Source organism: Haemaphysalis longicornis, unplaced genomic scaffold, assembly GCF_048455015.1.
Source record: "Haemaphysalis longicornis isolate Haplotype H1 unplaced genomic scaffold, Haemaphysalis longicornis Haplotype H1 scaffold_7, whole genome shotgun sequence".
In the NCBI taxonomy this organism is placed as follows: domain Eukaryota; kingdom Metazoa; phylum Arthropoda; class Arachnida; order Ixodida; family Ixodidae; genus Haemaphysalis; species Haemaphysalis longicornis.
The window spans coordinates 125076995-125149083 of record NW_027526422.1 but is presented as its reverse complement, the minus strand read 5'-3'; the positions used below and the strand labels follow the sequence as shown (position 1 = coordinate 125149083).

At 45.7% G+C, this 72089-nt stretch overlaps 1 protein-coding gene and 2 long non-coding RNA genes across 3 annotated transcripts; 2 read left to right on the top strand and 1 right to left on the bottom strand.

The window, feature by feature from the left end:
* Positions 1 to 28676: 28676 nt before the first annotated feature.
* LOC144146148 (uncharacterized) lies at positions 28677 to 34197 on the top strand. Its single transcript, XR_013317668.1, has 3 exons — positions 28677 to 28764; positions 29731 to 29820; positions 34128 to 34197. It is a non-coding gene; the product is annotated as an uncharacterized LOC144146148 (long non-coding RNA).
* Positions 34198 to 36849: 2652 nt separating this feature from the next.
* Positions 36850 to 44246, top strand: LOC144145044 (uncharacterized). Its single transcript, XR_013317406.1, has 3 exons — positions 36850 to 36966; positions 37280 to 37345; positions 43135 to 44246. It is a non-coding gene; the product is annotated as an uncharacterized LOC144145044 (long non-coding RNA).
* Positions 44247 to 53104: 8858 nt separating this feature from the next.
* On the bottom strand, positions 53105 to 69776 carry LOC144145043 (uncharacterized). The gene is made up of 5 exons (XM_077676541.1): positions 69640 to 69776; positions 67039 to 67290; positions 62718 to 63084; positions 58451 to 58610; positions 53105 to 53367 (listed from the first exon to the last, which is right to left on the bottom strand). The coding sequence occupies exons 2-5, from the start codon at positions 67287 to 67289 to the stop codon at positions 53195 to 53197; spliced, it is 951 nt and encodes a 316-aa protein (XP_077532667.1). The 5' UTR covers position 67290; positions 69640 to 69776; the 3' UTR covers positions 53105 to 53194.
* Positions 69777 to 72089: the final 2313 nt, after the last annotated feature.

Here is a 72089-nt window from a genome sequence, read left to right as displayed (position 1 = left end):
CGTCCGTGGCGACGGCGCTGACGAGGCAGCGGTGCCGACGGCAGGGCGTTCGTCTGTTGTGGCTATCGCGGAATGGTCGCTTTCCCGTCCACCGCGTATCCCACAACTCTTGCCGCTCGTGCACTTAGAAGCGTTGAGCGTTCAAGTGGTGTGAGGTTGTTAAATGCAAGCCCGAGCTCCTCGGCGAGAGTTTTGTTCTCCGGATCAGGCGATTCCATGACTAGGGCTGCGGGTGCACTAGGTTTTACTAGCATTTTTAAAATGGTCGCCGTCTCGGTCGACTCCCGCGTGTGGGTGCTATATGGAGTCGACATACTAAGTATCTGTTTCATGGACCGGCCCGTGTGACACCATTGCTCACGTCACCAAATGTGCAATTTTAGCGGGAGATTTAAAATTTTGGCTTAAATTGCCTTATTTCTCAGTGAATAAAGCATCATTTGCTTCCGGGAAAGCGCTTGGGGTACTATGAAACACCTAATCTTTCGAATAAAACAAACTTTTGTTTTCTCTTCATGGCTCCTTTAACCTGACTTGTTCTTGTTCTGGGAGAAAATCGTTGCCTGAAACATAGTGCTCGCTCGACAAATACGGTCACTTAAGACAACGTAGCGTCAATCAATCGGCCAGTATCGTCTGAGACGACACCAAAGCTGCGCAGTTCTCTGCAGCTAAACAAGCATAGTGCCCGCAGTACCAACAGCAGTACGCATCGCTACTTCTATGTTCACATGTGCTTTCGTAACTTACACTGTTTGTCCCACCATTTTTTACATTTAAGCGCAAATGCTCGTTCAGCAAGCTTATAAACTCTGCCTAATTTGCGTTTGCTTTTGCCGCCATCCGCCAATCGCAGAGCTGTCTCATGTGACATCATAGGTTCTGTTGCGGGAAATGAGCTAGTGGGTCGCATGGCCATTCCCTTTTTAGATGCGAAGGCATCTCATTCACCCGCCGCGTCCCTGCATCCGGCGCCGTCGTCGTTGTCGGCGTCCACCCCTGCCCCATTCTCCTCGCCGCGCCAGCTTCGCTCTCCGCCGCTCACCCCCTCTCCTCTCCGATAGCGAACACTCTCTCGCGAGGGGCATTGGATTGGATTCGATTGGATTGGATTTGGATTGGATTAAAGTGGATTGTGTTGGATTGTGTTGCGTCTTAGCCGCGGCAGACGCACTGGCACCGGCGCGTCCCCTCAACGTTATGCGCGCTATAAAACTCGATGCCTGCGTCGCTCCGCTCCATCGTTCCAGCGCCGTTCCTCCGCTGTCCTACGCTGCCTTCAATGGAAACGTGCTGTGAACACCCTATGCGTCGCATCTACACAGGGGTTCCCGCGAGGGGAGGTGGGAGTTTTTTTCCTAATGATGTAGCTTATTTGAGCGAAGTTTACGATAAAAGTGGTGTCGGTATGATTCTAACGAGGCAATCTTTTTAGTGAACCAAACTCGTGTTTTCTCTAGCAGGGTGGCGTTAAATTAAATTAAATAGCGTTTGTCCGGCCGTCCAGCGGCGTGCTGAATATGAGCCGGGAAAGAAGAAAAGTGCGTGTGTAGTAAATCATGTATCACCCTTTGTACCGTGCGTGCTCTGTGGCAGTTGTTTACAAGATTCCTTTATCTTGCGGAAAAGTGTATGTTGGTCAAACAGGTCGCTGCTTAAAGGAGCCATGAAGAGAAAATACAACTTCGTTTAGTTTGAAAGAACTAGGATTGAGTATTTCACTTAGCTCCATTACAGCCACAAAAGATGGTTTTTAACGAAAAAAAAGCAAGAAGGTTTTAAAAACTTTCAAATTATGCGCCACAGTGACGTGTTATGAGCGAGAATGACGTCATACGGGCCAACAATAAAACATAATTTTCAGTGCGTTAACTGCACGTTAGCATTCTAGTGATGCGGTCGAATGGAACTAGATTCCCCGTTACAGACGTCCAGTCATGTGTCGTCGCGACAGGTCAGTTAGGCGGCCGCCAATCGCACAAACAAGGTTCCATGACGTCACAGAAAAGTTGCGGGAAATTTGCTAGGGGGTCGCGACTGCTTCACACGTTTTCTTTCCTATCTCCGTTATTTGTTCGATGATTGCGATGATATTGGTATCATTGTTATCGGGACTAAGCAGTCTTTCTAATAAACCCATCTTGTATTTTGTCTTCATGGCTCCTTTAAACGTTCGTTTATTGGAGCATCGCAACAAGCTTAAAAAAGATGGTTACGCACGTCTGGCCGAACATTGCCACACGTGTAAGCACCGATGCTATCCACTTTTTCGCGAGACTGATATCATGTTTAAGCATAAAGACAGGCGTACTAGAGAGTTGATGGAATCATACTACATCAGAAAGTGGGGGAGAGATTGTATCAGTGAAACATCAGTTGTCCTGCACGAAAAAGAATTTGGTTATTTGGAGCGGTCGTCGCGATAAGGTGTTCCTTGTTAAGAAAGGTGCGTTGTCAACAGTGGAGTGTTTTGGTCTTGATAGTATGTCATTGGCTGGTGTGGGCACGTGGCGTGGTGGGGGTGGAGGATTCTGTGTATGTATGTATCTACTCGTAACAGCGCGCTGCCGCCATCGGCCGCGGAGGCCGCAACCCGGAACTCTGCAGGGGAAGTCCCCGTGTTAGTTTCGCCATCAATGTGAAAGCGGTACTCGCTGCACACGCGCTTGGCATCGGACACAATCAGCTGTGCAGGTTTTGTGCTATTCTTGGTCTACCAAAACCACTGCACCAAAACACGTTCCACAACATTGCCAAGAAAGTAAAGTTCATGCCGCGGCCACAGAAGTCGTCTCTGACAACCATGCTGAAGCAAGGCAAGTAACTGTGTTGCAAACTGGTCAGACTGACGTCAGTGTGATGTTTGATTGTACTTGGCAGAAACGAGGACACAAAAGCCAGAACTGTGTTGGCACTGCCATTTCTCTCGACACTGGTCTCTGCCTGGATTTTGAGGTGCTGTCAAACTACTGTCAAGATTGCAGCCACCCCCAAAAGCTTGATTAGCAAGAGGAGGAAGTGTGGCAAGCCTTTCATGCCCCTGTGCGTGAAAAAAATGTCGACTACTCACCCATGGAGACAGAAGCAGCACTGCGCATCTGGCACAGGACGGTATCGTACAACCTGCAGTCCACTGTAGTGGAGACTGCCACTGCTCTCACGGTGTTGTGGTTCAACAGGGGCCACACTAGCTTTGAGCAAGTTCTCCAAGAACTGGGAATCTTCCCTTCAGAAGAACTGGTTAGACTAAGCAGTGCAAGTGACCAGCGGAGGATCAGGCAGATGTTTGCCAGGCTGACTGCTGCGGCTAGGTCCCATCGCCACAGCCTGGTGAAACGGGCCTGTACCGAGGACTCCACCCGCAAGAACCGTGAGGGTGCAACTTATGCAGCAGGAGCGTTCTAGTTTTAGTACCTCAATGTGGACATTTCAGACTATATCCCCACCAAGTTTCATGTTGTTTGAGCAAGAATTTCTGAATCTGCCAAAGAAATAAACTTTCAGTTGCGTTTTTCTCAGTTTGATGTTTTTGTCCGTTTTCTGAGTTTGTGCACACTTATTTTCCCACTTCAAGTTGTTTTATCACGATGAAATTTTGCACAGATGTTCATTATAACACGTAGAGTGGACAAATCTTGTTCATTATGCAATTTGTGTCCTTAGATATTTCTGACGGTCATAAAACAAAAATATACAGAACAAGAAAAGGCACACTACCAGTCATTTTTTTTTCGTGGTGAGGAAAATGAATATGAGGCTTTTTCAGGTAGTTTTGTGCACTCTGCAGATCCTAAGGAACCACCTAGGCTATTTTAAAAGTTTCAGGAAAAATGTTTACTATAAAAGAAAGTATGCACAAAAAAGCCATTTTTCTGCAAGTCATGCTGCATAACATTTTATCCGGAGCAGCTATTCTAAATCTGATTGCATATATGACCAGAGGAGCTCAATCTCTACAAGATGTGAAAATGTCAGCCTCCTAACTTCATTATTAAAAAAAAGGTTGTTTCGAGGAGCATGTCCCTTTTCATAACGCCGTGTTCGCATTTCTTAGTTGGTGGCGACGTAACTGCCTCCTTTCCATTAGTATTCTGATTGTGCGCCTTTAGGCTAAATAAAGCGAAGCTAAGCCGTATCTTTGCAAGGTATGACCTTCGCGTTGCGCACATGCCGTCATACAAGCTGAGGAATCAGCTTGTGAACGTGACAGATTGCTTGGACAGCAAGAGATACCCCGGTGTTGTCTACAAGATACCATGTGCAGACTGCAGCTGCAGTTACATCGACGAAACTGGTAACTTCATCAGGAGATAAAGGAACATCAAAGGGACGCAGGCAAGAACAGGAAAGTGCCGAACACGCTGGCCGAGCACGCCAATAATCATGGTCATTCCATCGATTGGGATAATGCCACCAGTGGCGTAGCGAGGGGGGGGGGGGGGGCTGACCGGGCTTCAGCTCCCCCCCCCGTCCCGAAATTTTTCCAGCCCTCGCCGTGCTGCCAGTATGCCTGGTACGTCGCCTGTGAACAAAGCTGCATATGCTTCGAAAGTGCCACCAATGGCACTTTCCACGAAATGCTACGAAAATGCCACGAAATTGCATCTCTGCCCTTCCCATGGGTGTTTACACAAAATCACGGCCGGACTGGACTCTTTTTCCGCGCTGTGGAAAGGGAGTCGAGTCCGACCGTGACAAAACGAAGCTCCCGAGGGGTGCGAACCGCTGAGGGATGATTTCGGAGGGGTGCAGCCCCAAAAGCGACGGTGCCTTCGGGTAAGCTCAGCGCACGGTACGCCAAAGGCATGCGTTGTAGCCCTTGTGCGAGACATGCAGCAAGACAGAGAATAATTGGCCGGCTGAGTCGTTCTCAGCAGAGGAGATTGGCTCTGCAGGGGAAGCAAGGAGTGGACCGCACTAACTCGCGGCGGAAAAAAAGAGGGACCGCCGGCCATTGATGGTTGAAGACTGGTACAATGCAGGTCCGATAGGAAACAGACGATCTTTGTGTGTTAAGCAGAACAACGTGCAAACGGGGGTGGCTGACCACGGCCGCTCCATCTCCTAGAAAGGGAGAGATCAAGCGGCCATGGGCACACATTCAATACTCCTTCAAGGTAACTTTAAGAATGCGACGGGGCTACGTTATGGTTGAAACGTGCAGTTTAGCTGGATGAATGCCGTGCGCGGGCAGATGGCCTTTGCGAATGAGACACACAGCACGGTACGCCCCTCTTCCTCGCGTCAGCCCTTCATTCTTCCTTTTTCACGTTTCTGTCGAGCCCGGGAGGGTTTTGTTGGAGTAGACTCAGATTGCGCGCACTGAGTGTTGTCCCCTTCCGACGGCGATGTTGTGACAATCAATTTCACCCCTGCAATTAGGCAGCTTTGTTGGGCGGTATTCTCCCCTAACCTAGGAAATTGGAGAACAGCGGGTCGACAAAAAAGGCGCGCTGCGGCTCCTTGAGCTGGTCCCAGACTTTATCCTAAATATGAAGACACGACGGTCGCCAGTCCTGCCACAAGCAGACGGCGTCGCGACAGTAACAACCATCAGATGGCCATATTCTACCTCGATCACAACTAAAGCCCCTCCGTTGCGTCCACGACCGCTTTTTCCCTGGACGGCGGCTGCCCAGAGCAGTGTATATTCGGGCCGGAGTCACAACGGCGATATCGAATTGTAAGTCATTTTCTTCCAGTGAATAATATCCTTACATGATCACTGATGTCTTTTGACGATGGAGGTTGCATTGTACGTTAAGTTGTGCGGCGCAGATCAATTATGCATTCTTTGATATTTAAATATTCACTTCCTAATATTTACACGATACCACAGTACCTTGTGTCTCCGAGATAAAAAATGCCTATCTCGTTTTATTTCGAATGCAGTATTTGCGTTTGAATTGGTAATTGAAAGCGCCCACGGTGGAGCGGATAGGCGACTTTTAATGAGGGAAAACGTAAATTCAACTCCTGTAAACGCCCAAATATTTTATTATGCACGAAGTTGGAGAGGATTACTCAGAGTGTATCGGGACAGCGTTAGTATCAGTACATGAAGAGTGAAAAATATATTTGTTCTGGCTGCAGTTTTAATAGTTTGCTTTTACTGGGACGAAACTCCATGTGAGATAGCCGCTGTCGCATGGTGTGCCCGTTATTGGGACTTTTGTTACCGCGTTTCATATCGACGCGGGCATCTACTGCTACACCCAATTTTAAAACCAAAGCAGCGTGCGCAGCGCAAGTGAAGGACCTTCGTACTGGTGGCGAAGAAACGAGCGTGCCTTTCTGATAGAATTTTCCTTTAACTCTTCCTGGCCTTCTTTGAAGTTCTGTGGGCGCAGGAGTATCGTTCTTTCAAGGCTCAATCGGTCGTGCATGACAACAGAATTTTCTAGTTAAATAAACGGGCCGCATACAGCAGGCCATCTCAAGAGCACCAGCACACCTCCACCCGCCTCCTCCCCTCTACGCCCCCCCCCTCCCCCCCCCCCACACACACATACGGGTGCGCGCTGATGTGATGCTTCCTGGATCCACAACTGCTACGTATACATTCTAAAATGTTGCATGAAGGACATTTTGAGCAATCGTCAGCATTTCTTAAGTAACCGAAACAACCGAGAATTACCACGGTAAACAACTTTGCAATTTTTATCCAATCTATCCTGTCGTAGCCTGAAACCATGCTTTAGTTTGAACATCATGGTCGCTGTCAACCAAGGAAATAGTGTAACTGTGTCATTACTGTCCACTTCATGCTTAAGCATGGTAGTCTTTGGTCTTTCTGTATGCAAAGCCATGCCAATACGCATGTTTTTTGGTGCACTCCGGGAAACAAAATGCTGACTTGTTTCGGGCATCGCACCATGCCCGAAAATCATGCTGGCTCTGCACAGCTGCCCAATCCTCCGTTTTCTAGTGGACCAAGGAGATTTCAAACATAATTTCCATTTCCCGCTTCTGCAACGAAATGTACAAAACTTCTGTGCGCCCTATACATTCCAGAGCCGCCCATGCTCATGAACTGCAAATACTTTTTTATCGTTTAGCTTTAAAACCGGCAGTGTGTTCTCGGCTGAAAAATGGCAATGCACGCGTCAGCTAAAAAAACTATGTCCTTTCATTAAAGTTTGAAACCAAAATGGTAGGACCGCATTATACAGTCAAACCCGGCTATAACGAACCCGGATAGAGCGAATTATGCTACAGTCAAACCCGGCTATAACGAACCCGGATAGAGCGAATTATGCTATATATCGAACAAAAATAATTCAGTTACGGAAATATATGGGAAACATATTCCCTATAACGAAGTTCACATCCGACATATTGAACTCTGGGCGCCTAGAATGGCCACCGAAATGCATGATTTCGAGCGGCGATTGAGATGTGGATTGGCCGCGACCACGGAGCAAGAGCCGCGACTGAGACATTGCGCCTCGCACGGAGCGACGTGACGACCAGTACTTTCCGTAACTGTTTCCGATGCGCTGGACTCGCGACCGGGAACCCGCCCGGTCAGCGAGTCCGGACCAAGACAGCAGCATCGGTGAACGGTGGGAAGAGCTCGCCAACGTTCCCGATGATGTCGCGAGTGAAATCCGTCCGACGCTTATATTGAAGCGCTTTCGGCAGTCGATGTGCTCCGCCAATGCTTCTTAGATTTTTGAGGACGCGGAATCGAACTGGTGCAAACCATGTTTTGTGTCGAGAATGCTGTGCTAGTTGAAGCCGCCAAAACGAAAGTGGAAACAAAAATCACCGTTTTTTTGCAACGTGGGCAGTTAAGGCGGAAAGTAGCTTTATTACTTGCAATAAATGGATTATTTTGGTATGGTAATGGCTACTGTACTGTGTTCGTTTCTGCATACGCGGATGGCGGAGTTGGGGATGGGGGCGGGGGGCTCCTGCGGATTGCGAACTCGTAACAATAAGCTCGTTATAGGCGGGTTCGGCTGTATCGAACTATTGGATATACCGAACTAATCGCGGTGCATATTGCAGTTCGCTATAAACGGGTTTGACTGTATATATCGAACAAAAATACTTCAGTTACGGAAATACATGGGAAACATATTCCTTATAACGAAGTTCACATCCGATATATCGAACTCCGCGCGCCTAGAATGGCCGCCGAAATGCATGGTCTCGGAGCGGCGATTGAGATGTGGATTGGCCGCGACCACGGAGCAAGAGCCGCGACTGGGACATTGCGCCTTTCACGGAGCGCCGTGACGGCCGACACTTTCCGTAGCTCTTTCCGACGCGTGGGACTTAAGCGCTGGACACATGTACGACTAGTGCACGCGATTCGCATGCGACTGATAGTTACGATTGATCGTTAGGACCCGTTTTGGCGTCGATCGCTGGTCGGAGGAGGCTCACGACGTGCGTCTGGCAAGCCAGATGCAGTCGTGCCATCGTTGCCATCGTCGTGAGGCCACAGCCAATGAGAGCCCGCTGAGCCCCAAACTCCCGCAACCGGCGTGCGTTGCTCTGGTCGGCTCGGGTGTTGGAAACTTTAGGCTTAGCATCCATTTGATTGCCGCTATCTGTGTAACTGCGAATGACAATCCGTAACACAACTTTTCACCACACTATCATCCCTTTTCTCGCATAAGCTACTTCTTTTTAGCGATCAGATTGATTCAGAAGAGCAGCGACAAGCGCGGTTGCTACCGTGGTCTGCACCGGTTCGAGCCGCTGAGTGTGCCGAGCTGGCAGGCGCGACCGGCGTGTGCGCGGACTGTTTCCGAAGGCAGAAAACACTTCGCGATTGCCTGCTTTATCAATTTCTTGCAAACAAACGCGCGGAATCTACAAATTCAGCTCAGCGATCGTCGTAGTTGAACATCTGCGTAGCCTGTTTCGATGCTTCCGCGCAGGTATTGCCATCTCTCGACCGGTCGGCGCACCGCCCGCCGCGCGCCGCGGGGGCCGGTCAGCGTATACGCTTGCATCGCGGCAGATATCTGATCGCCGCTTTTAAAATAAGCCCTGATAACAATCCCAAGCACAATTTTTCACCACACTAACACCTACTTTCTCGCATGTGGAACTTCATTTTTACGATCAGATTGATTCAGAAGAGCAGCGACAAGCGGTTGCTACCGTGGTCTGCGCCGGTTCGAGCCGCTGAGTGTCCGAGCTGGCAGGCGCGGCCGGCGTGTGCGCGAACTGTTTCCGAAGGCAGGAAACGCTTCACGATTGCCTGCTTTATCCATTTTTTGCGATTAAACGCGCGGAATCTACAAATTCAGCTCAGCGATAGTCGTAGTTGACCATGGAGCAAAAACGGTGGGCGGAGCGACGCCGACGGCGCGTCGCATGCACGCATCGGGTCATGTGTCTCAAATTCACGCGTACGACTAGTCGTGGTGACAGTCGTAACGATCAGTCGCATGCGAATCGCGTGTACAAATCGTACATGTGTCCAGCGCTTTACGATGGAACCCTCCCTGTCAGCGAATCCGGACCAAGACAGCAGCATCGGTGAACTGTGGGAAGAGCTCGCCAACGTTGACGATGGTGTCGCGAGTGAAAGACGTCCGATGCTTATAGTGAAGCGCTTTCGGCAGTTGATGTGCTCCGCCAATGCTTCTTCGATTTTGGAGAACGCAGACTCGTACTGCTGCAAATATGTTTCGTGTAGAGAATGCTATGCTAATTGTAGCCGCCCAAACGAAAGTGAAAACAAAAATCACCGCTTTTTTTTTCAAAATAGGCAGTTAAGGCGGAAAGAAGCTGTATTAATTGCAATAAATGGATTATTTTGGGTATGGTTAATAGCTACCTTACTGTGTTTGTTTCTGCATGCGGAGATGGTGGAGTTGAGGAGGGGAGAGGGGAGGGGGCTACCGCGCAATGCGAACTCGTAACAATAGGCTAGTATAGGCGGGTTCGGCTATATCGAACTATTGGACATATCGAACAAATCACGGTGCATATCGCAGTTCGCTATAAACGGGTTTGACTGTAACTCTTTCCTCAGATCTCACGACAAAATTCAAAACGCAGCAATATTTTGCTCAGCTTGCACAGAACATGCTAACCGCAACAGTATGGTCAGACATCGCCGTATATGCGTTATTATTTTTTCTTGCTAAATATAAAGTTCGATACAGCATTGAATTGCGAACTTTGCAGTGACTTGCTCTATCTCATCTGGGAGTGGTAACTAAAAGGGGTGGCTGCTCCAGAAAAGGTATAACTTGACAGTACACACATTCAGGCAGATAATAGGGCATTTATGCAAGAAGCATTGGAAACTTGACCGGTAGTAATGCAACTATTTGAGAACACCAAGCTCATTACAGCAGACTCTACATTTGAGCTGTGCGGAAATGTCAACCAGATTCCTTATGTTACAAAGCACAAGCTTCTCATGTGCGTCCCGAGTCCTGGTAGAAGCTATAGTATACGAAATGGACCACGTTGAGACTCAAAACACAAGCGCAAATTTAAACTGGCATGACTTAACAAATGCCGATGGCTGAATTATTCCGCTTTGCGTGTGGACTAATACTGCCAGGTTCGTGTAATTTTCGCCCTTAACAGCGTTGTTCTTGCGCGTGGTGTCTGTCTGTTTAGGGTTGATATTTGTTGAAATATTGCTGGTGATGTAACGCTTCTTGCATGCATAATTCATAGCCACTCGTTTTTTGGAGATAAGACCTGCGCTACACATAACTCAAGTGCTAAGATTCGATGTATACTGCACAGAATGAGCTCCATTGGCTTTACACTGGCAGCTAATGTACGGACGTTGAATGCAAAAACATTTTACTTTGCATTGTGGGCAAGAATAACTAAATAAAAAATCTAATTCTTACGGCCTACGTCATTTTATTGCTGATGTCACACTCATCATGCTACACACGTTGAAATAAAACAAGTAATTGCATGAAACTATGACCGTTTAATGCAATGCCTGCGCAAGGTTCCCGTGCGTGCAATGTACGTCCCGTATCACGGGCATAGATTTGTACCACCCGGTCTGCGTATTTTCGCCCAGTTTACAACTTAACCTGGCACAAATACAATCATAATCAACACCAATATTATGAGAGAACCTTAAAGGGCCTTTTAAAGACAAAATACAACCTTGTTCAATTGAATAGCAACTAGCCTTTGGTATAACTCGCACAGCTCCATTCCAATCACAGGCGTTTTTTCAACCGAAGCAATGCAACAAATGTCAGAAATCTTCAAATTTAGCGCTGCAGTGAAGTGATATCGGCAGGAACTAGCCTTTGGTATAACTCGCACAGCTCCATTCCAATCACAGGCGTTTTTTCAACCGAAGCAATGCAACAAATGTCAGAAATCTTCAAATTTAGCGCTGCAGTGAAGTGATATCGGCAGGAACTAGCCTTTGGTATAACTCGCACAGCTCCATTCCAATCACAGGCGTTTTTTCAACCGAAGCAATGCAACAAATGTCAGAAATCTTCAAATTTAGCGCTGCAGTGAAGTGATATCGGCAGGAACTAGCCTTTGGTATAACTCGCACAGCTCCATTCCAATCACAGGCGTTTTTTCAACCGAAGCAATGCAACAAATGTCAGAAATCTTCAAATTTAGCGCTGCAGTGAAGTGATATCGGCAGGAACTAGCCTTTGGTATAACTCGCACAGCTCCATTCCAATCACAGGCGTTTTTTCAACCGAAGCAATGCAACAAATGTCAGAAATCTTCAAATTTAGCGCTGCAGTGAAGTGATATCGGCAGGAACTAGCCTTTGGTATAACTCGCACAGCTCCATTCCAATCACAGGCGTTTTTTCAACCGAAGCAATGCAACAAATGTCAGAAATCTTCAAATTTAGCGCTGCAGTGAAGTGATATCGGCAGGAGTGGTATATATATAGGCTGGCACTAAAACGTAGTTATGAGTGTGTTAACTGCACGTTAGAATTCAAATGATAAGATCAATGGAGGATACAATCGCGCAATCATGTTACTTGGCGGTGACTTAAGTCGTTGGGTGTCAATCGTACAAACAAGATCCTGAACTGTCATAGTGAAATCGCCGACGGAAAGGGGGCGGGGGTTCGCCATTGCTTCAAACGTTTAACTTATATATCGAATATTCCTTTGAAGTTTGCGATAAAACTGGTATCATTGTTGTCGGGACAAGGCAGACTTTTTAATGAACCAAACATGAATTTTATCTTCATAGCCTTTAAGGGAGCTTGCAAACTACCGCGCTTTTTTTTCTTTAGGGGGGGGGGGGGGGGGGGGAGGCGGAAAACAACCTTTGCCCCCCCCCCCCCCCCCCCCGAACAAAAATCCTGGCTACGCGCCTGCCTTTCAGTGCCAGCAACCCAAACAACAAGTGAAACGCTGTTTTCGACAGCGGGTGCCATTGTAACCTGCAGAAGGGAGCACCTCCTTCCCCAGCATGTGGAAGAACTAGTTTTTCTCAATGAGAATTTCTGAATGTTGTTTTATTAACTGTACCTTTTACTTGCATGTAGATCTGTGATATATTTTTATTGAAACGTCATCAAACAAGTTCCTGTTTTTTTTTTTCTGTGTGTGGTGTAAACTTTTAACTAGTAGATATGAGTGCCTTCTTCACTGCATGTGGAGCTGACTGATGGTAGGGCTTAACTCGCCGACGCAACGCAGGCGATGAGGTGCTCCATAGTGGAGGGCTCTGGATTAATTTTGACCACCTAGGGATCTTTGACGTACACCGAAATCTCGGGCACGGGCGTTTTTGCTTTTCGCCTCCATCAGAAAAGCGGCTGTCGCGGCCGGGAATGAAACCCGCGAGCTTAGCAGCACAACGCCTTAGCCACTGTGCAACCGCGGCGGGTGCATGTGGAGCTGCTAGTCTATATGCCAATGTTTTTTTTTTTGCTTAAAATGTGTAGCCAAATTTTCAGATTTTTTTTGTTCTGTGTTGTAACCTTGAAACTAGTCACAGGGAACGTCTTCTTCACTGCGTGTGGAGCTGCTAGTCTTTAAAGGAGCCATGAACAGAAAATACAACTTCGTTTAATTTGAAAGAACTAGGATTCAGTATCTCACTCAGCTCCATTACAGCCACAAGAGATGTTTTTTTAACGAAAAAAGCAAGTAGTATTTAAAAACTCAAATTTTGCGCCATGGTGACGTGTTATGAGCAAGAATGACGTCATACGGGCCAACAATAAAACATAATTTTCAGTGCGTTAACTGCACGTTAGCATTCAAGTTATGCGGTCAAATGGAACTAGAGGCCCCATTACAGACGTCCAGTCATGTGTCGTCACGACAGGTCAGTTAGGCGGCCGCCAATCGCACAAACAAGGTTCCGTGACGTCATAGAAAAGTTGCGGGAAATTGGATAGGGGGTCGCGACTGCTTCACACTTTTTTAATATCTCCGTTATTTGTTCGAAGATTGCGATGATATTGGTATCATTGTTATTGGGACTAAGCAGTATTTCTAATAAACCCAACTTGTATTTTGTCTTCATGGCTCCTTTAAGCCATTATTATTTTACTTGAAATACGTTATCAAATGATTTTCTGTGATGTTTTATGCATGTATGTGTTGTAGGTTGTTTACCTGTGTAGAAGGAAGCATGCTCCTTCTACGACTTGTCTGTATATAGAAATCTTTTTTATCATGTTATCACAGGATTCTCTGTGATGCCTTTGTATGTTCTAACCTCACAAATAAAAACTTTTGCATAGAACAACTTCAACTGTTGTTTTGTTCTTCGGACACCTGACAACTATTCGAATTCATCTTCGCAGCGCACAAATGACAGGACAAAGAGGAGGAAAACACTGGACAAGCGCTGGAGATGAATCCTGCCTTTCCTTCCCTTTGTCCTGTCATTTGTGCGCTGCGAAGATGAATCTGTACCAACTAGCCCGGTTTTCTACGCGACTATTCGAATTCGATTCGAAAATATTCGACCCCAGGACTATTTGCTTCGAATTCGTTTCGAACTAAAGTAACACTATTCGCACAAGCCTAATATTTTGTCATTGCAAGATGCACAATTTTGCCAAATGGTCAGGTGTCCACCACAAAAAAAAAATGTTCCATTGTGGGTAGTAGCCTGGAAGAGAATGCAGCCAATATTCCACACCCCTGTGTTTGTGTTGCCCCTCTTCTAAATTTGCTTTAATATTGTGGAAATTGATGAAATGATTTTATGCTGCTTTATATTGCCTAAAATAGTTGTCAAGCAACGTTTTACTATTTCCTGCAACTAATTTGGATTATTAACCTGACGTTGTCATATTGGGCATATTATTGGCATCTTGCATAAGTGGCACTCTGAAGCCTCTTAAATGTATACCCACTAGCCCCCTTCCCCTATCATCAGTCGCTGTTGACTTCCCCTACCCATGGCCTTCCATGTATCAAAAGAATGGTTCATTAAAAATTTTTTCAGCAAGAGTTCACTGGTTACCTGTAAAATAGTAGCTACCTTAAGCATTTACCTTTGCCCTGCCTTGTGGTCTAAAAAAGTCTCCTTACACAAAAATGTGTCCATCGGGTGTTTCATTTGGGTGCGTGTCTGTGTATACTCAGATTAGTGTGTTTACCTCATCGCAGGAAGGTTAACCCTCCGTCATTGGATCAGCCTACCTGGATTTCCAGCACTTCAAACATCATCAAGACTCGGCCACTTTGAATAGGTTTTCACTGTAATGCACATGTTTTGATATATTTTCGGTGATCCCTAACTTATTTTTTATGATCATTCTTTTTAGTTCTTGCAGTTGACTTTTTTTTGCTATAACATTGAAAGGCTGAAAGGCATTCAGTATCTAGTCATTTTTTATAAGCATGTTTTCATTGCTATGGGAGCCAAATAGAACGGGTTGTTTCTAATTTTTGCCTTTTATGCATATCAAGTTTTTTTTTACTCCCACATCTTTTGGCCACCTTTTATTCTATTTTGACTTGTCATGTGTATTTTGAATAGTAAAATTGCTAGTCGTGCAAAAGTTGCTCAGTGTCCTTATTGCTGCATTTAAGGTGTGTCTAGACGCTTTAGCTCAGTCAGATTTGTCAGGCCACACGAAATGCAGTAAAATGTGGTTATGCTGTCCCATCTATACAATATCAAAGTTGTTTTAGATGAAATAAGTTATATATCTGCACTCTTATTCTGATAACCACATTTCTATATACCCCTGGGCGTAAAACAGGAAGAGAGCTATAAGAATCGTCTTGATGACATCTTAATAAGATGATAGCAAGATGGCTACAATGCCGCTGGCGTAAACTGCTGTGAGAGGTTTTCCTTTATGTCTCCACAATTACTAGAAAACATCTTCACAAGACATTATGTCTCTATCTGGCATGCTTAGAAGTCTTCTCGTAGATTGCTATTCAAAATTTTTGAGAATGTCGTCAAAACGGAGAATAAACGTTTTGTTGCTTTCAATCCAGATAGCTATGAGGAGTTTAGTATTCGTCCTGTAAACGTCTTGTTGGAATTTTTAGCAGTCTCTGAGATATCATCAAGAATATCTTGCAAGACTTGTAGCTCAGGCATAGCGTCGCGTTAGCCGAGCTACAGGATGGCTATCTCCAGTCTTGGCAATGTCTATAAAAATCTTCAGGTGTTGCGTAGACATCTTGGAGGTCTTGCCCAGATGTCGTATAGAAGTGTGGTAGCTGTCCTAATGCGCAGATCAAGATGTCTTGGACAGCTACACAAGATAAGTTTGAGAATTCTACAAGACGTGCTTGCGTTCACTGGTAAGTGAACTGCGAGCTCAGAAACTTATCTGAGCTATTCGAAGCGGGCGTTTTGGGAGCGGGTTGAAACGGGAAGGGTGTTTTGGGAACGGGTTGAAACAGAAAGCGGCCAAACGGGAAGGGCGTTTTGGGAACGGGCGTACACGGGACGGGCCAAACGGGAAGGGCGTTTCGGGAATGGGTTCAAGCGGGGCGGGTTCAAACGGGAATGGGTTGTTTCGGGCTACACCCCCTTGTGCAGCACATCGTTCCGTAGGTACCGAGGAAAGGGCTCCGCTCCAACCGTTGGAAGCATCGTCCCGTAGTTCACCGTGCTCGCCGGGCACGTTATAAACGTGTTCAGCCACAATACAACGCACCTCGCAACTCCACGCACAGCAAAAATTTAGTGCACACCAAATTAACAAGGAAGAACGAATGCAAATGCGCACCACCAAAACACGCGAGGGGCGTTTCCTAGCAGACGAACTTCAGGCGCGCCTTTCCGAACTACTATAACTATGTGCCATTCTTAAGAGGGCGCTACAGAAAAGGTTTTTGAGAATGAACAACATATTCATAAGTTCTTTGCGCACTGTGGCTAAATAAATGTGATTCAGAAATAAATACAGTTCGTAAAATATAAATGTTGCTTTATTGTTGAATAAAACTTGGTTTTTGTTACTAGTGTTTGTACCCTCCTCACCTAGCCGCGCTTCAATCGCTACTCCCATAAGCCCCCATGCTGATGTCGCTGGCAATAGGTTCTGAACCGCTTTTCGCCCGAAGCTTCTCTACCATTTGCGGTGGCGGCAGGCAAGGTGATAACGCAACAAAGCTTGCATTGAAGCAAACAGCCCAGCTATGTTAGTAGACGCGATTGAAAGAAATAAATAGATACGGTAAATAAATTGTGTGATGTTCTTTAGCTCGACATCCGCCTTTCGCTCGCTTTTGGATCAACGTTACTCGATCGCCTTGTGGTGTTGACGCCAAACTTGACCTCCAGAAATGTGTTTTTCTCGTCAGCCTCAGCTACCGTCTTAATTTTTATAGTACGTGCCAAGTGTTTTTATATATTTCTTGCACAATATTTGATACCTTAGTAGCGATCTTTATGAGTGACTCGTCAAATTACACTGATTGTCGTCATATCTATAGGTGCAGCACGTCACTGATTGCTTACTTCGTGCTTACGCAAAAAAAACATGGGCGAATTGCCGGCAATTTGTGCAGTTGAGAATAGGGCCCCCGTACTCCAATTCGATTGGATTTCCAATACAATCTAATCCAACCGAATCCAATTCAATGAAATGCAATGCTCCTCGGGCTTGCGCAGCACTGCCCTTCAGGGTTCACGCGAAACTGCTCACCTTCGGCCAGTGTACCTTACGCTACAAAAACGAGCACTTCCACAATTAGACGGCGCTTCTTCTTGCCCCGTGTTCTCGTGAAAGTGGGCGTATTTTAACACGACGGTGTTTTATGCCGGGGCTCACCAAGATCTAAGCGACGTCATATCCGCCACGGAAATGACATCGCCAGAAAAACATGGACTGACGCGGCGGCGCCGGGATTAGAGCCACGAACTCCGTCGCCGGAACGGGAGGTAGGAAACGAGCTACCGACTGCGCTATGAACAGGCGCGTGAATATGCCGGCAAACGCGCCCTGTAGCCTTCCTTTGAGATGGTGCTGCCATCTAGGAGAGGCGAAGCAAGTAGTGAACCATGACGCTAATGAGTGCCGACAGTTGGCGCCTCTATGCCAGTGCCTACGTGTACGGGGGACGCGCAGCATGAGCTGCGGAGAAGCCGACTTCAGGATCTCGCGCAAGTGATGTGACACGGTCTGCTGCTCATGCTGCTCCTTTTGCTGCAGCGGACCGTGTGTTCACCAAACGACTCTCTGATAACCCGTTTGGTTACGTTCGTATTGACGGTTTGCGAGCGCCTGTGGTTTCAGTGGGAATCACGCAATGCTCCGACGCGTGCAATCCAATGTCTAACGTTGATGTGTCTTACAGTGCCATACCGACGACATATAAACAGTGACACTTAAGTTGATATCGATGCACAATCAATATTCAATTGCTCCTGTGAAGGCAATTTCGCTTTCGTGTTTTACCGGTGCCTAGGGAAGAGGGAACAAGCAAGAGGGAACCAGAGGGAACGCCAGGTGCTTGCGGGACAGCCAAGGGGTAAATTAGGGCCAAACAGAATATGAATAAAACACGCACCACCACCTATATATGATCAGCATTAGGCGCTAGCCGCACGAATATTCGGCAAAGACAGTTAACACAAGTTGAGTCTAGCAGTGTGAAAACATTTTGCTTTTGCTCGTGAAATGGATTCGAGCAATGTTTCTACGTGTATTGCAAGGCCATGTAGTTTTCTGAGTCGAAAATAATGGAGTCGAAGGTGTATCGGGTGTTTAAGCAAGAGCATTTCTCATGTAGCTCATCTCGCGCGGTCGGTTTAATATTCGATCTGTCGCCGACGCCCACTTGGCTCGTACGCCAGCTGCCGCCAATGATACAGTTCGAATGTCCCCGGTCCTCCACGTGGCCACGTGGATGACCGAAAATCTGCGGCGTACTCATCGCTGGCGTCCGCTTTCCTCGCTTTCTCTGACTGCAGATTCCCGCTGTACACTTGCAAACGCACACGAACTTCGTGAAATAGATCGTAGATCTGGTCAAATAAGAGTAACGTTTCGCTGCGGAAAAACAAACGTGGTGGCGTACTAGTTTGTAGGAAATATCGCCAAAAAACAACAAACTATCAGTAATAGATCACTGTGAAAAATCTTTTAGTATATTTTGCTGAACTAAAGGGAATGAATAAATGATTGAAGAGTATTTATTACGTCCCTTGTAAATGAGTTCTTTCAGGCCAGTGACATTCCTTTTCCAGATGGGTAGAAGCCAGCAACCACATTTTTACACTTAGATGCATATCTGCGTTGCTTTGGTCACTCCCGCCAGTGTTTTGGGCCACTGTTATAAAAAGCCCACTTTTCCACCTAGCAGGCTACGATAAATGTTGCCTATTCTGATACTCGCGAAGTGGTGTTGAACTACAGCCATTTTATAAATTTTTCTTTAGGTGTTGAGTTTTCTTATGTTAAAAATGTGCGCTTCCATCAATTAGATGAATTCTTATGATCAAAGAGGGGAACTTTAGGCACTCAAAATCAATTTTTAGGCACTGAAAATAAACTGAAAAGTGCAGCTTAGGCATTTATAAGCACGAAAAACTGTCGTTTAGGCACACATAAGTGAAAACAGCCGACAAGTCTCTTGGTGTGGGAAAGCAATTTTATTTTCTTGAAAATTACCCACACAAGAGTTGCTGTTTTAACAGATTTACATGAAGTGAAGCCTTAGTTTTAACACAAGAAGAGCGTAAATGCCACGACAAGCTATACTCTAGTCAATGATTTGCGGCTTTAAGTTGTACCTGTTTCTTGTCGATAACTGTGCGTGAAAAAACAACACTACAGGTTCATTAAAGTAGCGGGAGTGTGCTTGTTCTTCGGCAGGCTCTACGACCTGATTCCATCAGGAATATCAGTACATTTCGTGCTCAGAACCTTTGGTTGTTCTTTTATCGCAGGGAATTCAGGAATTTTATGTCACACAGAATGGGAGGTGGCCAGACAGGAATAGCTCTATGAGCAACCGGTTTTTTGGAGATGGTGGCGGGTCTGTCGAAGACTTTCTAAATGAGCTCAGCATAGTTAGTGAGAGGAGCGGCCAAGCTCTCAGCTGCGAAATTGCTTTCCGCTAGGTGTTTGAAATAAACACACGAATTTCCCAAGTCACCTTCAAGTGTAGCATGGCGTAAATAATGTTGGCTGCCACTCTTTTGTCTGTGGTGGTATTAGTACCACAGGGGAGTGTATTTGTAGTAGTTTTCCGTCCTCAGCCGAATTTTTTAAGAGGTAACAACGAGCTCTGGTAGGAACGGCACAATCAGTAACTATCAGCACGATCGAAGACATTACTGCCGACCGAAGAAACCATAGCCTCGTTTTTAAGCGGTAACAACAGGCTCTGGGTGAAGAGACGCAATCGGTAACTGCTGCTTGGAGGCACAACTGCCGGCCGAAGAAAGATCCTAACTGCAAATATTTATTCGTTGACAGAGCAGAACGACCTACTCAGCTCTACCCAGCACCGATGCATTCCATAGAAAGTACAGGGGAGTGAAACTATTCCGCACAAATTACTGAGCTACTGTTTTCTGCAAGAGCAGATGACTAGGGAAGCTGCGGGAATAACACCACTCAAGAACGATGCCCACTACATCGATTATGAATATTAGACAGCACGCAACATTCTTTGCAACTAATTTTCTTATGGCTAGGTTTCCAAATGGCTTTGCAGGTTACCCGGCACGGCCAATGACGGCTGTCACCACGACTAGAGTGCTACAAAAGGGCCGAGGTGTTCATTCTTATAAACCCAGTTTCTCGTTCCTTCTTTATCTACACGCGCTGGTACTTGCCGTCCGGCAATGTTTCCGTGATCGGCGGACGACTGTGCACCTGCTCGTAGCGTCAGCTTAGAAGTTTCGTGGGTCAATTTTGCACATGGTTTCCCTTAGTAGGCGTCTTTGACCATGACTGGCGCGGGCGATACTGTGTCGCGTTTATCGTCTTCCTTTCATGGTTTTTTATCGCGTTCACATGAGTAAAAGTGTTCGCCGTTGGCCCGCGAACACAGCGGGTCAGAAGAACACAGAACAAAAGAGCTTGTGTGGACAGGGGTGACGATGTCGGTGAGGGTGGCTTCGGTGTCGGTGAGTACGGGCCTCTGGTGGAGCGGCCGATGCGGCGAGGTCCAGGTGGCGGTGACTCGAGTGCGGTTTGCGTTTCTCGGCTTGTTTGGCACAGCTCGCGGATTCTTTCATGCAAACGGGGTGCGTGAAACCCTGTTGCGGACTCCTGAAGCGAGAGCAGTCCTTGCAGACCATCTACTCAAGACACCAAAAAAGGCATATATAACACAAAAAGCATTTTTAGACGAGAAGAAGCCCTCATAGGCCCTTATGGTGAAAATAGGCATTTCTAGGCACAAAAAATATATTGCTGAAATGTTACCTTTTCCTGAGTTCATGATTATATGTTAAATAGGCTTAATACAGAGTGAAGAGGAAAATATGCATTGTTCCCAACGTTTTGGTCTCTAGTTACTAGAAAATCCCGGGCCATCTCGACTAACGTGACACATGGTGAGGGGCCAAGCATGCAGTGTATAAGTTTATTCTTGGCGCCTTGGCGTTTTTTCCAACAGACATGAAACTGTTTGGGGGTACAGAAATACAGATTTGCTTTAAAAGTCTCTTGTCTTTGAAGCACGAAGCTCTCTAGCGCGAGGCGTAAACGAGTGTCCAAGTGTTTTTAGTACGCGTTACGAAGCGCTCCAGCGTGAGGCGTAAACGAGTGCCCTGTGCTTTTTAGTTCGTGTTATGTTGTGGCGCACAACGTCAACGAGTTTCTCGGTGTTTTAATAACGTGACTACATGAGACGAAGGATGATTACGACGACGAAGACGACGACAGCAGGCGCTAACAGTCCAAACCCCGGAGGGGCTTTGCCCCTAAAATAAATAAGCGTAGGCTGGTACATTTCTGGTTAAAATAGGTTGCAGGGCCGTGCTTAAAGTAATTTTATTAGATGCGACGCATCTCTTGCTCTGAGGCATGTCCCTCCTGCGTCGGCGTCGTCCGGCGTCCGCACGCCAGCGGCGCATGCGCGACTCTCCTCCCGTCTTCTCTCCGACAGCTGTGCGCGCAACGCTCTCACTCCGCCTCATTATCATAAACAACAGCTGTGTGCGCGCGCTCCACTCGCTTCGCTCCGCTCCCGTCGCGCAAGCGTGCGCATGCGCGACTCTCCTCCGTTGTCTCCTCTCCTTGAGGCGCTGTGAATATAAAGCGGGTATCGCGCTGCGGCGGTTCAGTCAGCGCTCGCTCTCGTTCGACTTCGCGTCACTTTGCTTGACGACAGTGTGCTTCACTTGATTCTTCCGATGAAGACGTGATGGAAGCGACGCTCCCTTTATGAAAAGTAAAATTACGCCCACCTTCCCGCGTATGAGAACACCCGCATGTCATGCATTGCGTCATACGCGTTCACAACACGTTTCACCCGATTTAGAGAATAAACCCAATGGAAACGCCAATTGAACCCCCCGATGCGTCGCATCACACGAGGGTTCCCTCGCGGGATGATGGGCATAATTTTTAACCTTTTGCATCGTATTGGAAGTGCCAGGCTGGTATCTATGAGGAATGGTATGTTTCTCGATTTAAAAACCCTGTGAGGATAGAAGATAGTTTTTTACACCATTCTAAATAAGTATGGCTCTACTAAATTTTATAACCTCAACAGTTGTATTGTCGGCAGCTAAATCGGAGCACACTAGTCGTAACTTAGGCCACTCAAGCTCTGCAATTCCCACACACAAACTAACACCATTACCTGATACAATCAACGGCGTCATTCCAAACATCAACCTTTATTTCTGAACTATATTCATTCTGCAGGTTTTCCGCGGGTGTTTCACTCGCCCCTTTCCCCGCCCGTTATTGCTGTTATGCAGATTCACACTATGATTCACAACAGATTCATCATGCTGTTATGCAGAGTCACAATAGATGCTGGGCAGAGCACTGTATGGAGAATGCAGTATGCATTCACGTTCCTATTCATTGTCGCTCCGAAGCCGTAAAGTATGAAGGACTATAATGCAGCCCATTATTTTTAGTTTTACTTTGGTTATTATGTTTCTTCCCAATTACCACTTTCTTTCAAGAGTACCTAGGATAATTTTGCAAAGCAACAATAAGACACCTGTTCGATTTTAATGAAATCGGGACATACGACATAGATGAATCAGTAAAGCTTTCATTTCCCTCTAAACATTTGTGTTTAAGCTTTCACCCAAACACCTCCCGGTGCTCCGAACGACTGGCAGACAACGGTGTGCATGGCTTCATTGGTAGTGGCACTTTTTTTCCGCCCCTAAACAGCTACCCCATCCAAAACCGACCTAAACAGTACTCAATGTCCATGTTCACGAAAACATCGGTCGAGCTAAGGAGAGCCTTTCGTAGCAAAAATTACATCTCTTGAACAAAACATATGACCTTAATGGGGGCTTATACCCACGTCGGTCACTCGAGGATTGGTGATTTCTCCCCTATTGTACCTAACAGTGTTTACGCTCACCAGTGCCTAAAACAATTACCAAGGGTGCTTTCAGCGAAACTGTGGATGGCGGTGGGCGCGTACAGGAATTACTGGGCTTTTACATATCCGGGAACAAGATTTCTCTGCCGCAGAATTTCTGAAACCATACATTATGAGGACTGCAGGCATAGCTTTCAACGACAATTCCGTAGATGCACCGATTCAATAAGTTTGTCCTTTGCCAGACGAGGAGCTGTGTCATCAAACATACCCACCAGAAATTTTTGTGTCCACGCCATAAGCCACCAGTCCTTTTTGGAAGCGATGCGGGAAAGCAGGTGTAGCGGTAGGACTGGTGGATGGCACTTCCTGTAAAGGTGGCGAAAACTGGGAACACTTCGGACCGGTGGTCTTCTAATGAAAGGCCAGGACTAGGGCTGTTTAGATAGTTTTTAGGGCGCAGCCCTTTAGCGCCCATCTCTGGGCTGAGCTGCATCGCCGCCGTAACCGAGTGCACGATGGGAAACCGAATAGTGAAAGAAAGCAGAGAAGGAGAGTGTCGCGAAATTGGGAGGGGAGGACGGTTCGCCGTTGGGGCGCGAGCCAGCGCTCTCCCAAAGAGTGAGGGGGGAGGGGAGGGAGCAATATGCTGTACCCGCGCGAGGAGCTAGCTGCAAAAACGTGAAAAAAAAGGGGGGGGGGGCGTGCGCGTGTCCATGATGTTGCTGTTGTTGTAATCCTTTATTTCAAAGGGCATGTAATGCAATGCGAAGGCAAGATAACCGCTGGTCATTAAGGGTAACAGAGTGGATCCCTAGACAAGGCAAGCGTTGCAGGGGGCGGCAAAAGTTAGATGGGCAGATGAGATTAAGAAGTTTGCGGGGATAAATTGGTCACAGTTGGATCCGGACCGAGGTAATTGGAGAATAATGGGAGAGGCCTTTGCCCTGCAGTGGGCGTAGATAGGCTGCTGCTGCTGCTGCTGATGATGATGATTATTTCAAAGGGAAGGCCATGCGGCCATAGTAAGGGAAGAGGGGGAAGAGGCAGGGAGGAGTAGCCGAGTAGCGCAAATGTTCGGTCGCTTAAGACGCAGTTCGCGGTCCCTTCCAGAGACTCACTTCCCGCCGTCAACGCAGGGGCGCATCATCGCTGGCGTCGAGAAAACCCACGAGTGAGTGCTGCCTCAGCGCACTTCTGCTGCGCCCAAATATCGCATTATAGAGTATCGTAATAGCCAGCAATTTTTTTCTCCCTGTCTCATCAGGCATTGCAAATTTTGGAGCTATTCGTCAGGGCGACGGAAGGTTCTTTAGAATTTGATTACCGCCATGGCACTAAGACCATACACCAGAATGTGTTAAAAGTATGTGTTGCTGCGGAAAAGTAGCAGTTACCACCCATGCATTTCCGAATGTGTTTGCGAGGTGAGGACAAGTGTATATTTTCTCACAAAGTACCAGCCAAACGAAATGTATACCATAGAAGTGGGCAACGACAGACCACTCGTGTTTTTTTTTCAGCAAATCATTGAGCAACATTTTCCTGATACACCGCCGCCCTTTGCCGATCGACCTCGAAAATGGCCATATCTGAAGAGTGAATGAAGTTATCAACCGTCAGTATCTTTCTGTATATGCCGTTTATCTGGTCATTTTTTCCGACCAGGAGAATCTTCTAAACCATTTGGAGGAGGTTAAACGACCGATAATATTTTTGACGAAGGTGAACTTCAATGCCGGCTCTATTTTGTTGCTTTGTGTATATTTCAATCGACGCAGTTTTCTGTCATTTGCTGTGGCTCAGTCCATTTATTAACTATTCTGTAACTCCTTCTTGATTAGGACTGATGACTGTATATCCTAAAGAGCTCACAGCTGCAAGTGAGTCGTGTATGAAATACCAAAAAGGGCGGTCACAGTATTGTCACGTGCCACAATTTTCTTGTCGGAGTTCGCTTGGCGTTCGTCCAGGTAGGTTAACTGAACTCAAAACACAGTTCTGCTGCCCACACTTGAAGCATACACAAACCGACCAAAATAAGCGCTGGTTTTGTGTTGTATTGTACTGTGCACGAAGCAGATGCAGTCCCGAAAATATAGTGGCCGTCTTTTTACGTTACGGCATCAAGGAACAAGTCTTTGGCCTCCCCTTCCTGTTCATCTCAATTCTCAATATCTACCGGTGTCTTAGAGGTTTCGGCGCAGGTTAAATAAAGATCCCAGTGGCCAAAATAATCCTGAGCCCTCCACAACGGCGCGCCTCATCGCCAGTGTAACGTCGGCGCCTTAAACCTCCCAATCAATCAATCAATCAATCAATCAATCAATCAATCAATCAATCAATCAATCAATCAATCAATCAATCAATCAATCAATCAATCAATCAATCAATCAATCAATCGATCGATCGATCGATCGATCGATCAATCAATCAATTCTGATTTCGTTTTTGCACCGTCCGCACAATTCCATCTTTAGAACTGAAGAATTCGAGTGTCTTGCGTGTGTTTCTTTTATCCTCACTATTTTCGCAGTCGCGGAGTGTACGGATAACTCCTTCTGGAAACGTACAAACTGCCTGTAAGAATATATGGTGTAGTTCGTGCACCTGTGATGTGGCCGAAAGTCTGAGTGAGTTTTTCACGCTCTTTGTCCTGAAGGGGCTTAGCTCAGCGCAATACAGCAGGCCGCTCATGCAAAGAGGCGAATAAACCAATTTAGTACTTCTTTGGCTTTACAAGACAATGTATTCACAGGAATGAGCCTTTAATGATTGTTTTTTTACGAACTCACGGGCAGAATGCCAAAGCCACGGGAAGCCACACCCCGTTCGGTGTATACTGTGCACCTTCCGCAGATACAAACAAATCATCTGTTAGATCACCATGTAATATTGATTCCCCGAATGAGGGTGGTTATTAGGTTCATATAAAGTTGGACGCTGTGACGAGACCCAGCTACCTTTGTGTGATACGGTCTGCGATATAGCGTGCCAAAGCTTCACGCGCGATAAAAATATACTTGTGGGACATAGTTTCTTTGCACCAGTTCTTTTGAAAAGTTTAAATTGGCACGCAAATTGCAAACACGTGGCGGTCTCGCCCGTCATTTGTGTTGGATTGTGCCAAAGCGGCTTCTTCTGAGACCTGCATGCACGTTATCGCACTACCAGTGACGGCTGTCGAGTAGCGCTCCTTCCACGTTTGCTTCCCTGGCCCGTCTCGAAGGCGACAAGGCGATCAGCATGTTGAATCCTGTGTGGTCGGCTGAACCATCTATATCCACTATAGCTTTTCCCACACCATCGGGGTCGTGTACGGGCTTTACTATGGCGGAAAAGTTGCTTTGGATTGTCAAAATGTGGCGTTCTTGCGGCTGCTTTTGTGTGGCTAATTTTAATTCCCGAGACCTAACCCGAGCCCGCGTTTCGTGGAAGTCCTTCTACAGCGTTTATTTCTTTCTCTGCGCTTTTATCCTATGCACGTTCAAATTGGGCCAGATCTTGAGAGAAATTTGGAACGCTGCTTTTGCTAAGGGGGCCATTTTTCGTTCTCTGTATTCTTTCATGGGATTTGTTATTGGGGCCGAAAGCGTGGTTGTGTTTTTCACAATGTCCCTGAAGTCGGCTACAGTCTTAATGTTCTTTCGCGATGCAATGCTTTTCGAGAAGTCTGTGGTCGTTCCTTACAGCCATCGTTCAAGGAGGCTCTTCTTGTTACCACGATTGGTGCATTGCCTGCTTTTTGGCGTCAGAGTGCTGCAAACGTTCCGACCAGTGATTTCGGTGCTTGTGGCCCGATCTATGCGGTTGACGGCTCCTGAAATCATAGAGGTTTTGTATGCAACGGTGGCAAATGTTATCTATTTGTTCTGTGACTACGGAAACGTCGCAACTATTCGAGCCACAGGCGAGGTTCTTGTAGATTACGTGAGGATACAAGCAGATGTCCTCAAAGAGAAACAGTCCTCACACCTTAGTGTCCAAAACGTGGAGGAGATTGGTCTCAGACTGAGCTCAATACAGGGCCTCAAGGAGCATATAAACGGTGCTCTGAATCCCTGCGTCCTGTTTTTCTGTTTGAGGGCGTTCAGTGTGATATCGATATCGGGTTATGGGGCGTTGCAGTTAGGTTTCACTCATCCCGCGAGCCCCACAATTGTGGTCTACAGTATGTACGTTACATTCGGCCTACTTGACATTGCTTTAATAAGCGATGCCTTGAAAGAAGAGGTGTGTATTGTTCGCTTCCCCGTCGCATTGCAGTTTACAATGAAAATGTTTTTACTGTTACAGTTGCACCTTGTGGTTCCAAGGACGGTTCCAGCGGGGCGAATATTACTCAGTAAAAGCTGCCTTGCATTTAGAAACCGAGAGAATTATTCGTAAAGGTGATCGTTTGGAATGGACAGTTTCTTATTGTTAACTTTTTTCCCCCGCGTCCATTTTCATATAATTCTTGGCACTTGTTCGGTTTTCTTGTGCTTCTCCTACGTACGTCGACCACCTAGATTTCCAAGTATAATGGCTGGGCACTATTTCTGTTATATGTTTTTAATTCCTATAGATACTCTGTTTCTGTATGCACTTATCTGATGACAATGAAGATCTTCTTAACACTTTGATAGCAAATGCGCGAATTTCGTTTTGTAGCCGCTGAAAATCACAGTGACAATTATTGCACAATGTTGGGGAGAATTTTGGGTGACGACACGTTCATTCGCTACCTTCGTTGTGCTACTGAGCACGAGGGCGCAGGTTCGATTCTCAGCCGTAGCGGCCGCTTTTCTGGTGCCGGCGAAAAGCAAAAACGCCCGTGTGTACGAGATTTCAGTGCACAATGAAGATCCCAAGGTGGTCAAAATTAATCTACAGCCCTCCACTACGGCGCCCTTCATCGCCTGCGTTGTGTCGGCGCGTTAAACCCTACCATCAATCAAATCAATCATTCGCTGCCTTGAGTACTAAGTGCAACATTTCCTTCTGTTTGGGTCCTGGAAGCTTGGTGTACTTTTGCAATTGTACGGCTGGCGTTGCCTGAATGCTACAATTAGGCTGCGATTAATCTCACGGCAACCATGAAAATTTCCTCTAGGAAATTCTGATGGCAGTTTCCATAAAAGCTGGCTGACCTGAAATTTTCTGAATAATATTACATCCCAACGTAACCTAAATTAACATAACCTCAACGAACCTAACGTAACCCAACCGAACGCGTCGTAACGTGCCTTAATCCAGCTCAAAAGCAACAAACCTAGTCTAACCGGGCTCAACGACACAGAACACAACCTATATTAAGCGTAATTCAAACCATTATAGTAGTCCTGGGCGTCAATCTTTTGATATATTAAAAACCAGAGCAAAACAAGCATTAATAAAATCGCGATGACCGAAAAATTTCGAAAGCTTAAAAAATAACATTGCTATGTCGGGCTCAAACCTGAGCCTTCTCGTTTAAAACCAAGCACTGTACCACAGCGTCACGGAGGCAGCTGCAAGCGCAGCTTTTTCGGGAATATTTATCTCATAGAATATCCGGGTAGCGTACTTCGGCAATGGGAGGCGACTGCCCTGAGAAATGTCTGACGGTAATTCTCATGGTGGCCATGATAATAGACACTACCTTAAAATTAACCCCAGAGCAATCCGTGCAACTAATGTTATATATTTTGGTTGGCTGATCAACGCAATATATCCAAGCCTAAACGTCTTATTACGGTCATCGCAAGCAGCGTGCACAAAACCTCATGCGGGGTTTCCACAAGCTTTTTCTTTTTCTTTTCAGACTGAAAATATCAAATGTCTGTTGGCGGACACAGCCACGAACGGAATATCAACAACTTTGATATCCAAGGTAAGCAGCCTAACACTAACAAAAAAAAAAAAATACACGGCGACGTTTGAAGCAGAAATACACGACAGTTATCCACACGAATGTATTTTAAACTTTACATATTTCAGGAAACCATAGGGTTGAATGTTCCTAAAACGACGAATTAAGAACTTTATATTTACCCGTGTAATTCGGCAATGAGCGACCACCCATTACAGACAAGTATAAGTCCAGCACTTTACGTATTCACCAACGCCTTCTACTTGTTCTCTTGGAATGCTCCCTTTAATGCTTGGGGATACTGCTAAAGAAAGTCTTTTTTTCCGCGTAATAGTCTATGGGACCGACAAAGAAAATAGGCTTGATAGCCTAGGGGTATATGTGTGGTTTTTTGAGCAGACGGTCTGCGTCACAGCCACAGAAGTGCCACGATTTTTACAAAGACCCGTAATTGTGCCGTAAAAATGCAGTCCCAACTCAATTGTGTGCATGTTTAGTAATAAAAAGTTTGTCATCTTTCAAGTGGATGCTAAGAGCGCGGCGTAGTATTTCCACAGGTTTTATCAACGTTATGTGTCCCACCGGAAGCGCCAGGCCTGTTTTTATTCCTGAACAAGATATCTTGGCAGATTAAGGCTTCTGGTGACACTGGTGTATTTTACCAATACGAATCATCATTATCATCTTCATCATAACCAGCTCTAAATTCTACTGCAGAACCCACCAATGAGACAAATTTTCGGTATGTTTTGCTAATAACTCGCTTGGAGGGCAGGAAGGTTTTCACAGTCTCCGAAGGAGGACTGAAGGTAATTTTAAATAGGTGATGGCACCTACTTATTCAATAATTACACAAGAGGCTGCACTTCGGTTTGTAAGGAGTTGGGTAGATTTTGGAATGTTGTCTACAGCTGCACTGGGGGTATTATTAAAGGCATATTTGCGTACATTATTTTTTTAGGCCAAAACGCAAGTGTTCTTTTGCAGGCGAATTTTTTGCACAACACCATCGAACCACCAGATATGTGTCTTAAAGGAGGCGGATTCTTCGTCATCAATTTCAGGACCCTGCTGTATGTGAGTGCAACATGTAATCTTATCAAAATATAAATGCATCTCAGTATTTCAAATACTGCTTGAATTGTGATCCCCAATGTTTAATTTATATCTCAAATGTGCTGTATAACCCTGTGTAGTCATTTCCCTGGTCCTAGCAATAGATTTAGATAAATATTCGATTTCGCTACGCATTGCGCAATGAATCTCACATTCGAAAGTTTTTTCTTTACGACGCACGTATTTTGATTGATTGTGGGGATTAACGCGCCGACGCAACGCAGGCGATGAGGCGCGCCGTAGTGGAGGGCTCCGGATTCATTTCGACCACCTGGGGATCTTTAACGTGCGCCGAAATCTTGTACACACGGGCGTTTTCGCTTTTCGCCTCCATCAGAAAAGTGGCCATCGCGGCCGAAAATCGAACCCGCGACCTTGTGCTCAGCAGCGCAACGACTTAGCCACTAAGCCACCGCGGCGGGTCGCACGTATTTTAACGGATAACACATTTGCACAACACTGACGAGAGAAATTGGCTTCTGTACTGAACACGACTGTTCATTCCCCGCTGAATGTTGCCACATGCTTTTTACACACAAGACGGTTCGTTGATAGTTTTGCACAACGTGAGGATAAACAAAATTAAATGCTGGACCGAGGACAGATACCGCTGTGCCACACAATTCTATTCATGCTCATCAAAACTCCGAGCAGGATTCAGGAAACATGAGTATGCTTCCCGACAGTGTCACGAAAGAAAACGAGTTCACTCGTAACAGGGTATTTGTGCAAGCAGAGAAAGCACACAATCAAGCAAGCAAGCAAGGAAGGAACAAGTAGAGTGAAGTTAGCGAAAAAGGAACAGCACGGAGGGTCGCTTGACCTAATGAGGGAATATATATAAAGAAAGGAATGATATTGAGAAAGAAAAACAGAACCAAGGAACCATCAGGAAACTCAGCCGGCCACACATATATGTTTGTGCAGCTGTTGCCCGAGGTAACTTGTGCTCAAAAGACACTTCATTTGCCTTTCACAAAAGAGGCGGTTAAATCCAAAGGGCCACAACACACGGTTATGTCGACGTCTGTATGCGTCTTGCTAAATGCGGCCCTTAGTATGCACCAGCCCGATGGAAAACGAGTGCATACATAGAAAAAGGTGTAAAAAAGGCAATTCTGGCGAGTTGGAAGTGGCCGTCTGTAAAAGCTACGCATAGCGAGAAAGACTACGATAAGGTTGTATCAGAGCAAGCTAGGCCACGCAAACGTTGACGCTGCAATTAGGATCTTGTTATGTCTGTCGGGAATCGAAAAAGTCTGGCAGGCAACTCTTCGGCAATACGTTTTCAGCGAGATTAGAAGAGACCTTGGATTGTAGGTGCAGGCAGAGTGCTCAACTTTCGGGGCTGATCCCGCAGCTTGCTTTGCACGAATTCTATCGATAAACCCTCAGGTTTCATAGCCACTGAAATGGAATTCGGGCAAAAATTGGCTGCCTCGGTGTACATATTCCAGATTTTCTTGAGTTGTACATAAAAAGCTCTTTACAGAGCAGATGGAAGTTACCGTAGAGCAGCTTTTCAATAACAAAATAACGGCCAATTTTTATTTCTATCTGCTTTTGTGATGGCAATGGGACTCACGTGGGGGTGTAAGTTTTCAAGACTGCTTTATGATGTTACGTATTCAGGCGCCCATGCTGAGAAAACTACAGCCTTGGGCTAACAAGGGTATGTAGATTAACCATGCGTGTATATATGAACCCAGCTGTGTAGCACGCCTCCAGTAATCGTAAATTGAGATGCTGAAGAAGAGGTTACTATAGGTCAGCTTTTTTTATATACGTACAAAAGTAACGTGTAGCACGATCTTCAACTAGAGATTACCCCTGGGTTGTAGGTATGAAAATGGTGAAGAGCTCCCCCCATTGGCTCCAAACATCGCCAAAGGCAATGTTATTAGAGCGAAACAGTAGACTAATCATATATTACATTCTCAATCTGTCGATAGTAACACGGGTTGAAGTGAGATTGTTTCCAGGCACCGTATATGTGACACCCATAAAGGTACCCCGGGGTAATCTCAGACCAGTTTGAACGCTTGCCCTTGATTGATTGGCTCGAACGAGAATTTGTCGCCCAAGACTTAGGTAACTTATGCAGCATATACTGCAGGAAGGCAAGAGACATTGTACGTTGGGGTTGGAAATACAAAAATCCCCGAAATCTTTGCCGCAGACGTACGACGGTACATCAGTCAGCTTTTATTCGGTAGTGAAGTATTCACGGGAAGCGTACACTTTCAAACACCAAATTAGTGACCATTCAAGTTGGCACCATTCGGCAACATCACGTTTTGTGTAAACCCCACCCGGCCAAATTGGTACGTCGAAATATTAAGAAATTGATGACGCTAAATATTACAACTCAGAGCACTTATTCTGCAGACACGCCGCTGCCAGCGTGTAACCGCTACGCAGAAAGACATATTTAATGGCCTTCAATCGAAAACCCCCAACGTCGATTGCACAGAATATATAAAAATTGATGATAGCGAGGATGATCATCACGAGGCGCAGGGCTAATACTTGGGGTGTTACATGGCAGATAAGTAAAACTGACTGCTTACGATCAGTTTCTACTAAAAGGCGGCATAGCGAACTGTGTGACTTGACCTTTGGCGAAAGTTGCCAGGTTTGGGAATTTGTTGGCCAAAAGGCGACTTTTCCAGGCTCGCGTCGACAGACATTTTGGTGTGGCGACTTTTCTGCTTTCTGGCTTCTTTAGGAATTGCTGGTTTTACATATTTCTGGGCCCTTCCGAAGCCACACTTCGGAGCGTTTCAGCCGTCGAGACAAACTGCACAAAAAGCACCGAAGAAACATTTAGGGAGACGATGTTTATCAGGTTAAATCTAGAATAGGGCTTAACAGAATCACTCAAACACACCACCTTACCGTGCTTCTCACCAGCACAAGCTGAAATTTGCCTCACTCTTTTTAATATCGGGCACCCGATGTCGTATGAATAACTTCAAATCCTTCAAACAAAGACACGGGTTAAAATTGTAATGTTTCGATGATTACTGGAGCTTGAGACTTCGTGCATACTGTCGGGAAGTGTGTATGACGATATATAATGGAGTAACACCGAAAGTTGGGCGAGTTGGTAAATCATCCTGAAAGAAACACACACAGCGCGCGAAACAACGCTTGTGTTGTACATCCCTCCGTCTTTCGTCCTGTTGTTTTGCGCGCTGTGTGTGTTTCTTTCAAGATATATAATGGGCCCGGGAATGCAAAAAGGCAGCACAAGTTACAAATTGGGTTGTACAGTGAACGCCGGTTCTAATTCCTTTATATTTTTGAAAGCTTTACCTAAACCAACCTTCTACATATTCGACCTCTTTTGTTCAACCGCTGTTGAATATAGTCAACCGCTGTTGGTTTCCTACCCCTCAGTAAACGAACAGAATTTGTGATACGCTTTACTACTAGTTGAAACTTCTGCCATCTTTTTCTTTTTTTTTTTCGAGGAGGCAATCAATACGTACTTACTAGCACCACCTTGCTGAAAACGGCAACTTTTCTTGGCGGTTTTTAAACATTCACTTGCGGGTGGCTGCCGCTTTGGCTACTTCCGGAAATTTCCCGGCGACTTTTTCTGAGGACCTGGAAGTCCTGCAAGTGGCATAACTGCTGTTAGATACGCCACACAGCGTGACTACTTCATGCAAGACGTCCTATGAAGTACTGCAATTTCTGTTTAAGATGTTTAATTGTATCAGTCAAATATAATTATCCATTCTAACGGAACGCTAGAATATCTGGTAAATTTCTTGAAATCGTCATTGAAGCTAAATAAAAGCTCCACTGTTCGTCATTTCTGCTCAATAAATATTGTATCAGGCGTATAGAACAACTAACGGTAATCCAAGGTTCCTTTTCCCCGCTGCATATTTTATGAAATAATTGTTTTATTCTTGTTGTATTCCTGTAAGATTGTTGCTACGCTATTTGTAAATTATTATGGTGAAATCTATCGACGACTGCAAATTGAATGAGCTTGTTCAAAGCTGGTATATTAGAGACAAAGTGTAAAGAGACAAAGGTTCCGGGACTTTGAAGAACGCCAGCAGACAAAAAATTTGAGCTGGGGTCTCAGCTCCGTATTCTGCGTACAACTGTAACAGTCGCAATATACATTTCGAATCCATCTAATCAAAAAAGAATGCGCTGATTCGCAATATTTTAAACATTCTTGGATTGACAATGTTTCTTCAGGAGCGTTGAAAAAAAAGTATCATCACGATTGTTTCTTTTCGCAGGTTGCAGAAGCAGCCTTCACCTACGGCCTCATCTTGATACAGACGGCAGAACCCTTACTTCCAAAAACTGTACAAAATTGATTTCATTGCGTAACTTTCTATGTATTTCGTTCTGTAATCAATAAATATTGCCTCGGTGTGGTTCATCACAGGGGCAGACAGATACCCTCTTTTCTTCACTGTTATAGTGAATGTTTAGTTGACACAAATTGTCGAAAGGAACTTTAAGTGCATTGAATCAACTTGTGCGAGGTTAAAAAATGAATCATTTTCCTACCAAATGACATAAAATAAAGCGAGAGAGAGAGAGAGAAAGAGACAAACTTTATTCTCTAAACAGCCCTAGTCCGGGCTGTCGTGCCCGGACGTCGTACTACTGCGCTAGAAGAATTCTGCCAAATGAAACGGTGTAGAAACAAGATTGCGCCTAACTCTTCAATAGAAACGTGTCTTCTTACTGGAGCCACTGAAAAATTATTAATCAATTTTTGTAATTAAGCCACCGACGTGAACAGTTACCTCCTCAATGAGCGTCCCTCTTAAAGCACAACTTACTGTAGCGGTGGTCTTTACGTAGATCTTAACGCCTAATTTAAAATACGTGTCGACTTAAAATAAATTACCCTGTATGAGTTTCAGCTCTTGGGCACAAAATATCTGAAAAGACGAAACGCTGACATTACTATTTCATAGTTCTGCTTACACGTAACTTAACTTTGCGCAAGGTCCTTTCCACGTTTATTGCATAGTTCTTTCAGCAGCAATAGCATAAAAGAGACGTACCACATAGATACGGGGTAATGTTAAAGGAATTCTGATAGGGAATTCGAAAGCTGAGATAACCATGTACAATGCTTACTTTGCATGTAGAGATTTCTTCCAACAAATTTCAAGAGTAAGTATTAGGTTGGCATGTTTTTAATTTATTTTAATCTTGGCGAGCACGAGAAAGCTCAGAACGAACACCCTTTCGCAATCGGCAGCAGCTTGACACCATCTGCTCCTCCTGGTCCATAATTGCCGACGTGAGGGCCCCCGTGACATGGCCAACGCGCTGGGTGCGGTTGGCGCGCCCTGCTCCGGCCTGTATATGACGTCATGGGTTGAGAGACTGACGTCATGTATGCCGCCTCGTGGGGATGGTGGGAACCACGTTCGGTCTGGGCGTGCGCGTCCAGCCGGCAGTGGTGCGAAGAGAATGGTCATGTCACTAGCGCCATCCAGTCATGGCGGCCGCCCTGGCGTTCATTTTGTCGAAGCAGAAGCTGGCATGAATAAACGAGGCTGTAAATAATTGTTCAAGCTGCTACCGACCGTTTAACGTGCCATTTTACGGTGGGCTGGTACGTACCCATATAGCTGAAAAAGGTAACACGAAAATTTCGGGTCAGCGCTCCTTTTATTAAAGCTGTGTGAAGCGACTCTTTGTATTCCCGTAAGCTCGCAGGAATTATTGGGATATAAGGGAAAGTTGTATACAGGTTGCAAAACTATAGGAGAGCCCAACTGGCGGCTCACATTCGAGATTTTAGTTCTACTCTGGAATGAAGCCAAACCCGTTATCTGGATGATCCCCGACGCACGCGAGAAATTGGCAACTGCAGTAGGCAGTATTGATAAATAGTTTGCATATTAATAACAATAACACGTCTACTTGCAAATTGGAAGTGCCTGCCGTAAACTGAAAAGAACGAGATTTTTGTCCCGGTTCTCTGCAATTCCCAATATGCTGAAGAGATAAGATGGATAGAGAGTCCTGAATAAAATTCAGTTGGGCTACATTTTTTTTAGCATTACCAAAGAGTGGGATTTCCCTCAACCTATTTTTTGAGCTGATGCTTTGGGCACGTGTTATGTTTCGGTGCAAAAGCGCAGTCGAATCGTGTATGAAGGCGAGCGGCGAGCCACTGCGTTTCATTAGTGCTAGTATTAAGAATCAAGCCTTCGACAAAAGTTCGAGATGATGATGATACTAGAGCGAGTAACCTAAGCCCGCCATCTGTTTTGTGATACAAAATTACTCAGTTCTTCCCGATAATCTGCTGGATCATGATCCCGGAAGTGCCGCGGTAATTTCCGTGAAACTGTCTACGAAACGTGTCAGACTCAGTCGAAAGGTGGAGTGTTTGAAAACTTAAGTCATTCATTTACGAACAAAAATTAGTCTGCAACTGAGACAACCCAGACGCCATGTCGCAAGATCTATATTAGGGGTATGAGCGAATGCTCTTATGCCTTCAGTGCACATAGAAACGCGTACATAAAAGTGAAATACGGACTAATTCAATGTCTTCACTGTATATGAGAGAATGCCGGGGAGGGAAAGTACCCTGATTTTTAAGGATGCCGTATTGTAGTTACACTAATAGAGTTAATATAAATGGGGCTATAGATGCCTCGCGAATACTGCTTGTACAGTTTTTTTTCCACTGGCAAGACACCAGTTTTGTTTCAACCCTTACCCTTCACGATTGTTGCGCATTCCGAACGTCACTGACACTTGGTCAGCCGCAAATAACATGACTGTCACATAACACGGTGGGACAGACAACCAGCATTGTTCTTTACTCCCCACTTGACAGCATTTCCTTTTGTTGTCGACACGGTTGCTTGGTGTCAAGTGTCCAAGAAGCGTACATTATGAACTGACGGCTTTTTCCGGTACAAGAAAACTGTGAGTCGCGTCTGACGTGCGAGGTATATGTTTGAAACTAGCTACAAGCAAGCGCGCTCACCGACACCCACGCATAGCGCGCTTAGGCGAGGTTTTGCACTCCAGGGGCGGTGAAACAGCAAGCCTACAGAACGCACTTGCCTGAAGCGAAACTGAAAAAGTCTGGTAAACTTTTCATTTTTTATCTGTTCTTTTAGTAGTAAAGGCGGACGTATGTGTAACTTTTGTCTGGAAGCTATTTGAAATTTGCGGCACTTGGTCATTGGGAGAATATAATTGCAGCCTATTTTGGAAAGACAGCTGCTTGTATTTGTCGGGTGGCACTGCGATACGTGCCCATTTTGTGCCCGGGAAGTGGTAAAGGCAGAATTAGGTACTTTCATAGTAGGTACGAAGTGAAGGTTTAAAGCTGCTAGATATTGATGTCTAAGAATATGAGTTAGGCCTAAAAACAATTTGAATTTGTTTATGCTTACAGACTCCAGAACCATGATTGTTTGGTACATACTTTTTGCGGCGGCTTCAAGTAGCCTCCCCGTTTTCGGTAAGCATTACATCGTGTTTAAGCATGAACTAAGATATTACATATCAAACTATTAAATACTCATTGGAACTAGGCTCTGTAAGTTTGTTGGTTTCTCGAGTAAAATAGATCAACAGAACAACAGGGTATTTTAGGGTGCGGCAGTAATTGTTGGGATAAGTTGACGTTCTTTGTATGGGCTTCACTTGATTACGAAATATATTTTTGCATGGCTAAATTATGTTTAGCGGTTTTAGTTCTGAATTGTATTGATTCCCTCAAATGTTTTACAGGATTCGGCTATCGTCTTCGGTAAATATTCTTTTGCGACTATTGAAGGCGGTTGTTTTACCTGACGTGGAAGAGAGACACGGTAAACCAATCTAGTCATGTAACAACAGTTTAGGACCATTTTAGAAAGTGCAAAATAATGTACGAAATAAAGATAATGGAAGGAAGAACGAATTTGCTCTAGTATTCTTTCATGTTGTCGTCAATTTTTGCGGCTGTATAGCAATTATAAAGTCACCAAGTTCGTTGGAAAGCTTGTTCCAAATACCATAGCAGATGATGACTGTACCTGTAAACTTTAACGTTTAATAATAGGGCTCATTGATACTGTTTGGAGCATACAAAATATAAATAGTACCGTATTTGCACAAGCGGTAATTATGTAGGTATCACTTGCATCTTATGTTGCCTAAAAATTATGTTCATCGATATGAAACATAATTTGGTTGGGCATATATATATATATATATATATATATATATATATATATATATATATATATATATATATATATAGTCCCTGTTGCTGCTGCAGTGTGCGCGCACAAGATTATGTTATTGTTTAGCATCAAGTGATATACATCCTCCTGACAACATATTTTGAAAGTATTTAACTGTCCACCTTAAATTTTGTGTATGCTATTCTCCCTTTGTGCATCCTTGTGTGTGTAGGTAGCAGGTCAAATCTACTTTGACTTGCTTCACGCGTTCGGTATGGGTCTCTTCATCCTTCAGTCTGGACTGAAGGATGCGTGCAATGATAATAAGGATCTGTGTAACTGATTCATGCTCATACAATTAATTGATTGATTGTGGGGTTTAACGCGCCGACGCAACGCAGGCGATGAGGCGCGCCGTAGTGGACGGCTCCGGATGAATTTTGACCACCTGGAGATCTTTATCGTGCGCCGAAATCTCGTACACACGGGCGTTTTTGCTTTTCGCCTCCAACAGAAAAGCGGCCGCCGCGGCCGGGAATCGAACCCACGACCTCGTGCTCAGCAGCACAACGCCTTAGCCACTGAGCCACCGTGGCGGTAGCTCATACAATTAACAGGATAGACGTAATTACTATAGATTGAACAGATCGCATTTCGCAACCACATTGTGAGCAAATCTGTGAACTGAATAACTAAAGTCAAGTTAGAAGTTTTCAGGGTTTGCACAGGATTTTCACAGGTTTCCCTGTCAATTCAGATTACTAGTAAAAATATTGCAAAAGACGGCCAGCGAAAACTGGGGAAAGAGGAGTTGAGCAGGGGGGCGCATACGTATTTGAAAAGAATGTAGCAGCGTATAAGGTACCAGAGGGGACCCTACCTACACAGTCCGTGCTAAAAAGTAATAAATTAGCAGTTACACCATGTACAGCCTCCTAAACGCTTAATAATATACCGGGAGCGACGACCGATCCGCATGTCAGCGCCTTATCACAGTGTCCACCGGTAAAGTAAGCGAGGGTACGTGCACGCGCATAGAACTGTCTGTTGTGTGAGCGTCGTCTGCTCCGCTGTTCTTCTCAGGGCAACACACCCTCTGTTTTTCTAGTCTTGCAAGGACGTTTCGTTAGTGCCAAAGGTAGCTATGTAGCGTGGGGAATAACGTCACTCAGATGCAGGTGCAGGGGGTGTACCACTCTTAAGGAAACAGCGTAGCAGACGATATTCACCAGCAGATTCCCCTATCCGCATGCGCGTACTCTCGGCCATTTCACTGATGAACACCGTGATAAGGCGCTGACATGCCGGTCGGTGACGCTCCCGCTATATTATTAAAAATTTGGGAGGCTGTACAGAAATATTTGAAAAGAAACGCAAAGCCTGCTGGAGTTCTCTTGGGTGCTTTGAAACGTTGTTATATCGGTGCAAAGCAATGAATCGAGAACGCTATTCAAAAAACGTGCTTTATACCAGCATAAGTGAGCGTCTTCAAGCATTAGAAGTTACGGTTAATATTGGTTGCAAGCTATTTTCAGATAATAAAGAGGGTGTGGCTGGCCTCGGCCAGCCTCTTGCTAAGAACAGGTTCGCCGTCCCGCCGCAGAGTGAGGCTGCCGGTTAAGTTTTCTTAAGTGGTGACATCGATGCCGCTTTTCTTCTTGTTTGGCTTTTTGGGTAGAAATTGCACATCTGAAGGAAGCGGGGTGGGAGGTGTAGCAGTGGAAAATACCGTGGTTACAATTCTATTATATCGCGTGCCACAGCATGACGGCCTGGTTGCCGTCTTGTCCCTGAAAACCCATTTATCAAAACATCTCCCCTTTACGACAAAGCGGCGCAACTTTAGTGAAAATTTCCTGAGAGAGGTGGTTGATAGTCGGGAGATTCCGCCGCTCAAAAACTTTGCGGAAGGACCCTGTCGTGAATAGGAATACTACGTTAGGCATCTGTGGACATCACATGTGATATGGCTGGAGGGACAGTTCATAGTGGCGTTAAACCTTCAAGGGTTATAAGTTGGCTAGGCTAAATGAAACTCTGGTGCCTGAATTAGTATTGCTGTGACGGTATCGAACCAGGCTATGCGCATGATTGGGCATAATTAAGTCAGTACAAAAGCCGATTTGGCCTTGTAGAAGGTGGCAGCAATTCAGGTTATGCAGTCTCTTTGTACGTAGTGTGCAGTGACCGCGTGGGAATTGTTACGCACGTTCAGTGGAGCAATGTTTTGGAAAGCTAAAAGTGTTATTTTTTAAAGCAAAGCTTTCCACCTCTACCAGCCAAGGGTTCTTTCGCGGCGTGCGGGAGAATAAACTCCCAACGCGGCGGAGGCAGCGGCGGCGTTGGGGGAGAGGGAGCGGAGAATTTCACTCAAGGGGCACACTGTAGATGGCGTGGCGAATTTACCCAGCGTTGCCCGCACGGAGGCGCCTCCTCACCGTCAGGCGCGTCGGTGGTACGGTTTTGTCGTCTGTTTTACCGACGGCTGTCTTGGGCCTGTTTTGCCACAGCTTCGCGTCCATTGCGCACTTCCTTCGCATGGCTTGATTAACTTGATCGACAGCCCCTCCTGGGTAACCAGGACCCGACGGAATTAGGGAATTAGGTGGTTGTACACCAAAGGTACGTTAAGATTTGGTTTGCACGGCGGGGAAAAAAATGTAGAGGCCACATACAGACACCTGACCGCTAGAGAAACAGTACCTTTTGCGCACTGCTTGCCACGAATAGGACTCCGCTTTTTAAATTCGTGTATACCAATTCGGTTGTGTTTTAAGAGATATTACGAAAGGCAAAAGGAGGAACTGGTTTTGATAAAGAGCAATTATAAAAGTTCACTCAGCTTTCTGGCAATTCTGAAACTTACTAAACTAACTAGTTGTAATTGGCATAAATGAGAATCACTAAGCTCACATGCCGAATAGTTTGGGTGTCGGCGCGTGTCGCGTGGTGGTGTAGGCCCGAGCTAGCACATCAGGATGGCTAGGTTCCGCTGTCTCACCCTTCGAAAGATGCTCCTCTCTGTTTTCTTTCTCCCGACGAACGGCCGGGCTACGGCGGCGGCGTCCACCGCTCTAGCCCGGCCGTGGCCTACGCTGCTTGTTCGGGACCCCACCTCCGTGAATTCCAGGTAACGGCTGGCAGAATCTCTGGTTTCCCTCTTTGTAGAGCCACGTGTGTCAATTCAAGTCACGCCGCATGGGAAATTGTCGGGGGTTTCGTTTGAAGCTTTTCTTTCGAATCGCCTTCACAGCGTGTATCGAGCCAATTTTTTTATATATGGCAGAATGCCACGCTCCGACTGATTTTTAAGAGACAGTGGAGGAGAAAATATAGACAAAGGCGAAAGAGTTGATTTACATGGTGAGTTGCTGTAAAGGTTGATGACTAGATGACCATTTTGAGTTATGGGCGATTACCAGCGCAGTACAGGAGCGGGTAGAGGACAGTAGGAGAGGCCTTCTTCCTTCAGCAATCCTATATAAATGTTGATAACAGCGATGATGATAACAAAAAAACACAAATTGCGTTACAGAGCAGTTCTTGCTTTTTTATAATTTCAAAAAATGCAAAGTTAAATACTACCTCCTCAAGGTGGGTGAGTAAGAAAAACTTGTACTTGAGATGTCGAAAATTATTAAAACCTGCGTTGCCGTTACGCTCAGTGAAGAAGGCTGGTCAGCGAAGCAGATTGCAGTCATAGAAGTGGGCGAAACATAATACGTCGGTTTGAAATTGAGCAGTGCTCCTAATCAGTTTGCCGAACAAAACTTGCAAAGCCTAGAGCATTACTCTGAATGAAAAAAAAAAAAAAAACACGGGGATATCCGCATCTTTTCTTTTCAATCTTATGTTTCGACAGTATTTAAACTATAATTCAAGAATATTTAGTACGTTACTGTGAGTCGCCTACACTCGAAATGTAAATAAAACTAGGCGTAACTTTACAGTCATCGTAGCGGGTTTATTTGTCATATCATCTGTTTCGGGATAGCCCCTTCTTTTTCAACCGTGCGTTCTTCGTGGATCACATTGCATTCACAGCAGCATAGAATTCTGCACATTTACAACCTCTCTTTGAAGTACCCAGTAATGACAAGTAAATAAAACTCGGTGTACTAATAGAGTTATCATAGCGGGTAATTTACCATTACTTTTCTAGGATACGCACATTGTGTTGAGAGCAACAAAGCACTCCCCTGAAAGTTGGCTTTACCGTCAAATTGGTAGACATGCCTTCAGTCGGCACACGCTGGTTTGACAAGAAGAAAACCTATAAGGGCTCCGCTGTTAAGCAGTAAACAAAGGTGTAAAATGTGTAATGGCGTGGATGCCTCGGGTCATGTCGGAGACTTTCCGGGAAGTACTGTAGTTGTGAACAAAAATAAAAGATGGGTGAACTCCAGTTTATTGTAAAGGATAAAGCTGTTGAAAAAATAAGGCAAGCAATGAAAGAAGGCTAGTCGCAATAATACGAGCAAGGCACTTACATCTTAGAATACCTTGAAGGGGAAAATAAAATCTCATACAAAAATAGCAGGAGCTTTAAAAAGTAAACAAAAGTGCAAAGCGCGAAATGCTACCTTTGCAGCTGGTGCACGCGGGAGTTTAATCGATTGTATGCTAATTACACGTGATTAATGTGGAAAGTTTTTTTTTTCCTGTAGCATCCTATCTGGAAACTGGGGCCAATGTTAACGTACGGAGCGATCAAACATAAAAGATCCTTACTGCAGAGCTTTGTGAAACGCTACTCTTAGTATAGATATTATACGTGCGGGAAGATTTGAACTTGTATTTCACGTGTTTCAAAGGGCCCAGCGGAAACACAAAATTGATGCTGCTCTCTGGCCTGTTTATATCCGTGAGGTTCAAGCTGGGAATACGAGCAAACTCCCCAAGTATCCCGCTTATAGTGCTGTACACGATACTTCATAGGTGTAGCTCGGACAGTTATAAGCGGCTTAATTAAAGCAAAATTAATTATTCGGAGCGTACAGTAGAATTCGCAGTTTCTTTTTTGGAAACAAAGCTTCTGTAAAGTTGCTTCCCTCTCAAGAAACACCGATTTTATTTGCAGGTTCTTCCCCCCACACAAGCGGCCGCGGAGAAGTTGAAGGCCGCGAATGGCAAATGATTCTGGAGCGTCTTCGATCGCGTATGCAAGAGCGCTTGCAGAGTTCCTTCGCTGAAAATCAGCGCCGTAAGATGCTGAGCTCAGCTGAAGGAGCCCGTAACCCCATTTATTTTATGGAGATGCCGCAGAGACAATTTCAACTGAAAGGGGGCCAGCGCGAATCATCAGCTCCTGCGGAAAGGTCTGCTGAGAATAAGGGCATCCCTATTCGTTATTCAGGCTTGACAGCATCGGTTCAGTTGTCAACCAGGAAGGGCAGTACTTTACCTCTCTCAACAGGCCAGGCACCTCTCAGTCAGCTGCGTCATCGCGTCCATTCGGCGGCGCAGTACGCACCAAACCAGGAAACGCCGGATGTACGGGGCCAACCTGGGTCGCCTCCACCCAGACAACATGCCCCCAGTTCGCGTCCGAGTGGGCTGTATGAGACATGGGGGCTTGGACCGGGCCAAGAGCCACCGCGACCTTCTTCTGAAGAATCATCGGAAGAGTCTCCCAAGTCACCTGAATATTTTTTTCCACGTGACCTAGGCAGGCCTGGCGACGTACCTCGTCGAAGCTTTCCCGAATGAAATACAGGTGGCGGGAACCACGGCTTTTTTGTTTCTACCCGGTGAGGACTCTGCGGAGAAGTTTTAGAGTAGTCGAACTAGAGAAGGCGCGCAACGTGGCGGACAAAGTGGGCATTTTATACTTGATCTTAGGTGTTCGACCAGTTTCCACGCTGTATTTTTACTCAGCGTGGAGGGCAGCCGATGCCAGGTTAAGTTTCGTTTGCAATTCCGAGGGTGGGCAACGTCATTTGTTTGCGTCTTCCCGTTATCCGGCCATACTACAATCACCCTAACAAGGAACAGCCAGAAAAGAACAAGTCAACAACAACTCAGAGGACAAGTGATCCCGATGAGGTAGTCAAGACCGAACAAAGTTTCCTGCCAAGGGATTAAGAGTAGAAGGTGGGTTGCACCTGCTTTTCTAACGGTATATGCGCTTTATCTACGCATCATTCGGGCGGGAGCGGAATATGTCGCAATAAAAGCTCCACATTTCTGTGGGAAAAAAAAAAAAACTTCGGAGTTGTGAGTTGTTTCTACGACTTCAGTTAATAAAGCTTGAACTGGCCACTTCCATATCCCCAGAAATTCACCTGATTGTGAGCCCTGTGCCTTCTTCCCGCCGCGTACGCGTCGAAGCAGCGGGAAGTACACTCACACTTACACTTAAACCTAGAATATGCCCGACTGACTGACTGAATATTCATTAACGCCCAGCTGAAGCTGCCGTTCCAAAGATTTGAATGTTGGGGCGTCAGGAGCCCTCCAGACGGTCAGGAGCCCTCGTCAGGCACTGAATGCCTTTGGCTCCTGCCCCTTCAGCAGGAATTGTAACGACGTCTGCTGAAAAACAAAGTCGTTTTCTTCTTCTTCTTCTTCTTCTTATTCTTCTACATTTCTATGACAGCGTGGGTTTCACTACAAGTCAATTTCCACACCTGCGAGAGGAAAAGGCTGTAATCGTGCGTTCGCAAATTCGGGGTATCTCACTCGGCCAGTTATACAATGAGGTGGCGTTTGGTGATTTGTGTAGCCCACACAATCTTATCAAATTATGTTCACTATTTTTCCAAATTAATCCGTAAATTGTGATTCTGCATTTAAGAGTAAATTGGTTCTGTTTAGAGCTTTCTCAATACGTGTTCCACCGACTGATACATCGAACTGGTTTCGATGATAATTCTCATCTTGTAGAAATGCGGAAAGTCGATTAAATAGATTTTTGCCCTACGATGGCGCTATGCCGTACGCAAAATTGTTTGCAATTACCCACTTTACACACGGAAAAGGCCTAACCGGTATTATAAAGGACAGCCAAACTGCTGGGGTTAGTCCTAAAACTTTGCGACTTTAATTCCATCGTGCTGTAGATACCCAGCATGCCTGGAATTTTAAAGCTACACATTGAGAGAGAGAAAAGGAATAAAGCCTTTTTTATAATTTACTCACTACATTGCCTGGCCGTTGAGATACAGAACGAATTTTTGCTGTATTAGGCGACCCATGTCTGAAACAGCTTTACGGGTCTTGCCTAAGCAACCTCTAATATAAATATAATTGAGACTTGGGTAAAAGGTGAGCATTCACGAATTTCTTAGTGAGTGTTGAGCGCTTTTTATATATTCAAATGGTTTTTGTCACAAAGCATAAACACGCGAAAGCCGAAGAAAAGGTCGATATTTTGCCCTATAAACTTGTGAAAGGGTGTGCGAGATTTTTTAAATTGCAACCTTCGCAAAATAACTGAAACTCTCCAATGTATATGGCAGGCCACACTTTCAGTCTGGTAACTGATATTAGTTGAAATTCCGGGACTACCATCCTATTAGAGCAGAGCAGCTCAATTATGTTGGATATTTTTTTACTACCGCCCTAATGAAGAGAAAACTACTCGACGGCTACCAGGTTGCTTAACCGAAATCATCGCCAAAAGAGGAGGCTCCAGCCACCCCTGCCCAAAGGTAAATCGGTGCTTAGATTCGAAAAACATAAATTGAACCCCTCCTCCTCCCCCCCCCCTCCCCCCCATAGAATTGCACCGCAGGCGACACGCAAGCGCTCACCGGCACCACAGGTGCGAATGCGCAGTGAACTGTGCAGTGAACGTGTACAGTGAATTTCACTCACGCCGTTAAGAACCGCAGTGAACCTCTTGAAAAGTGCGAGGAAGAGCAGCTTCTGAATGGAGTTATTTAAATGTCCCAACGTATTTAGGCAATGGATCTCGCAATTTGGAAACCGGGGATGAGTCGTTCAAGTTTAGTAAATCGGCAGATTTTCAGCCCGATGCCCGTTATCTGGGCTACAGTACTCACCACTATACTGTTCACCAGAGACATACTAGACGACCACGAACTCGTAACCAGTGCCCTGGCGGAAGTAAATTAACAGAAAAGCCACTGACTTGCTAAGGCTAAACTCCTCCTCTCACCAAACTTCTGTGCCGTAGAGTACGGAGTGTTAGAGCGTTCGTTGAGTACTAGAGGTCCTGACACCGACGCAGCAAGTGGAGGGCCTTTTGACAGCGAGGCCATGAATACAAGCGCGGTCTGGTAATTAAAGCTGTTCGGGCTACAGCTGGCCATCGAATCCCGGATTAGGGATGCTACCCACCATGGAAAACAAACAAGCATCCCCTGCTCTTTTCTTCTTATTCTAAGCGTTTATTACTCATCCGCCTCCCAGCATATTTCTGGCATCTGCAGGTGGTTCCGAAAAATTTGTTGCACTTGAAGTATTCACAGCATAGCAGACGGGATTTGTCCTATGGGTAAATCAGGATCGCTTCTCAAATTTAGAATACTCAGTTGCATAGAACAAAGATGCGCCATTTACCGCAAAGGCTGAGACCTGAGATTGGATGAGAGCATTGGCGAGAGCAGGAAGAATCATGATGATGGGTCATTCTGAACTGCTGAGACCGATTCGTCACCTAAACGACTGTCTGAGAGTACTGCTAGCTCGTCATTCGGGTCGTCCTAAAGACAGCCCTAGAAACTATCATCGTTAGATTAACGAAGCTGAAGCCGTGAAGCGTATTATGTGGTCTCAGTGCCTTGCGACACTATGTTCCTGGAAGTGAACTTAGTTATAGAAAAAGGTTCAGCCACAGGAGGTAAACAGCCTTTCGGATGCCACTAGGATGGGCAAGGCAGAATCAGTGTTGCAATGTAGTGCAAAATGCTCTTGTGAGCATGGCAGGCATCCTGCCACTTTGGCCACAAAAGCTACGTCCTGTGCTGGTCAGGACAACAACGAAATGTGTATTGTGGAAGGGGTACAGTAGGAGAGCGCAGCGATGTAGTGGTGGTTCGAAAAACACCAAAAGAGTCTTGCGTGAGGAACAGTTTGCCGTGTCTGACAAGTGGGGGGGGGGGGGGTGTTGTCAGGGAAACCGACTTGTTTCATGGTAACTGAGGAGAATGCGTTAAAAAGAATTTTGTGATCACGCGACCCAGTACCGGAAATGTTAAGACAGGAGCCTTTGTGATGACCAGAATGTACCCAATTCAAGAAAGGTGGTGATTGCAGTTGCAAAACCATATGCGCTGGAAACGTTTCACAACATCAGTCCTACAAAGAATGAGCAAGTTTTTGTGCGACTGTGACGGAGTAAGCCTATTGGCAAGGTGCGCTGCCCAGGTATTTACAAAAGCAGTTGAATGACTTAAGGCTTGGGGACCCGTTTTTGATCCGTAATTCGGAAATAGTTATTAGTTTTTGTCTGGGAGGACGAAGCGACAGCGGATGGTGTTTTTGCCGTTTCTATTGTCGCGGCATATATGTTTTCCTACATTCCAGAAATTGTATGCTGGCTGCTGTTTAGGAAGGCATAGCTGCGAGTGGTGTTGTGTCGTTCCAACATTCGGCCGGTATGTCCGCGAGTAGCTTTATCACATTGTAAGACTGCTGTCTGTCATCTACTTTGGTCAGGTTTCAGGACAGACTGGTGGTGCAAGAAGATGGTGTTCCATAGGACATTGTACGCCCCAGTCCTGAGTGACTTGTTCTTGGCCAAGTGTGACCAGCAGATTTGCTGTTGCCTTGAGGAAAGCTCGGCTGTAAAGATCTGCAGATATGTGGATAATTTCCTTGTTGTCTTGGATCAAGTTATTCCCAGTGACAGAGATGACATCATTGCCCATGTGCTTCGCATTTTTATTGAGTTTAGAGACGGTCTCAGGTTCATGCGCGGGCTTTATAGGATGGGTGTTCTGCAGCTTTTCGGCCTGCGCCTGCACCTGAGTGGTGATCAGCCTTGTAGTTTGTATGCGCCTCGAAGTAAAAGATAATTCTACCCTACCAGTCGGCCCAGTTCAAGCTTTTAAAGTGAGGCATAGCGAAGTATGCCATCAGGGTGGCGCTTGCCTAGTCCTGCCCCATAAAATGCCGGATAGCTAGCTTGAGCACGTGTAGAGGCTGCAAACAATAGGCTTTCTACAAGAAATGGTGGCCTATTTCCTGGAAAGCCTTGTAAATGATGGAACTCGTGGGCACTTGCCGTGTTCGGGATGCCAAAGGCGAGAAGTACCCGTGGTGGCTGTGCCGCACGTGAGCCATATATCTCACCGTCTGAAAAAGGCTGGTGGGAATTACTGTGCGCCGGTGGGGTTCTCAGTACCTGAGAGACTTTCAACGACTGCACGTGAGTTGAATGGCCCTTGAACCAAGGCCAGCTGCATTATAAAACATACAAGGAGGTTTGTGGATTGTACGACCGGTGTGGTCTCAGGATCTCCCTTTGGAGCAAAACGTGCAGCGTTCGGCACACAGGTAGGTGCCTCAATGAAAGGCAGCTGAGTGAACATCACGCGGCTGTGAACACACTGATGGAGGATGGCCAACTTCCTGAACATTGCAGTAGCTGCGTTGGATGCACTCCACATTTCTCGCAGGCATGCATCGCGCAGAGATCTTTCTCGAAAATCGACAGAGAAATCGTCTTGCCCTTCAGAATAAACAGGGAAGGGGAAAGGTGCTTTATTGTACTTTCCTTGGCACCGTCCGCAAAAAATCTTTTTTTTTTCGAGATGTGATACTGGTTGGGCATAGACAGCGGGTGACTGCCGTACACAGGTGTCATTACTTTACGTCGTGTTATGTACACCGGCACTATGCTGAAGTTTTGTGATAGGTGCGACTGTTATGTTTGTGGTATTGTTTTGGTTGTTTTCATTTTTCATGAACATCTTTCAATCTAGAATATCTTTCAGTGTACGTGCGTAGAAAAGACATTTTCTATGTTTTCGTTCACTAGTACATAGAATTCTACAGTTGGCAACCGACTCGCCCACCTTCCTGATTTATTTATCACGGAAGAGTATCAGTGAAAAGCTGAAAAGCAAAGTTCACACAAATTCTGCCAGCAGCTAGTTCTTATTCCATGTCGCCAAGCTATGGAAGAGTTTCAGTAATAATATTTTTCTCTCAGTTTGATTGTGAAGGGTGATACAAAAAATTTGAGAGCACCATACTTCTCGTGATTTAAAGACATGGAAGTCTGCGGCGTGCTGAGCGATAGTGCAGGCCACACCTTGCCTCCGATGCGAGCTGTTTTATTTTTCTTACTGGACAACGTTGTTTTTCTGGCGAAGATAGCTCGCGGATTACTTCGGTTGTGCTTCGTCATCTGCAGAACCGAAACAATTTTCTCGCACTACCGGTGTAACGCAACCCGAGTCCTCTGTTTTGTAACTGGCTGTTACAGCATGTAGTGGTATGGCCGCCGCTGTGCCACAACAAGGAGGTTTAGCGATGTTCTTAACAATGTTCTTAATTTCCAGGTCACCTTTCATTCCTGCTCACTCAACATGAACACTTTAAAAAAATTCCCCCGCACCTCCCCGAGGGGGATTGTGAGGAATGCATTGGGTGCACCGATAAGTGTGATGCGATTAATGGCGAAGAGAGAGGCGAGAGTGTGAGCGTTATCTTTTTTTTTTCTTGTCCCACACCCATCATTTCCGCTTCGTTATAGAGAAGCGTCTTCGAGACCGCGTTGAGCGCAACCGCCAACTGCAGAGGATCGTTCACGTCAAAGTCGTCGGGAATCGTTTCGAACTCACCGTCAGCATCATCGACATCGTCTTCCTGCGGTTCCTCTCGTTCGCCGCCGTCATCGAAGTGATCGAGCCGACTCCAATCGACCCGAACGTTGATGGCGCGATACAGCGGGGTGTGTTCCAGGTGCTTGAGCCAAGCCAGGATGTTGCCGCGCTTCACCAACCCGCGCTTGTACGTTGCCGGACTCATCAGCCTCCGCTTGATGTGAACGTCGAACGCAACGTCCTCGGGTACCATGCGAGGAAGGCACCGCACAACCTTCGATACGTCGATGGGCACGTTCACCGCCTGTCCCTTGATTCCAAACTGCCCGTTGCCTCGACTCAGCCGCCTGATGCTCATGAAGGGGAGTCGAGGCGCGATGAGCCGCTCTTCGACCGGGTTCAGATCGGGAAGATGCGCCGGCCGAGGAGGATAACGGTAGCCAAAACTCACGCAGCCCTCCTCTTCGCAGCTTTGTCTTCTTCTCCTTCTACTTCTTCAGCGGTTCCCCTACGGGAAGATGACGATGGTGGTTGAACGCGAAGCTATCTCGTGATGGATTGTTTGGTTGGCCAATCCCTAGGGGCATCATGCCACAATCATCATCAGACGCGCTGCGGACGCCGGCCAATGTACGCAAGACAACCCCCGGCTCTAATGCATTTCTGCATAAAATAACAGACACTTCGGTTTTTGGGTATTGCTGTTCAACCTGGGCTGTTGCTCATGCGCACCTAAGAAATCAGCCGGGAATCGGGAACTATTGGGCTGCGATTGGCCGCTTCAAAAAATTCACTTTTTTGCGGTCCATGTTTTTGCAAGTGACATAAGGAAGGAGGTTTGGATATTAGAACTAAGAAGAAAGTAGAAAAGCAAGAGAAATAGACAATACGAGGAACGAGACAGAGAGAAGGGGTACAAAAATCACAGAGTTAGAAACCGATAAGAGCGGTCGAGTCTACAGGAAGGCATGCAGTCCAGATACGTCCTGAAAGTTCACTAGCCACCCGCAGTACCTGTCCCGTTGCACCCAGCGGTTGTAGTCACTCAGGTCATCGCATCGGATACCAGCCTCCCTGAGTGCGTTGTCCCGAGCTGTGATTGTTCGTCCGAACATAACGAGAAGTAAGAATTTGAAATGCAAAGTTGTGTAATATGCTTGCAGCGTGGTTCCTGAAATTGACGGCACGTGAGTAGATCAAGTGTCCCCAGCTGCACAGAACCTTGAGTTTATGAAAGCTGCGGCGTGTTCCAGTTTCCTTCAACGAATTCGCGTCCTAAGAGAAATAAACAAAAGCGACGAAAGGAGGTGGAGGAAGCCCATTTTTTAACTGGTGCGGTCAGTCATACCAGCCGCCAGACTTGCTACATGTGGAGGAAAGCGACGTGAACGATTTGCTTACACACCCACATAAATACAAAAGCAGAAATACACACGGCACGCACACGCACAAGCACAACCCGGCAAAACACTGAAATGACCAAGACCAAGAAATGACCAAGACCAAGAAATGACCAAGAATTTTTAATGTTTTGTTGAGTCCAGTGTCATCAGAAAATGTTAACACTGGTGTTCTTGCGTAACGTGCCGCTGATAAAGTTGATCCTAGGCCAGGATTATCGTGCAAGGAGATCTTGGCAGATATAGGCAGACCCAGAGAAGCCTTCTCGGCGTTTCTTCCCGGTTGAAAGCGATGTCATGCGCAGAGTATTTGGAGGTCCTTGCATGCAGCACAAATTGCGCACATGAAAGAGGATGTCCTCCGAAGGAAAAAGAGACGCGTACAAAGTGTAGAAGAATAGGCCCCTGCAGCAATTTACGTCAAAAGAAACAAAATAGAAAAAAATGTTACAAATAATTGTTTGCAGAAAAGAAGTGTTTTTATGAGTGTCCCGTGAAATTATTTGCTGCTAAACTTGGAAGTCATACACACCCAGAGGGTTACACGTAGGGCAGTGTGGTATTGAACAGCACATGAAAAACGAGAATGTATGCTTCTGTATCGTGTCGCTGCAGATGCTGCATGTGCATGCGCCAAGAAATATAAGAATAAATTCGCCGATCCATCACTTTCAGCGCAAACATTGGCATAATAGTACGCAGACACGCACAATGTGATTTCTGCATACCTAATTTCAAGCCGCGCAAAATGATTCGCCCTCAAACAGGAGCGCATGCCACTACGGAGTACTCAAAAATAAATTTTAGAAGGATCGTGCACTGCCCTTGGGTAATATTCTATGGCTGGTGCCGACCAACTGTTCAAAAGCGTCACATCTAAATCATTTGACGTCTTCGTGGTACATCATAGCTTAGTTATTTTATTTCCACATATGGTTGTGCAATCCTGCTTGGTTAAACTAGAAGTAGCTCATCTTGAATATGGGAGCTGTGACATCGTTTTACAGATCATGTTTACGTATTGGCGCTCTTTCAGCCGAAACCTTAGATCTGATAAGATTGTTTGTGTCGTTTTTGAGGGAGTTACTGATGGTGCTCCACTGATGGTGATAGGGATCCACTCTCACTGATAGGATGAGAGTGGATCCCTAGAGAAGGCAAGCGTTGCAGGGGGCGGCAGAAAGTTAGATGGGCAGATGAGATTAAGAAGTTTGCGGGGATAAATTGGTCACAGTTGGAACAGGACCGAGGTAATTGGAGAATAATGGGAGAGGCCTTTGCCCTGCAGTGGGCGTAGATAGGCTGGTGATGATGATGACTGATGGTGCTAACATGAAGAAAACTTCTTGATCTTTGCGTTTGCAGTTCACGTGCATGTTTCTATATTTAATAAACCAAAACATCCTTCACATACCTCGCGCGGCAGATACACTCTTCACGACGTTCACTCTAAGAGGTTCCGCCGCAAGTAGGCCGGCAGTACCATTGGTAGCTTGTGTACGGACAATAATGAACCGAATATTAGGCTGCCCCTGCCTATTCTTCCAACGACCCAACATATACCGGGGAACAACTGCCGATGGTTATTGGCGTAATCAGAACCATCTCAGGCCTCGCTCGCTGTGTGGTGAAATTGTGGGCTGCCAATAGTTACCAATTTAGGTACTATGGCATGCCCATGCTAGACTTGTTAGCCGAAGGAGGAGATAGCATACGCGCCGGGCGTAAAGATGTTGCATACAAAGCCTTTGTCTGCTGTAGTGACCAAATAAAATCAATGTATAATGTTTCCAGCTTGGCATTCGCGCCATCTTTAGAATAGACTTTACGCGTGTTATCTAGAAGAACAGTAAGGACAGTAAGATGTTAATTCCAGTAATACATGTTCACATTTACGTTCATGCAGTCACTGCATGTAAACCAGTTCATTTTTATATGCACGCAGCTTTATTCATTTGAAGTAGGACGTTCCTTGGTTACCACAGCGTGAGTGAAACGGTGGCTATACTTCTGGCTTGTAGGCGTGAATAACGAGCAGGGACTGTTCCCTTTTTTTAACATCCCAAGAAGGGCCTTCCTTCACGCTTTTTATAAAGCCCTCCGTGAACTCGCGGAGTTCAGCCTTTTCGTCGTCGTTCAACAGGGGGTACACAGGATTCAGCAGGAGGAAAATATCTGAAAGAAATGAATGGTTGCAAAGTGAAATACGCAAGCTATGCAATAATTTATAATCACATTTGTTTTTCGTTGAGGGCAAAGCTTCTTGGAAAACGATAATCTTAACCATTTTGGCCTAGAGAAATAAAACCACTTATTCATAGTAAACACCCTATACACAACCTTCTTAGCCTGTTAAACGTTTAAACGTTCGAGAAATGACGTGGTTGGTTCTCATTCTGGTGCCTCTTCTTCACAGGATCGATGTCTTTCCACGCAGTTTTAAACCGATCATGAGCGCTGGTGAGAATTGTTTAGTTATTTTGTGGGGCGCGAACATTACATCAAAGCTTCCGTTCGCTCACAAACCCTGTTTGGCCATACTTTTTCAGTAGAGGTTGCGTAAATCAATCATCGCGCTTCACTTTTACCACCACTGTATTGCATGCAACTGGTTAACCAAAGCAAAATCAACACCGTTTCATTAAACCTCTGGATTTAGGCAATCTCGCGTGCCCTGTACACGAGTCGTTGTGAGAATGTTAAAAAGGAGCAATAATGAGTTTTTTTCACACTTGTGATACATGACGTCCATCCCCAATCCTTTTGAACTGCGGTATTTTACGGCGGTTTTTCATACGACTTCGACACGTGGCTTCCGATACCGCCGTTGTAATACCAGGTTGAGTGAATCCAGGAGTGCACGCCAATGGCATAATTTTCGCCCAGTACCAAAACAAATCGGCTAGCGCACCGTGAGTTTCGAGATGCTGCGTATGATATGCCGTCACGAGAGCCTGCGTAGGAGCCCAAAGAGCGGACCGATAGAACTGATGTAGTGTGAACTAAGCAAAAGAAAAATAGAAAATACCCACTAATGACACGTTTGTAATAAGGCATTCCCTACATTTTATTTAGCGCACATGTGCAGCTAGACTTCCTTTAAATAAAGTACAATAAAGTCTGGTTATTTCGAACTTCAATAACTCAAATTTATGGATGCTTCGAATTGAATAGTTAGGGAGTGCCAAGCTTTAGAGAAGTATATCTGCACAAAAAGTCCGTCAGTTCAAACCAGAGCTGCTTTCACTGCGGATAATTCCAACCACGGCCTACGGCACCCGTGTCTCGCCGACTTGCACATGGCCAGAGGAACAAAACCGCTGACTACACACCAAGTTGCGTCCCCTCCGGAAAGAAGATAAGAGCAGAGAGGGGTTAAAATTGTTTAAAACAACTTCGAGCGTTTTGGCAGACGTATGGCTTTCGAACGGCATCATTGTGCCTGTGAGTGCAGTTGTGAGTGGTGTACTGACCGATAGCCTACTTCTCATGTCACAGCCGCAGTATCTGTCCTTACCAGTAACCACGAGAAAAAAGACAATGCGCCAGTGCGGCCATCCGCTCCGAAGTCATTACAGCTGGAATGCCGCACGTCTCTTTTTCTAGTTGGAAAATAGGCGTAGAAAAAGAATTCCGCTGCACTCCGTCATTAGAGAAAAAATAGTAATTTTCGCCTTCAAGGACTAAAGGCTGACTGCAATTAGGAGCCTGCCCCGAAGCAGCGCAAAGCTGTTCGTCCTTGCTGTCAGTTTTGGGAACTTTGATTTTTTTCGAACTGAAACGCCTTCCCCGTGCAGTTCGAAGTAACCAGGTTTTACTGTAACCTGGTTAAGATAGATAGAAAGAGAAAGCTTGAAAATGCAGAAACGTGAGCCCAGCCCTCGGCTGGGCTTGCTACTTTGAATGGCAATAAAGCAGAGAACTTAGGTGAAACACCCGAACACAAAAATACTACCCAAAACAACACAAACGATAAAAGACGCAGGAACGCCCCCCCCCCATTTAATGGAGTTCACGTAAGGTAGAACGCTCCCAGAATTTTGTCACAATCACATCACGGAGAAAAATCAGGAATGCTCTTCGTGGCCTTTGTCGCAGGGTCAGCCGAGTGTGTTGACAAAAACTGCAGTATAAGGGAGAAAGTTTTATGTCGTTAACACTGGGGATACGGAAATATTTTCAAAACACTTTGGAAGGTGTCCCGTTTTTAGGAGCAGCATAAAACGATTCTCAGGGGGGCACAACTTTGGCGCAAGTAAAAGGTCACCAGGCAGTCGAAACATTTTTGCAGCCCTCCACTAACCGGCACCTTATAGCCCATTGTGGTTTAAAGCTAACCGATGTCATTACAAAGGAAATATGTAATGTTGGCGACCTTTTCTCCGCATCTTTTAAGGACTCCGCCCTTTATTGTGCCATGTGAAGCTTTCGCGTGATGCAGAGAACCCTATCTATTACGCGCAGCCTTTCGTTTAGGGCGTTTGATAACGCGGCGGCACCCCTTTGGCATCGTGTGCTTCCTGCCACCCACGTCTTATTATAAGTGCAGAGCACTTTAGGCGCTCGCCTTGTCGTCCTAGCTCGCTCGCTGGAACCAAGCATATCGCCACGGCGTTACAGTGTAGCCTGTCACGTTCCCTTCGCCGCGGCGTAACCCAGAGGCTTCGAAAGCCAAGCGGCTATGCAAGGATACACGTAGCGTGAGCTGAGGTTCGGCTGGTTATTCTTAGCTTTCTTGGTTGTCTAGGATTAGCTGATTATCTTGGTTACTGATGCTTATCATCCAAACCAAATTCAATACAAATCCAATCCAATCCAATCCAAAACTAATCCAATCCAAGCCAAGCCAATCTAATCCAATCCAATCCTGTGCAACCCAATCCAATCCTCGCGCTTGCGCAGCACGGCTCTCCAGGAGCTACGCGAAACTGGTCGACCTCGGCCAGTGCAGCCAATTCAATCAAATCCAATCCAAGTAACGCTGTTGTTCGCAGCGTACCCCAGAGGGGAAGAGCTGAACGCGCTCCTAAAGCGTCATTTCCCAGCGCGTCACCACGGCTCCGTATGTCTGACGGCCTCCATCTCACACTTTTGCCATGCCTCGCCGCCAAGGAGCACCCTCACCCTCACACTTACGCCAGTGCTCCCGCTTCGTTAGTGCCTCTTCCGAACCACGTGATATTTTCGCGGGAGGTTCAAACACGATTTGCGACAATATACTTTGTGGTGGCGACATGATTCGAGATAACAGCAAAGTAGCGCGCGCCGCTATGTGTTCGCCGATCACGCGATCACTTCCTGAGAAGCACCAGCCATTCGCCGCGACCGAGAATATTGCAGTTCGCGCTGCGCACAAATTTCGCATTAGGGAGTAGAGTAATCGTTAGTTGCTTTTTCGTACGCCACTGGTCATATTTAGGGAAATTGATGGCGAGATATGGCTATGAGTAGATGAGTAAGTTTCACTGATTCATTGTTCAGAACTATTCTTTTGCTTCTTTTGGCGACAATTTAGAGTAGACTGTTGTAGTGATTACAGCTTTCACTTAGCTTATTAAAGATTGTCGTGCTGAGGAAGGCGTACTGCATCGTTTGAGCTTTTTCAAATTTTTTTTTGTATTTCTGTCGTTTTTTTGCACTGCTCTTTATTTTTGTCGTCGTTCTAAGGGCATGTATATTGCATATACAGTCGATACCGTATGTATCTTACCCGGATTCATCGAATTATTGCGTATATCAAACAGTGTAAAGATCCCATTGGCAATCCTATGCAAAAGTGTAGCCCCTTTGTATGCATGTATCAAACTCGTCCGCCACCATCACATTCCATATATCGAACCCCGCCTCGTAAGTTCCCCTTCAAGTGCGCTTCTCCTGGCAGGGCGGTAGTTGACGATGATCAGTTCTCACGACTCGCGTAGGGTGGGTGGCGTTCAACACGTGTTCGACCTGCTGGACGCGCTAGCATGGGGATAGCGTGGTAACAATGAGCACATAGGGCGTTTTGTCATGGGGCGTTGTGACCCAGAGGCGGCTCTGCTGGCATGGAGACCGGAGTCGCGTAGTACGAGTTTTTATTGTTCGCCGCGGCGCATCTTCCGAGCCATGGGGTCCCAAAAACAGCAGTATTTGGATTTAAAGGCGAAGGCGGACATCATTGCACCTGTGGGGGCCAGTGAAATAAAGTCGTCCGTTGCAGAGACCTTGGAAATTCCTCGCAGCACGTAAGAGCACAATACTCCGCAGCAAGCCTACATAAGGCGATGGCAGTGCAACTCGGCCGCTCTAGATCGTGTCAGTGCGTGTTCCTGCACCTGGTTCCGCAAAGCGGCTTCGTTGCGGCTCCAGAGGAGAGGTGTTCGGAAACAATAGATGAAGGCGGTGAGTACCTAGAGGGTGATTTAGGCAGCTGTCAGCATTCCCGCGGGAAATTCCCGATGCCGCATTAACAATAAGTGCCTAAGTATTGGCGACATTCAGACTTTGGCGGATTGCAACAATTCGCCGATTACACCGGGGATAACCGTTGCTGAAGAACCATACCCTATAAGCGACCCTGTCGACCCTTTTAACCGCGCATAGCAGCTGAGCTTGCGTCAGCATTCAACGCAGTTCATGGTCGTGGCGGCGGAGCCAACGGCGCCGGGCCTTGTCACGTGAACAACTTTACTAATCTTAAAGGCAGTTTGGGGACTCAGAAGGTAAAACAAGAGGAGCTCAAGGCCATTTTTTATGCGAGATAACGTAGGGTGGTCGTGGTGGTGTGTTTCGTATTTTACGGGCTTCGAGGAACAAATGAGAAAGCTAGCGCATGTTGCGACCTCGGAAAGTTTCGAGTGAAGTGCGGAGTTTTTGGATAAGCTTCAGACGTTATTATTTTATATTTCTAATTATCGATATATCTAACTCTATGTCGATCTTTTTGGACTTTGTAATATACGGGATTGACTGTATATATTGACATTCGTAATTCACAGATGTATTTTTTACAATTTTTGTTCTGTTCTTTTTTCATTTCATTCAATCCATTACATTCATTCCTTCTTCTATAACAACTAGATGTGTAAAATCCGGTAATTAGGTCGTTTTTGTGCTAATATAAGACATCCCGCACTTTGGCCTGAGCGGGTAGTCCACAAAAAACGCAATTTGCACTTTTCTCTTTTGCAATCTAAGCATTCCCCCTTTAGAAATAAGAAAGATTTATTAATGCAATAAAATAATACCGTAAAATGGGAGTAATGGGCTTCAGACGTACCGACAGCGGATTCTTTGGTGCAGCCAATGGTCATTGGTGATCGGACTACTTCACAGGACAGCGGGATCAAGTTTGTGCCAGAAACAAGTTTGGCAAGGTACGACCGAAGAGCACCCGTCTCGTGCATGCCATTTGTTGGTGGAATACAACGTTGGAGAAGCTGTTGAGAAGAATTAGATGACATTGTAGGGCCGTTAGGCAGTTAGAATGCAAAAAAGGTGCTTGTTTTTTCAACAAGGTCGAGAACTGGGCTAGTTGGTATACATTCATGATTTACCAGCGCAAATTAAACGGGACGAGAGAGGAGTACACAACACGAGCGCTACTGACAAATGAAGGTTTATTGAAACGAAGGTAAACATATAAACAGTTGAGCCTGCGCAGTTGTTAGTAGCGCTCGTGTTGTGTACTCCTCTCTCGTCCCGTTTAATTTGCGCTGGTAAATCATGCTTGTTTTTTGTTTGTAGGGTGTATATGAAAATGAAAAGTAAAAAAAAAAGACCTTTCACATTTATCTCCGGTCATGTTTCCGTCCAGCTAAGCAAACTATCGTTTATCTGTCACATCCCAATTCTATACAAAACCAGTAGAAGGCAGACCTATCAGATCACTGCTTATTAACTTTGGTATGCGGACATTCCGGCAAGTCGCTGTTTAGGGGCAACACGCATATTAGCCGGTGGAACAGGACAGGGGTGCGAGGTGTCCTGCCCGAGTGTCCTTTCGGCATTGTTCCTTGCTATCTGCAAAAAAATGATGATGTCAAAGTTTACTCATCAACGCCATGCTCCCCATATTGAAATTACCACATATCTCAAAGGGAGAATGACATGCTGTCCACGGAATAAAGAGAAGGGTTGTCTCATGCTTGTTCCTGTTGAAGGAAACCTGCAATATGTTTTTCTGCTTTTTTTTAAATCTCCAATGCTTGCGGAACGTAGTCACCGAACACACCCAGTACTTATATTAGGGGGTCACAAAGTGCCTCAGCCGACAATTACTGCTCTGTGCAAATCAGATAACTTGTAAACTCACTCAAAAGATATTTCTGGCTTTCCTGGTCTTGACGTTTCTCGACGGCTCGAATCACGCCACTAAGGTCATGTAGTGGCTGTTGGCCGTTTTAAATGCAGAGCATTTCTTAGCCGCCTCGCCTGTTCCTGCGTCGGACGGTGTCAACAGTTCCGCGTCCGCAGCAGGTGCGCCTCTCCTTCCCTCCTCTCTCTCAACAGCAGCTGGCGCGCGCATGCGTTGTAGTCAGCCCGTTCGCTCCGTCGCGGTCTCGGCGTAATAGGTGCCTGATAGCAGCGCGGTGGGCCGGGGAAGGGCGCGCGCTGCTTGCGCATGCGCGCTCTCCCCCCCGTAGTGCTCTCCCTCTACTGCGCGCGCTGCAAATATAGCGGCTAGCGGTCGCTCGTGCTTCAGTCACTGCGTTGCTCCTTCCTTCCTTGGTTGACGCTCGTGCCCACGTTTACTCGTGTCTGCTACTCCAGCATCACGGAAGAAGCGATGGAAGCAACACTGCCTTCAATCAGTACTGAGGCCCCAATGCTCTGCATTTACTCGTGTTCCCCTCGCGGGAAGGCGCGGTAATTTTTTTTCCTTCAGTTGCAGCAATGAACGCTTTTCGAGAGCAACTTAAAAAAACAGCAAACAAAGCAGCAATGGAAGGCGTATCTTGTGCGACGAGCAAATCACGCAGTTCCGTTCCGTGCTGGCGATAACTATAGCTTTCGTTGTGGTTCCAGACGTGAAGGAAAACGTGGAAGCGCTTATCGACAGTGTTGCAGGGTCTCTATAACAATGGTGACACCGACGAGAGTTGTGAACGTTAGGCCGAACTTACAATGTAGCGCTGTGACTGAAAATGGTAGTTGACGTATCCTAGCAAGCCTTTCCGGAAACACGGAAATGAAACTTTGTGCGGAGCAATCCAGCGAATAAACACGCAAGCTGTCAGATAAAACCATGTTCGCCCCCGACACATTGCTAAGTGAAAACAAGCCACAAAGCTACGGTGGTACGAACAAGACGACCCCTGAAAAGAGGGTGTGCTGATCACTCCAAAGCTACGGGGGAAACATACACGCGTTGCTCGAGAAAGGTATGTAAACCAAAAGATACTCTCTCGGCTCCTCTTGTCTTTAGCTATTCAGCTATGATGGGAGAATATAACCGCATGTGCAGCTCATTTAGTTTCTGGCCAGAAGGTATAGCGGACCGGTTTCTGGGCTCGTTGGTAGGAAAAAGTAAGGTCGAAATATTATACCTTTATACATGAGCTTACGATGCTGGAACCCACTATATTCGTTTTGTGGTGATGGGCCTCGCATCCCGAGCCCGCCTGTGGAATAGGGAAACATGATGACAGTGTTCGATACAGCGCAGGTTCGGGAGCCTCGGATCGGAGTGTGCGGTATGGAAAAAGATGACCTCAACTACCACGCGTGGCGGGGGGCGTTCTCGTGTCGGGGTTGGGCGGAGAAGCTTGCAATTACGCGTGTGCTTGAGTTTGAAGGTTCTGACATGAAGATAATGAAGACAAAGGAGGAGCCTCCGCAAGACACACGGAACCATTAAAACCAAATCGAGTAAAGTTGAACGGGCCTCCAAAAACACATTTTTGCTTTGGTACCTAAAACAGGTTCGCAAGAGGTCGGCATTTAAAGATTTTATCTAATGAATAGAAAAAACAACGTTGTTAGATGAAGAAAAATGTGCGAAAAGTGGTTATTACCCTTCTGTATTTTTTGTGCGTCTTCGCAGCCCACAAAATCTCTGACGTTCGCTATACACTTGTCTATAGCGACCATTTCCGGTTAGGCGCACTACATAAGAACCACATGCGGAAATTGTGCAATGTTGTGGGTCTGAAGAAGTCGGATCAGCCCAGAGATAGCGTCAGTGATTGAATTTCAACAACTTTGGGCTAAGACTACCGAAACAGTGCAGTACGATTAATTGTGATATATGAGAAGGGGGCTGACCTGCGAAAACAAAACGGCGCATGAGTATGATGAGGCTGCAGACACCTAAAGACTGGTGGCTATAGATTGTGCTTTCGAAACTGTTATATATTGCTCTAAATTTGAGAGCTGGCTTCTCAGGAATTTTATTTCTGACACTTAGGCTGAAACGTGCACCCACACATACAGACCCATATGCAAGTCCGGTGAGTTTTTTGGATGTAGAAAGTGGAAATGGCTGGTCATGTTCTGCCTTCATTTCTTAATAATAAGTAATCGAGTTAGGTTGCGCAGAAGACGGTCTCGTGAATGGGTGAAGGCCAGATACATTCCGTTCACATACGAAGCAGATATATTCGGCAATACTTCCCGCTTTCCTAAAGAGACTTTTATGAAAACAGTTGTATGTATACAGACGTCTGAACCCACGTCTTTATACGTGTATATTAAATTGTGTTCCACCATGACGTGTAGGTTAGCTACAGGACATGGTGCGAGTTTTATGGCGTTATGTTGGTCGAATCATTGTCGCCAACTTTTTTCAAGTTGGTAATTATGGTTCTCTCCACAATTTAAAATTAATGATCTTCCTTGAAACATATGTGATGCCAAAAACAGTTCTTCAACGTGTTTGAAAACTGGTATACCAAAGCAGGTATATCATGTTGGTCCGCTACGAACGGTGCGGACGACCTTGACGACCTTCTGATCTTTTTTGGGTAATTCACAATCTGTGGTCGTTCACCAAACACAATTATCGTTAGGTCCGGAGATACTACTAAATGGGCTTCGGCGAGCTTAGCACGGTCCCGCAAGACATCAGCGCCTCATGCTGTCCAACAGTCGCCCTACAAAACTAAAGCGCCATAACCGTGATCTCTTGAACGTTACAAATTACAGTACACCATCAGCAGTCACACGTTTAGCGATAACCACCAGATATTGGTGCTTAAGCAGCAGTATTTTTCTTTCAACAAGTTGAGAAACCATTTAAAGCGGAGCATTAAAAGAAATTGGTGACAAAAAACCACGCTTGTTTGCCCGGGTAAAGCTTCGATTACACCAAACCGAATGTCATTTCCCCGTTAACAAGAACGCATGCTAACTGCAATTTGTAAACACTCCGAATGTTGTATCACCCTTCCGCTAGGGGCAATTAAGACGGCATTGCGTTGCCGATTCAGAGGTGGATTTTCTGCGAGAACGGGTTCAATGTAACTGTCTTGAAGTGAAGCCATCTTGAACGTTGTAACATCAAGTGGAGGGAATGTAGTAAATGTCAGAGCAAGTGAGCAACTTACGTCAGAATATTTCTCCCATCTTGATGACCTTATCATTGTTTCAAAGAGGTCAAATACGGACATAGTGTAGGAGAAGACAAGAAAGCATTCTGCTCTAGGCGCCATGAGGGTCTCGATGTTCTTGAGTGCCTGGAGCTGATCTGCCAGCCAGTGCAGTGTGATGAAGGAGTACACCCTCTGGAAAGGCCCGTGCTCGACCGAGAAACGCAGCACATCGCCGTCCTTGGACAGGTCGAGGGTTCGGTACTCAATCTTGGGGTCAGCATTATTCTCTCGAGCAAAATCAAGCATGGCCTCGGAGTTGTCGACAGCCACGACTTTGGTGCACCAAGGCGGCAGGCGTGGAAGGAGGTGTTGCAGTGTGTAGCTGGGACATTGAAAGTACAACGTATCATAGAATGGTGAAACGTTTTTAACGCAATATACTATGATACACACCAAGTATTCCTACTTTTTAAGTAATACAAATGCTTCAGTACTCCTTATTCGAGATTGCTCAAATCTTCAGATAAAAGACCCTTCCGTATTTTTTCTCACTGCTCACTGCTACGAAGATGACTGAAATATTTTGCGAATGGCGTGATTCTGAACCTTCCTCAGCTATTACTGCGGATGCTTGGGGCTGGATCCCAGCAATCACTGCAGGAGACTGGCGTTACACACCCGCCTTAGCGTCGCTGAAAGAGGTGGTGTCGGAGACAGGTGTGGTACATGCCACAGGCATCAAGCACCTTTTGCGAAAATCAGCCATTTCACCTGGAGTCCTCACTAAGAATTTAAGCAATCAGGAATCGCTGGAGAGCATTGCGCGAAAAAATGAAAACATGCCTTCAATCAAGTAACACTCATTGTTTGCGTTTGTTTAGAGAGAAGGAGTTGACGGACTTCACGTTAGCGCAGGTGTTAAGTTTCTGTGTTAAAAACTGCTTGTTTTCTTTGTTTACACAGTAAACATGCTTCAGCAAAACTAACATGTTTGCCTATCCGCCTTTGATAGTTTTAAGCACATTCATTTGGGCTAAGCACCATGCACACGAGCTACCCATTATGGGTCATTAATTCGTACTTCGCCCAATATGCGGGGACCAACCCTTCATCGTCGAACAATGTCAAGCGGAATCGACGTCACCGTGTTTCCGTCCATTGTAAACTACGAGCTGGTTTGCCAACACTGAGTGTAAGGGAAGCGACCATGTACAAGGTTTCATTGTTGTTTCTTGTTATCCTACTGTGCCCCGTAAACTTTCAGCTCATTTTAAGTTGGGCGATTTCATCGCCACGCTATACCTGTTAGTTGGTAGCTTTTCTTCATAGAACGGCGCTATCAACCCCATCAGCAAAGATGGGAGGTTACGCTGCAAAGCCGAAGGTCAGCTAAATGAGTGTACAGTTTCTGGCGCCGAGTACTAAACCGTTCAGGTTATCCCAAGAAGGTGGAAAAGACGCGGAACACCACAGCGTTAAAAGTTCATACCAGCAGCCAGCAGCACGCAAATCCTCAACTAGAGACAGCGGAGAAGCTTTAGAAAGGTAAATAGGTGCACTTTTTCTCGAAGTTATGCCCCACGAAGCTACTTATGAGTTAATGTACCTTCGTTCGTGGTCGGCGTTCTCCACAAGCTCAGTTACCTTTCTTTATCACCATGTTTTCGACAATAAAGATAAGCAACTGGGATATTGCTGAATTACGGCTGCACTATGTTCGCCTCCTGCAGCCGCTTAGAATGGAAGAAGCCTTCATTAATCGAAAAAAAAGATGAACGTTTTGCTAGTAGGAATAGCGTGTTTGGAACAGATCCGTTAGGCAGCTACATCTACTTCAGCGATTTCAAGGTGGAAGCCGGCGATTATCAAACACTTCTATATTGCTGCATCTATAGCGCCCGTTTTGTTTCGTTCGATTCTTCGCCATTCGGCGCGAATTGCTCCAACAAACAGGCTGGTCGCAATTCACACGGAAGTTTCTCCGCAGTGAGAGCTGTTTTCCGGGAGCAGCTGTTTTACGGCAGTGCCGTCACATCCTTCTGTCCCAGTGCCACGCACCAAGCTAATTATTACTTTGTTTTGGCAGTGCGGTGCTTAATTAAGAAGAAAACGTGGCGCAAACTAGACCTGGACGTAGGAGAGAAGATACGATAGATACAGGCGTTTTCTTCTTTCTTTACGTACGTACCAACTACCTCAGCAGCAAGTTTTGTTAAACGGTGTGGTGCGTTAGCTCTGGGATTAGCGCACTTCGGTGCTACTCTAGAGGCAGTGTTTTTTGCACAAGTCCTGTGCCTTCTAGTTCACTTTCGGCAATAACATAAGCGCGAAGGTGGCGGAGTTGAAGCAAAGAGTTTGCTCAAATAGTCCAACCTTTACAGTTTGGTCAAAGAGGTAATGAGTGACGTTTAAGGCGGCTTGAAAATGTTTTTCAGCCAAACTAATAAATTTGGTACACCCTTTCCAGTGATTGTGGCTGAAGCCATAGCTTGCACAAAGGTGTAGTGGCCTTCTTGCACCCCAAGTTGCGCCTGTTTGGAAGGGGTGACCTTTTCACTACAAGAAATTTAGGCAAGGTTATCAGGTTGTTAACTTTATGATGCAGCATAGGCGGGTGTGATTTCTTACCGTCAAATTTCACATAAAATACTTGTACTGAGCCCCCCTTGAGACTCTCTCAGCGTGCTTTGAATATTTGATTTTTGAGTTTGTTCCCGTTCGGCGCAGAATGAATCGAAAATATATGTTGAAGGTTTTTTTATTCATTTGGGGTGTAGCTAAAATCAACATATGTCCAATAAAATCAAGTGTGTGTAGGTAAAAACAAGGAGCAAGGACAGACCATGGATATCTTTCGTATCAAGGGAAATTCATGTGGCACACACCGAAAGGCTATTAGTCCGCATGCTGAAAGAAATTCAAGCACAATGTGCAACAAAGTGCTCGGCGGCAGCGAAGTGCTCCGATATAATAGCAGATGAGCGCGCACAAGCGAGCGTTCGCTGATCAGGCGAACACTTCCAGAGACGCAGCAGATATGCGGCGTGACCGAGACGACTGTAGTTCGCGCTGCGCACAAATTTCCAATTAGGGAGTATAAGAATCGCCATGTGAGTTTAAGTGCAGAGCACTTTAAGGGCTCGCCTTATCGTCATCGATCGGTTGCTGGACCCAATTAGAGTCACACGGCGTTCGTAGTGGCTGTCCTCGCGGCGTAACTCAGAGGCTTCGAAAGCTCAGGGGTTTATATAGTCATAAGCATTCGAAACTGATGAACCTCTGGGGCTTGTCATACAGTTACCCGTTGCTTATTGCAAAAAAAAAACTGTAGGTACATTTCAGGCAAAATATACGTAATTAACCGGCAGCGTCCGCGTTCACTTAGTTAGGAACCCTCGTTGGGTTGGTTTTTACGACAGTAAGCAAAAAAAGTTACAGTGCAGCACCGGCACGCGCAGAAGGAAAAGCAAGCAGGAAAAGAACAGAACTCCCGCTGGCCAGTTTCAGGAAGGGGGCGCGCGAGCACTGCGAAGGCAAGAAATTTGAATTGCATTGGGTGGTAGCAGTGAGCGGACAATGGGGTTACAGCCCAGAATGGGGAATCACTGCTCTGCACTTCCAACAGGTTTCACTATAAGTGGAACGGCGTTAATTGTTTTGTGTAAACTATAAAAATGCCTGCCGAAATTGCAGTTTAACCTCACTTTTCGATAAAATGTCCTTAAAGCCTGCCTCGTGGGCCCGTTGTGGCGATTTTGATACCCTCCGTCCTTATTTGACATTTCATTTTATCCACAAGCACAGCGATACGGGGTATTGGTGGTATCGGTTGCGCATTCTGAATATCTCAGCACGTCGGTTATAAAACAAATTCTACGCCGCACCAGCAATATGGCATGTGCATGTGTAACAGCTTAAAATTCTGCTGAGCACCTAATTACCAAGAATAATTTGTGCTATAAAGTCCTTAGTGGGCACCTGCCGTGGAACGCAGTGTCTACCGGCTCATTCGCTATAATGGCGGAAAAATTTTATTCGGTACATTAATAGCCCTTAGTAGTGCTGCTTCCCCTTGACAGAGCCCTACCTTTCAATATCATGATTTCTATTTACTGTCACTGAGCCAAAATTTACTTGGCTGGAAACATTGGTGTAAACAATATATGAATGTAGGCATCACAGAATACCTGGCTTCGTTATCGTGACCTTACGAATCGCATATCTTCGAAAATAAAATCCTAGGTAAACATGTGTAAGGTGTTGTCGGGGTAGTTTCTTCTTTCACAGGACGAAAAATAAAGAACTGGCGAAAACAGCGCTAGCTGTTCCGTCCTACCTGCCAGGCCCACAACCGATGTCCAGGAAAGTGCCTCGCCGCATTTCCTGGCCATCCTGCGCTGCCGATTTCTCGGTGTCATCGAATGTCATTCGAAATGTGTCGAATACAGCATTGATAAAAGGCCACGTTGGTTTAGAGGAAACATCGTATATCTCCACGGCTTGCGCTGTGCTGAATCTCACTGAGTGGGTAGCAAGAGCATCCCTCGTCTCGACGTCGCTGTTTTCAGTGTTGGAGAAGGAGGCCATTCTGTAGGCAGGAAGCAGAAAATTAGTTGGCGAAACGCTGCAATCTTCAATGTTATCATCTCGAAAAAAAATACGTACGCGGAAAAATATCTAAAAAACTATAAAAATGCATTTTTTTCTGTTGGTGCATCTACAGAACTCGTCTTTCGGTATTTTACTAATCCTGCATAGGCTGCTTCCGTTCCTGTGGTTGCCGCTAAGAGAGGAAACTGAGAAAATCGTTCCAAGCATTTAATATAGAGCACAATGTGTGGGTTGTGAAAACTGCGCAAGGAAAGCCATTGTGGTAATCAATACTCCTTTTTGGAGTTATGTGCAAAATTCGGCTGTCACGCTCTGGGGCAGGCAATCTCATTCTGATGGTTAAAACATGGTGTCCGAAGGTTACGAAACGACTGTCCACCAGACATCTTAAAAGTAGAGGAACAAATTGAGTTGGCATTCCCCGTGACATTTTTACAGCACTTGTGCTCTCTGTCATGCTGCCTATTTTCCTGATAAACGACAACGCGCAGAATCTGCTAACATAATGCGACTTCCCCTTCTTAGCTTGTAAAAGATACTGAGTGGCATTTTGCATGTCCCTGAGGCAAGCCGAGCGTGTCGTACTTGTAACTTTGTTTGCCATCCCATTACCAAAAATTATTTATTAGAGTCAGGCGCGTGGTAGGGATCCCATATTTTTGTTATTACCGGTAATGCCAGTTTAGGTACAACAGAATCGTTTATGCTTGGGGTTCCACAGTACGTTGCAGCAATAATTAAAATGTCTAACGAATACTTGTGTGCAGGCCTTGTGATGTTGCTAATGCCATAACATTCATGTCCAGCTGCCGAACTGTTCGTTGTGTGATGGGCACATTTCTCTTTTTCTCTCTACGAATACCGTTTTCCACATAACTCGACTCCAAGAATTGTATGCGTCCCGGCTCTACAATATGCAAATTCTGCCCGTGTCCCTGTTTCGTATTTGTTGCGCTGGTGAGCTTAAGAGGACGCCGGTTCTGACTCCCGGTCGCGGCGGCCGCTTTTCTGATGGAGGCGAAAAGCAAAAACGCTCGTGTGTACGTGATTTCGACGCACATTAAAGATCCCCAGGTGGTCAAAATTAATCCGGAGCCCTCCACTACGGCGCACCTCATCGCCTGCGTTGCGTCGGCGCGTTAAACGCTACAATCAATCAATCAATCAATCAATCAATCAATCAATCAATCAATCAATCAATCAATCAATCAATCAATCAATCAATCAATCAATCAATCAATCAATCAACCAATCAATCAATCAATCAATCAATCAATCAATCAATCAACCAATCAATCAATCAATCAATCAATCAATCAATCAATCAATCAATCAATCAATCAATCTGCTTCATAGTCCGCGTTGTGTAGAAGCACTCTCCCACCAAATTTGCTCTTCTACCAACCAGTTTCCAAGAACAGGCAAGGTACCGAGTCGACGTTCAGCTTCACCTGATCTGTTGGTCGCAAACTTCTGCACGTGCCCTGGTGATCCTGTACTAAAACGACCCGCGCACGAGTGAACGGCTTCACCATCTTCCGTTTATCTCAGTATAAACGCTTATCCCTCCTGCCGCGCCTTTTCCCGCATTTAAAGTGTATTTCCGAGCAATGACACATACATGCTCGATGTCGAATCCCCTTGTGACCGGTGTGCGACTAAGGGGATGACTGCAAGGTCATACCGCACCCACCGCGACGCTCATTTGCCAACTGCTTGCGGTATAGACTGCTTTGCACTACAAGGACATATGAATCAGAAGAAACTTTAAAAAGTACATGGAGCCCAACAATATAAACTTCACTCAAAAAGGTTCCGAAGTGTCAACCGCGTAACGCCGTGTATGCGCACAAAAATGACATTGCGGAAATTAGACTTATAATCGGTTTGTTACACTAAAACGGGCATTATTTTGCGACGGAAAAAAGTGAAAGGGGGAAAAGAGGTGTATGAATGCTCGAGCATTTCTGGGCAAGTAAGGAAGTTGTCCTGTTTATTAGGTGAATGAATACAGCTTCCATAGCGTAGCATGCTCGTTTTACCTGAAATGTGGAGAGCTTTTTTGTCGCTTAAAAATGACCAAGACCCACAGAGATACGCTTAGCCCATACTGTTATTAAAAGTTACTAATGCCTTCCTAGCAATATATATTTCCCGGGCTCCTGAGCCGTGTTGCGCAGTAGTTCCGCGAGTGCTACATGAGAGCGTTGAAAAAGTATGGTGCTTTGAATGTACCCAAACATTGGAGTACTGAAATAATTAAACATAAAAGTCACCAAACGGAAAGCAAAGCACCACCGCGGAAAAAACGCTCAAATGGTCTTACCTGTTACCCGCTTAGGTTTCGCGGTTTAGGGCAATAACAGCTTAAAATAGAGAGCGCTGAAGTTTTCACCGTGGAACTGAACAAAGGCAGAGTTAACGCTAGAAAGTTTGAAGCGCTGTGGCTGGATGGAATATGTAGTGCCGGCTATAACTCCCCTCGTAGACTGGAAACTTTCGACGAGTATGAAATGGGTTTGAAATAAGAGCATGAGGGCTGAGAGGAATACCTTAACTAACAGGTGCGATGACGAAACGTGTTCTCAGTTATCGTTAATTTAGTGTCAGGCATAAAGAGGATGTCAATCACCGGTCAAGGACGAGGGCAAATAAAATCGCACTTGTACGAGTGCATGTGTAAGTGCTGGCTGAAAAGCCGGATTTCATAAAGCAGTTCTACTGGTGCGCAAAAACTTCGAAGCAACGGACTAAACACTCACACTCAGTTGACATTTTAAAACAACCATGTTCAGTGAGTTTCAACATGGTCATCAGGCCACCCACATTGCGTGTAAACTACAAAAACACGAGAGAGTACAAACGGCGCGTAAGCATTGTTCGTTAAAACAACCGTAGTGGAGGACAAAAAAAGGTCGGTCGTTTTTAGGTGTCCTTGTAACGTAAAATTTGAGCACTGGGTTGCACGCAAAACTTCATCACTGGGTTGCACACATTTTTATTAGCACAAAATGTCAATTTAGGTCGAACCGAAACAAAGGCAAATCGTAAAAAATAATTCGAAGGCATTCCACTTTATAAGGGTGGACGCCCAGTGAAAATGGTGGAAAATATACACGCAGTTACTTTTCTCATCATATGGTCATGCCAGCGCCTATGGCTTTGTGAGGATAATAAAACTGGGAAGGACAATAGGTTTATCCTAGCAGGCGAACATGGCGCTGTCCGTGTCTTTCCCGTGAATGTCCATGCATCGACAGCAGAAGGGGATTCTGCAAAGTTTCCAACTTTGTTTTGACCGATTTACGACAAGTAGCACTCAGCACAATAATACGGTCACTTGAGCGGATAATTTTTAGGTAGAACCTAATTTAGGAAAATTAGGTTCTAAGGTGTTTTTTTTAAGTATTTTAGAAAGATTTGAAGAGATCATTTATTAGAAGATAATTCTGGTCTTCTGCTGCATAGAACCCAAAACTACAGAGAGGAGGTCATATTAATCATCATCATCATATCTACGCCCACCGCAGGGCAAAGGCCTCTTCCATTATTCTCCAATTACCCCGGTCCTGCGCCAACTGCGGTCAATCCTTCGCCGCAAACTTCTTGATCTCATCTGCCCATCTAACTTTCTGCCGCCCTCTGCCACGCTTGCCTTCTGTAGGGATCCACTCTGTCACCCTTAAAGACCAAAAGTTACCTTTCCTTCGCATTACTTGCCCTGCCCACGTCCATTTCTTCTTCTTAATTTCAACTAATATGTCCTTAACAAAGGAGGTTAGAGTGAGGTAACATTAACCGGGACAAGAGGGGAGCTTCGATGGAATGTTGTTTGCGTGTGTTTCTATAACGCACGCCCACCAGTAACATGGCATTAACTATGCTGCTGAAGTTCCTCCTAAGGCAATTAAAGATCTTGCTCCTTGGCTGCTCTCTACTTACTGAGCTTCGGAAGAAAACGACGGCGTGCGCTGTAGATTGGCTTTACTGATAAGTAGCCACTCACATAAGGCCCCGTCGCCTTTTTGACCGGAAATATAATATATTTTTTTCTGTATTTTTGTATTGAGAAGTCATGAGGGTGGTATTACAGTTGTACCCAGCACCAAGTGTAACTTACAAACGTGATGTAAATAACAGCTCTAGAATTCAGCGATGGAAGGAGACCTATTGGAAACCAGAATCTATTTCAGAAAGTATCACTTGATTTCGCCGGTGTGCAACGAAGGGCTTTGTTTATTTACGGAGTATTGCTCTTGCTTGAGTCTGTATTGATATGAGCGCAGTGAGGACTCCGTATCAAGATGCGGACTCTAGTTTTGGGCTATTACTGCTTCAGGAGCGACTCGTTTCAAGCATGCCCGAAAACCCAGGGTATGCTAACCGATGTCGGAACGGCAAAACGCCCACGCCGTATCAGGTCATTCCACAATCGTGACGCTCAGGTCTCTATGGAAAGAAACTGTTTCGGAAAAGTTGGCGGACGGTATTAATCCCTGGGTGGGCGAAATTAATTAGAAAGCCTCCACTATGGAGCGCCTCATAACCCATGTGAAGCTTCGGCGGGTAGAACGCCCTAAACGTTAAACGTAATAATGGTAGGGAAGGTTACCTAGTTACTGTGTTTTTGAAAGAATGCAGTTTAGATGATGTTTTAATTGCTTTATCTACTAGATATTACTGCACCGTTACACTTGGCTGACATAATTGAGCTCAACTTGAGTCCACCTCGAGTCCAACTCGAATGAAATCATTAGTTTGTTACGGTACCAAATG

Excerpts from the sequence above, each read along its gene's own strand:
- LOC144145043 (XM_077676541.1), bottom strand. The coding sequence starts at position 67,289 with ATGGCCTCCTTCTCCAACACTGAAAACAGCGACGTCGAGACGAGGGAT. Across the intron at positions 63,085-67,038 it reads ATCGGTTGTGGGCCTGGCAG|CTACACACTGCAACACCTCC; the intron begins GTAGGACGGAAC and ends TCAATGTCCCAG. Across the intron at positions 53,368-58,450 it reads CACCAAAGAATCCGCTGTCG|ATATTTTCCTCCTGCTGAAT; the intron begins GTACGTCTGAAG and ends CATTTCTTTCAG.